Raw genomic sequence first — 72089 nt, forward strand, 5'->3', positions numbered from 1 at the left:
GGGGATATTTTGGGGATATTTAATTTTATTCTATCAATCAATAAATTCCACTAGAAACAAACTTTGTTGTATTATTTTATTTTAATACTGTGAAGCTGCTTTGATACAATCTGTATTGTGAAAAGCGCTATACAAATATACTTGATTTGATTTGATTATGAAACCCCTTTTCATTGGGGGTTCAAAGCCACTTGAGGCAGAAGACATGTTGGGACTCTTTAGGGTCAATTTTAGTCGTCCTGGCAGCAATAGAAGAAGAGTTGAAAATCAGATCATAATGTTCTGGCGGGACTGGCTGATAGAAGTTGGGGGTATGTATTCTAGCGATACATTCTAATGACACTGTTATCCTTGTGTTATGTTTAAAAAAAAATTTCAGACTCATTCCATTTAGTGACGCACGGCATTATGAAAAATAAGTTTATTCAAGTGTGCTATTAGTATACTTTATAAATTAAATAAATTAAAATAAGAAAGTATACTTTCAGTCTACTTTTGTATTTCTCAGAAAAATTCTTAAAATTGCACTTAAATGTACTTGACTTAGTGATATTATCAAACTTATTTGTAATGCTCATCAATATTTTTCATTTTTTTCTTAGAGGGGACCAGGCCTGTGAACCTTGGCCAAATTTTAATTTTCACTTCAGGGGCTGACAAGATCCCACATTTGGGGTTTGGACACAAGCCAACAATACAGTTCCTCCACCCCGAAGACCATGGCAACCGGATCTTCCCGGAGGCGAACACGTGTGACATAACTCTGCGTTTGCCTCTACATGGTACATACCTTCAATTCAGAGAGAGGATGGAGTCGGGGATTCTACAGTCGCCTACTTTTGGTTTTGCGTAAATGTGTGTTTTTTTTTTTTTTTTTTGCTTTCCTGTTTGATACTGTTCCTGTTCATTTTCTGGTTCTTTTTTTTTTCTCTTTTGTTTAAATTAGTTTAAAGGAGAACTCCGGTGCAAAATGAACCTCGGGTGTAATAACACATTGGTACCGAGTCGACCGTTCTCTGGCATTTGTTGTATGTAAAGTTATATCTCTATGAACAGTTTAGCTTATAACGCTAGTATATGGGGCAGATCCTAAGTGAAAAGAAATCGCTAGTTAATACCACTATCAAGGCTCAAAATAGCCTCACACTAACATGGTAGCATAATGAGGGTCCCTACATGCAAACCGAAGCATTGAGAACTTTGTAAGTGTACAGACAGTTTAATAAGAAGGTTCTTTATTAAGACATGCACATCACGTACACAGGCAGAAGCCATCTTTGGAAAAGAGTCTCGACCACTCAAACCACAAACGCGGTAAGCTGGTCAATAGGTGTAACTACCCGGATCGTGCTTTGACTGGTCGAGACTGTTTTCCAAAGATGGCTCCCTTCTGTATACGCGATGTGTATGTGTGTTAAAGTTTTATTGAAAAGAATCAAGTTTGATGTCACCATGATGGAGATCAGTGTTTGTTTTAGTTGGGCTCTTGACCTTTTAGTGTTTAACTTAAGTCTTTCTCTGGCTGCTTTAACTGTGTGTTTCTGATGCATATTAGTTATGGTAGGAGTCCAAGAGAAACTCAGATCAGATGATGTTGGTCACTTTTTAGTGATAATAGTCATCATGTAGTGTTCTGCTTCATTGATACCATCTGAAGTGTAATATCTGATTAAGTTGTTAGTTGTTAATTTTGCATGATAATACTGCTATAGATGGTCCTGCAGTGCTGTGATACTCAGATTTTATGAAGTCATTATACATAAAATGTTTTGACAGGATCATATAGACTCACTCAGACATCAAGAATCAGCGTATGAATCGCAACAATGGTGACAATGAAAAAAAAATCTGATCAACTCTGAACTACTATAAAGTCACAAAAAGGCTTTGTTGGTTGTCACCATGGTTGAGATTCATATGTTGATTCTTGATGTCTCTATACTACAAAAAAAAAAATGAACCAGCTCAAAACACTTTCTGTATAATATATATTTATTGAAATTTCAGATTATAATACTGATGTCACAATATTTCAAGGGTCATGTGAAAAGTTATGGCATTATAGACTCAAAGCCATATACATATTATGTAATTTAGCTTGACTGACAAATCAGTGAACCAGATATGATGATACCAAGAGCATCTGACATTTTCTCTTGCATTTATTGCTATAACAAATGTGTATCAAATACACAGTTAAGGCAGTCAGAGAAAACTAAAGTTAAAACTCAAGGGTCATGAGCCCAACTAAAGCAGACACTGATCTCAATCATGGTGACATCAAATTTATTTTAAAGGTTTTTACACTTTATTTAAATTTGCATATTTTACTTTAATTTTATGGTTTTTGTTTGGCAGCTGCCAGTCATTTGACCCTTTTTTAACGCTTTTTTTACAATGAAGGTATATGATCGTGATTATTCAGGAAATACCTGTAAAATAACAGTGTTTTTCAGTTTATTTAAATTAGAATATTTTACTTAAATTTTATGGTTTTTGTTTTTTGTTTGGCAGCCGTAGCTGCCAGTCATTTGACACTTTTTTACGATTTTTTTTACAGCGTAGGATAGTTACCATCATGGTGACAAGTGGTGCATGCAGCTTGATTTGAGAGCAAATAATCCCTATATAATGTTGCGCTCATACAACAACTGCTTCTGTATAACATACTATTGCTAATATGTTAGCAAATTAGTATGTAAGTATATTAGCTTTTAAAAGCTAAGATTACACTGATAAAAGTGTTCACACTGAGATTAAATGAAAGTTATAAATTAATTGTATGAATTAATGTACTTTGAGTTTAAGAACTTAAAAAAAAATTGAGGCAATTGATTGTTTTGCCAACTTATGCGGGTTTACAGTGTACTTCATAGATTTGAGTTATATTAATTGAATGGACTAAGTACTATTAACCTTATTTATCCAAGTTATCTTAACAATAAGTTATTGAGTTACTTGGACACAAATCAAATATTTTTTTATGCTTAAATTGTTTGAGTTAATAAACTTAATTGAATTAAGGCAATCGGTTTCCTCAAATAAAATGAGATAGCATAACTTGTTGGGTTTTACAGTGTACCTGTATGATATTACGCTCTTGCCACATATTATGTGCTTCATGAAACTTCATGAAAATGAAAAGACCTTGAACTCTGTCATGGAAACTAGCATGTATAAACCTTAATTTAACAACTTATTAATCAATAAAAAGGGAATTTATACCTGTTTTATATTATTGCTGTAGTGACATTGGACCAGCGGTTTGGAAAATGGATGGATGGATGATTCAGTTGCGGTGCCATCTTCTGTTCAGATGCAGGAATTGAAGCTGCTGTCACGTATATAGTTCTGCAGTCAGACACATCTCGTCTCATATGTGCTCGTTCAATCCCTCAAACTGCCACCAGAGGTCACCATCTCCTGCGTCTGACATCAACCTTGATGAGCCTCACCTGTAAATCACTATCATTCATCTTCACAATTCTACATCTTCAACTTACAGAAAAAGATCATAGTTTTTCTTTAAGAAGGTTTAGTTCAGTAATGTTGTTCTCTTGTTGAGGGAGGGACTGTGATATTTCCATCGCTGGTCATTAATAAACAGTGTTATCCACACAAAGTCCTTCACTGTAAAGCTAAAGTGCTTGTGTTCAGAGGTGGAAAGTCCAGGGGTCAGAAAGTAAAAGTCCTGCCATATGTTTATTCCACCCATGAACTCACACAGCAAAAACTCCAGTGTTAAATGAACTCTCCAGGGATTTTATTTGGCTCCAGACTCAAGAGTGTTAACCCTCTGGAGTCTGAGCGGTTTTCTGGGCCCTTGAGATGTTCTGACATGCCCTGACATTTGTGCTTTTTTCAGTTGCTTATAAACATATTAATGGCAAAGGTGTAAATTCACTCTATAAAGCACAAACAGGGCTACCATAATATGTGAGCCACGTGTATGTACATGTTTTCATTTTTGAGAGAATAATGTTTATGCATGGTTATTGAAAAAACTAAAAACTAAAATTTCTGAAATAAGGCCACAAAACACATAGTAAATATGTGTCAATAAGACTTTTGACTAATGGATGTCCTCGCCTAGAGTTTTTTCTTCAAAATTATGTGAAAATAGTCTTGCTTTATCGTTCACATAAAACCATACATTGATTTAAATTGATGTAAAACAGGTTTTGCTTGGAAAGCCAATATGCGAGGGGGGTGTGAACGAGGAGTGGTTTACACCTTAGAATACAATGTCCCACCCACTCTGCATAATGATGAGCCATTCACTCAGGTGTGAAACTGACTGAGCCACAATGCAAGGACAAAAGATATATTTAGAAGAAGACTTATATTGACCATTTAAGATTTTGCTTACATCTATCTTGTAAATATGTTTTGCTATTTTATTAAAAAGGTTACAATTACAACAATAATTACAATTTCAACAATATTTCAAGTGTACTCTTTCTTTGTAAAAAAAAAAATGATTATAGGCCTACATTTTATCTATGTATTCATTAGTTTGAATTTAGTCAACATTGGAACAGCTAACATCTTAGTTGATGACTTTATTTTTGACAAAAAAAATAGTATTTTATATATGGAAATTGCTAAACAAAAGCTTATTTGACGTGGCAGTATATTCTACAGTAAAAACTGTACCCAAATCTAGTCAACAAGATGTTGTATTTCATATTTCGCCTGACTGTAACGTTGTTTTCATGAAATATTAGGGCATATTGTTAATTTGCAGTTTAATACGTTGCTTATACAAATAGCCTACATTTTATTTCACGCGTCCATAATGGAGAACTGTCACGTAATATTGTTTTTTCCTCATAAATGCGAACACGAAAAATAAAAGACAAAAGACTTTTAAGTAAAACTTACTCCGAAATTGTGTCCTCTCTTGAGTTGAATTCGCTCTTCAAAATGCTGCCGTTCGTCGTCTGAGTTACAATCTTCCTCTGAGGAAACAACCCGGTATCATGCATTCTTCCTCGCTGTCCAGAATCATCTGAAGTGCATCTTTATTACCGGAGAAGCGTGCCATACTCAAAACGCGATGAACTATCAGTAAGTCTTATGAAGAAACTGTGTTTTTATGGCATTGATCGGGGGGCGTATGCGATGCATACTAGATCACCTAAACTATTTACATGTGAATCGCGCCGGGGGGCGGGGCGGCCTCAGCTCATTATAGAGATAATGAGGCAGAAGGAAAAACGGTACCTCTCCTTGCTTTCAAACGGATTACATGAGTTGAAAACATTTGTTTTTTATATAAATTACTTCATTTAAAAGAAGAGATTTCAAGCTTCATAAAGACATATCTCACGTGCCTGTGTGAGAAGTATTCGCTGAGTTATGATTCATTTTCGGACGCGTTTCAGAATGGACTACACGGACAGAGAGAAGGCAGAACTCGCTTCGTGTTTATTTTTCTTTATTTGGCGAAAAGCACAACACTTTGTTTTTATTGTGAGTATACACAAAAATAATACACATTTAACAGAATCGATTGATGTATGAAACTCCTATGGAAAATCAAAGTCAACAGAGTATTTATGAGTTTCTTTTACACTGATAAAAAAAAAGCGAGCTGGTATCGCCGGCGAGACCGCCGACTTCAGGGGGTTAAAGGTAATGAGATAATTTAGTGATTGATTGAGTGATGATTGACCATTATTGAAGACACCTGATGTTAACAAGCAGAATCACTGAAGGAGCAAATCTCTTTTTTAAGTTGCCATTATGGTGATCAGTGTTTGCTTTAGTTGGGCTCTTGACCCTTAATCTATTAACATTAGATTTTGTTTGGCTGCTGTATCTGAGTTATAACTCTCAGATGAACAAAGAGAAAAGTTGATCAGGTGGTGTTGGTTATGTTTCGACATAATCATCATTTGAACTGAATCACAAAACTCATTTAGAGAGTTAGGTTTACCTTGTTGATTACAGCAGCCTGTGGTTGTACAGTATTTCTTAAAAGGTGTTCTGATCAAAAGACTTTGAAGAAGTATTTTATTTGGACACACAGACATCAAGAATCAGCCTGTGATTCTCAACAATGGTGACAATAATAAAGCATGTTGCAGTGCATTCTCTGTGCCACCAATCAAAACTCATGCATGGCTCCCATCATGCATTGCAGTATGAATAAATTATGATCTGAATTGTCTTAGTAATTTACTTTCCCTAATTGAATATTCTTTTTGTCACCATTGTTGAGAATAATACACTGAATCTTGATGTTTTATTTATTTTTATTTATATCAGAACATTAATAAATCATTTGGATTATACTGAAAAATCTGGATCTTATTCTGTAGAATCACTGTGATGCTGTAATGACCAATATACATTTAAGTCAGAGATTCGGCTCAAAACATAACCAACACCACCTGATCAGCTTTTCTTGTTGTTCATCTGGCTGGTATAACTCAATTACAGCAGCCAAACTAAATATAACGTCAATAGTTTAAGGGTCAAGAGCCCAACTAAAGCAAACACTGATCACAATAATGGTAACTTAAAAAAGAGATTTTCTCCTTTGGTGATTCTGCTTGTTAACATCAGATGTCTTCAATAATGCTCAATCATCACTCAATCAATCACTAAATTATCTCATTAACTTTAACACTCTTGAGTCTGGAGCCAAATAAACTCCCAGGAGAGTTCATTTAACACTGGAGTTTTTGCTGTGTGAGTTCATGGGTGGAATAAACATATGGCAGGACTTTTACTTTCTGACTCCTGGACTTTCCACCTCTGCTTGTGTTAAAACAGTCAGTCATTTGGTTGCTGTTGATCTGATGAGCTTCAACACGGTAAGACAAACACACTCTTACTTAAATGAAACTGATGATTATTGCTCATATAACATACGTGTCTTTACATGAGAAATGTTAAGAATAGGGTGATTTACATATACTTGTTTAAGTGATGATTATATTAATGCTGTATTATAGATATATGTTATGCTGATGTGGGTCAGAATGGCTCCTCCTCTTCCTCTGATCTTCTTTCTGCTCATGATTCACGGTGAGTCTCTCTTACATTCACATTAGAAACACTCTGATGTTCTCTTACGAGAGGTCTCTCGTACTGCGTAAGGTATCTTACGCTAGGGGAAAATCCTTTTTCCGCGAGATATTGAAGCCAAAAATTATCCTTAATTTTTCAATAATGCAAAACGCGTTGCGGCAGCATACAGACATAGGCGAGGCAGCTTGCGCGCCTATTGGCTGCTCTGCGGCAACTGCAGCAAGCCTATCGAGCGAGGCCTGGCGTGACGTCAGACCCAATGAGGGCGCTTCGCGCCCGCTGCGTCACATCCCACCGAAACGGGCGTGGCCTAGGCCTATAAATACCGCTCGCAGGCAGCTATTATCTGATTTTTCATCCTTCAAGCGAAGCACACACGCATCGCTGACTCTGAGGACTCGCCTGGCATTTTTCGCCGAGACTGCTCCCCCGCCCGCCGCGGCATCGCGCCGTAAAAAGCGCCGTGCCCAGCGGGTCCCGGAACCTTCTCCCAGCCGCCAAAGCTCGCCGGTTCGCCCGCCTGCTTCACTGGCTTCGTCAGCTTCTCTTCCTGACGGACAGCGGCCGCTGTCTGTCGCCGCTTCAGTCGACATCGCTGACGAGGAAGCCCTGCCGGGAGAAGATGATTCCTGCTCTATCTTGGCGTCAGGCAGTGAGGATTGGGCGAGCTCTGAGGATCTCGCGCCCCCTGCCCGCACATCGTCAGGCAAGAGAGCGTCCATCGAGACGGAGCTCATGCGAGTACTCGCACTCGAGTGGTCTTCGCCCAAGCAGCCCGCTCACAACCAGCTGGATGGCTTTTTTCTGCCCGGGGAGCGCGCTTCGCCTACGTCCAAACCAGCGCCTTTTCTTCCTGAGCTACATGAAGAAGTCGCTAAGTCCTGGAACGCCCCCTATTCAGCTAGAGTGCGTCCATCTGTTTCTTTGGCATTCTCTGCAGTCGACGATGCCAAGAACAGGGGATACCATTCGCTGCCGCCGGTCGAAGAGGCGATAGCGGCCCACTTATGCCCGCCCTCCGCTGGACAGCGCGCTAAGCTGGCCCTACCCTCAAAAGCTTGCCGCACGACGTCAAGCCTGCTCCGCCGCGCTTTCTCCGCCGCCGGGCAAGCTGCATCAGCGCTGCACACCATGGCCACGTTGCAGATCTTCCAGGCCGATCTCCTCCGAAAGCTGGATGAGAAAGGACCTGATGCGATCTGCGTGCCGGACTTAAGGAGCGCCACGGACCTCGCTCTCCGTGCGACTAAGTCTGCAGCACAGGCCATTGGATGGAGTATGGCCTCTCTCACTGTAACCGAGAGGCACCTGTGGCTAACGCTCTCAGAGATGGCCGAGTCCGAGCGCACCGCGTTCCTCGACGCTTCGCTTTCTCCCGCTGGCCTCTTCGGATCCTCCGTGAAGGATTTTGCGGAGAGATTTGCCGAGGTGCAGAAAGCGTCACAGGCTATGAAGCACTTCCTCCCGAAGCGCTCCAGCTCTGCAGCAGGTCGTGCGAAACCTTCTGCCCAGAGCTCGCAGCCCCAGCCACCGCCCACCGCCGCCACTTCGCAGCGCCGTCAGGCCCGAAGCGTGAGACCGCGCTCTCGCTCATCCAGCCACCGCCGCCCCGCCCCTTGTGGTGAAGCCCGAGGACCCGAAGTCGTCCTAGCACGCCTAGGAAAATGACGGTGTTCGAGTCCCGCTGCGGCCGGACTTCCACCAAAGCTCATCGCTCGTCCAGTTCCAGCAAATGTGACTGGTCCAGTGTTTTCTGCAGCCAACAAGCCGGTTCCGTTGCCCGCTTGCCTGCACACAAATGCCGTTTTCACGGCTACCCAGATAAATCCCCAAGAGAGTGTATTTTCTGGTGTCCCGGTCACGGCCGATGGTGTTTTATGTGTAGAAAGAATGCCCACTGCCCAGTGCCCATCCCTACACACAAGCACAGCCCGTCACACAGGGTTCGCACACATAAAATCGACCCAGATCGATTGCGCATTAAACGTGGTAAATGTGCCCACTACCCAGTGCCCACAAACACTACGTTATGCATGTCCCAAGGTTTCTGTAAAAAACGAACAATGCTTTCAGTGTGGTAAATGTGCCCGCTATCCCGCGCCCACATCCACACACAGACATGACAGTTCCTACGGGACTCGCCCAGCCCTCCCCCTCTCGGTTGACCACCGCAGAGGAGTCGAGCGTAACAAAATCCCTCAACACACCGTTTAGGGCGCAGGTCATTTCCCTGTCAGCCCTACCGGTCCCTGATGAGGAAGGAGACGCGAGCCTCCTTTGCCCAGTCAGGGCATTACGAGCTTATGTGTCTCGCTCGTCTGTTTTCAGACAGACAGAGTAGCTCTTTGTTTCGTTCAGCGGGCGCTCTAAGGGACTAGCCGCGTCGAAACAGAGCCTATCCAGATGGATAGTTGATACTATTGCGCTAGCATACGCTTCCAAGGGCATGCAATGCCCGTTGGGTGTCAGAGCGCACTCCACGAGAAGCATGGCTTCATCGTGGGCCTGGTCGAGTGGGATTGCCTTGCAAGATATATGTACGGCGGCAGGCTGGGCCTCCCCGTCTACATTTATAAGGTTTTACAACCTAGAGGTTCCCGCCCTGCAGGCCAGGCTGCTGTCGGTCTAGATAACCAGTATTGTCTGTCCTGATGCTATCAGCTCAGAATGCTGCGTCTAATGAGCACAGCTCAATGATCGACAGTGTAAAACAACAGCACAAAGATGTGTTTTGGGCAAACTGTATAAGACCCACATTTCCCCATCAGTTCAGGCCATGCCCCACCCTGTCTGTATGATCTAATTCGCGTCTAAGTGACGCCGATATATGACGAAGAGTGCGGCTTCGCCCCTCCCTCTTCCCGGACTCCCTGTGAGTTCCCTGGGTGATTGTGCACTATATGTACCCCGGGCTTCGCCCTTGGGTCTTTGGTGTCAGATCCCAGCACGCACGGCGTCTTGCATTGGGTCCCCTAGCGTAAGATACCTTACGCAGTACGAGAGACCTCTCGTAAGAGAACGTACTCGGTTACTAACGTAACCTCGGTTCTCTCTAGTAGAGGGAACGAGTACTGCGTATCTTGCCGTGCATGCACACGCTCTGGTTGCTTCGATGATGAAAAACCAAATAATAGCTGCCTGCGAGCGGTATTTATAGGCCTAGGCCACGCCCGTTTCGGCGGGATGTGACGCAGCGGGCGCGAAGCGCCCTCATTGGGTCTGACGTCACGCCAGGCCTCGCTCGATAGGCTTGCTGCAGTTGCCACAGAGCAGCCAATAGGCGTGCGAGCTGCCTCGCCTATGTCTGTATGCTGCCACGTTTTGCATTATTGAAAAATTAAGGATAATTTTTGGCTTCAATATCTCTTGGAAAAAGGATTTTCCCCTAGCGTAAGATACCTTACGCAGTACTCGTTCCCTCTACTAGAGAGAACCGAGGTTACGTTAGTAACCGAGTACGTTTTATTTAAGGCCTCATGAGCGGCTGATCTGCACTTTCTTCTGTCCTGTTCTCACATATTTCTCTCTGAAACAGGAAGTTTGTGTTGAACATGTCAAACGCTCGTCCCTTTTAGAAATGTCCAATAGTCTTTTGCTACTTGCTAGTCAGTGTCACGTGGTTTAGGGGGAGGGACTTTCTCATTATTCAGAGCATTTGATTGGACAAAAATCACTTTAGCAGCAGATCATGAATATTTTTGGCTCATGTTCTCAGAGGTGAATGTGTACATGTTAAATATGTATCATGTCAAAGGAGTTCACTAGCATAAATGAGCTCTGAGCTGATAGATAAGAACTAAAAGCCACAAAACTAATATTGTGATGTCATTGGGTATTTAATAAATCAACTTTGATTATTTTAGTCTTATTTGTCATATATTTCATTATTTGAGAGTGCGTCATGTTGTTCGTGGCTGATTTCTTGGTTCTCTCTTCACTCTGTCTCTGTACATTTACTTCTGTTTTTCATCCATCAAAGCTGATGAAGTAATTCACACTGAGATCATTTATTCACATTTATCACTCCATAGATTCTGAGAAGATGAGCTTATATTTCCTGTAATGAGTCGATGTTTCCAATAGTAATAAAGTATTGTCATATTTTCATGGTCCAGTGTAACTGATAAAACAATATTTTCATAAGTACACTCTAAAAAGAGTTGTGTTAAAAATGACACATTAAAATTGTGTTAAAAATTACACGTTGTGTCAGTTTTAACACACGTAGTGTGTGTGCTGAGACACAACACGTTGTCAAATGTAACACAATAGTTGTGTAAGTCATTTTAACACACAAATTGTGTCAGGTTATTACATACTCAGAATTTCTAAAAATAAAGTGAAAAATATTAACCATTTAATCAATAGTCGAGTACAGAATGCATGTGCACACAAAGTACAAGACAATGTCTCAAGCTCAATGATTGGACAGACTCACTGTACTGGACATTATTCAGTTATTCACGCTTCAACCCCTAACTGATAATGCTGCTTTTGAGAAAAGTTCATGAGAGATAACAGGTCACCGATTAGTATAACTAACTTTTATTTACACAGGCCAGTTTGTTTGAGAACACAGCAAACACTGCATACGATGCACATTGATAATTAATGTTGGCGCACTCTTATAAAATTATGTGTCGAAAACAACACAACCTGTAAAAAGAAATGCTTTAAAAATGACACATGTTGTGTAGAATTTAACACACAACCTGTGTAATTTCTTTACACATCTGTGTGTTTATATAAGGACTACACATGTTATTATACTAATGTGTTATTCCTCTTTACACAGAAGTGTGTTGAAACCTTTTACACACTAATGTGTAGATACACAACTCGGATCGTTCAACAGAGGTTTAGACGTTTATGTTTGCACATTTACTCTTGAACCCTTTACTTTTCTGTAGACTTTTCTCTGGCTGTTGTAACTGTATTTGTATAAAATATGTTTGTTATGGCAAGAGAAAATATGATCAGATGTATATTGATAATTATATAATCATCAAATATTAATCTGAGCAAGTTTTTGAGTATATGCATGATGTTCAATTTGCAGTTAGTTATAACAGTGTTGTGAAATTACATCATGTTATCCAGCCGTGCAGAATGATGTCTTTAAAAAAGTGTTTTCAGAAAGTCTTAGTCAAACAATTACATCAAGAATATACGTATGAATCTCAACAATGGTGACAATCGACAAAATATTAATGTACACAGATCAACTCTGTACATCACAAGACTTTAGAATACTGTTCCATCATTAATGAATAACTACACAGGAACAAATAAACTCAGCAAAATTCCCAGTGTTAAATTAACACTCCTCTGTGTACATATGTACAACTACTATATAGTAGGGAAGTATTTCGGACGCAGAAAGTGACTTAGAGGAGGAAGAGTGTGAGTATAAGAGGAGGAAGAGTGAGTTACAGGAGGAAGAGTATGAGTATAAGAGGAGGAAGAGTGTGAGTTTGAGGAGGAAGAGTATGAGTATAAGAGGAGGAAGAGTGTGACTTTGAGGAGGAAGAGTATGTGTGTAAGACGAGGAAGAGTATGAGTGTAAGAGGAGGAAGAGTGTGAGTATAAGAGGAGGAAAAGTGTGAGTTAGAGGAGGAAGAGTGTGAGTATAAGAGGAGGAAGAGTGTGAGTTTGAGGAGGAAGAGTATGAGTATAAGAGGAGGAAGAGTGTGACTTTGAGGAGGAAGAGTATGTGTGTAAGACGAGGAAGAGTATGAGTGTAAGAGGAGGAAGAGTGTGAGTATAAGAGGAGGAAGAGTGTGAGTATAAGAGAAGGAAGAGTGTGAGTATAAGAGGAGGAAGAGTGTGAGTTAGAGGAGGAAGAGTGTGAGTATAAGAGGAAGAAGAGTGTGTGTATAAGAGGAGGAAGAGTGTGAGTTTGAGAAGGAAGAGTGTGTGTATAAGAGGAGGAAGAGTGTGAGTTACAGGAGGAAGAGTATGAGTATAAGAGGAGGAAGAGATAAGAGGAGGAAGAGTGTGAGTTAGAGGAGGAATAGTATGAGTATAAGAGGAGGAAGAGTGTGTGTATAAGAGGAGGAAGAGTGCGTGTATAAGAGGAAGAAGAGTGTGAGTTACAGGAGGAAGAGTATGAGTATAAGAGGTGGAAGAGTGTGAGTTACAGGAGGAAGAGGATGAGTATGAGAGGAGGAAGAGGATGAGTATAAGAGGAGGAAGAGTGTGAGTATAAGAGGAGGAAGAGGATGAGTATAAGAGGAGGAAGAGGGTAAGTATAAGAGGAGGAAGATTATGAGTATAAGAGGAGGAAGAGTGAGTTTGAGAAGGAAGAGTGTGAGTTAGAGGAGGAAGAGGATGAGTATAAGAGGAGGAAGAGTGTGAGTATAAGAGGAGGAAGAGTGTGAGTATAAGAGGAAGAAGAGTGTGAGTATAAGAGGAAGAAGAGTGTGAGTTACAGGAGGAAGAGTATGAGTATAAGAGGCGGAAGAGTGTGAGTATAAGAGGAAGAAGAGTGTGAGTTACAGGAGGAAGAGTAAGGTAAGGTAAGGTATCTTTATTTCATACCCGCAGGTAAATTTGTTTTGCTTATAGGAGAAGAATTCGGTCATCCAAAAAATAAATATAAAAGACATAAGAAACATAAAAACATTTCACATACAAATTTACAGGTTTATAAAAAACATCATGACAGGCTGCACCATAACACATATATCCTCTGTCCAAATTAATGATCACATACTAAAACATCTCTCTTACTCATATTATTTAAAGTTTCAATTGCCGCTGGAACAAAAGTATTCCTGTACCATCTAGTCTTCCATCTCAAAGCCACAAACCGGCGACCAGAAGGAAGTCATTTAAAATCATTCCTTAAGGGATGCGACCGATCATTCAAAACAGCACTTGCTTTCATGTACAGCTGATTTGTATAAATATTTCCTAAATTCCGTTGAGTTACTCCTATAATCCTACTCGCCCATTTAACAATTTGGTTTAAGAAGTTCTTATTCTTCACTGACAGGCTTCCATACCATACCACAATGGAAAATGAAATAATAGATTCAATAAAAGCAAAGTAAAACAAAGTCAGCATGTGTCTGTCAATGTTAAATTTAGCAAGTTTCCTGAGGCAACTCAAACGTTGATGACCCTTTTTGCAGACCATTTCACAATTCAACTCAAAAGACAGTTTTGAATCTATGACTGTGCCAAGATATTTATAACTCTCCACACGATCCACAACCTGTCCTTTGAGAGTCGTAGTGACGTGATCAACAGCGTGTGTTCTAAAATCAATGATCATATCTTTCGTTTTGGTAATATTTAACTTTAGATAAGAATCATCGCACCAGGTCACAAAATCATTCACAACTGGACCGTGACCAGACTCTTCCCCCTGTAGGAGACTCACTATCACTGTGTCATCAGCAAACTTAATAAATATCCTGTTTTCATGTGAGCTTTGACACATATTGGTGTACAAAATGTATAGTAATGGTGAAAGAACAGCCTTGAGGGGATCCTGTAGATAAACATGAATACATCTGAAAAGCTACCATTCACTTTTACTCTCTGCATTCTGTTAGTTAAAAAGTCCAGTAACCATCCCACTAAATTGTGGTTCAACTTGTAATACTCTAGCAATCTTCTGGCTAGGATGTGGTGTTGTATAGTATTAAAATCATAAGAGAAGTCAATGAACAACAGTCTTGCATAGGTATTTTTCCCCTCCAGATGCTTAGTCAGTAAGTTTAACAACATAAGTGAAGCATCCTCAACACTTCTATTCGCTCTATATGCAAATTGCATAGGATCGAGGGCTTGTCCAGTCTTACTCAATATCTTAGACTTCACCAATTTCTCAAATGATTTCATTACTAAGGAGGTGAGGGCAACTGGTCTCAGATCATTTAACACTTTAGGGTTATTGCATTTGGGAACAGGAGTAATAATATACTTTTTCCACAGGCTAGGTACCTTTTGTGCCCGTAGTGACCAATTAAAAATATCAGAAAATATTGAAGTTAATTGCTTTGCACAGTGCTTTAATATTCTCCCACATATGTAGTCTGGACAAGGACTCTTATTCACCTTAGTGGATAGACAAATTTTCTCCACTGCTGCCTGTTCTAAGACTATGTGGGAATCATCCTTACACAGGCATCGTAATTCTTCTACTTCATCTTTAAAATCAAAACTTTCAAATCTTGAATAAAAACCTATTAAGAGCATTTGTAAAGTCATCATTTGATCTAAAACCATCAATACACACAGTGCTCTTATTCACATTATGCTGTAATCCCACAATTTTCTTCATAGATATTTGTCTATTATTCAGACAGGTAAATTTAGCTCAAAGGAATTATTAATCAATTTATAGGGAATTCGAAAGAGTCACTTATTACGACCGAGCAAATGACTCGTTCAGGGTTCATTTGAACCGCCCGTAACCATCCGCTCTGCAGCAGATATAAATTTCCAAACTATAGTGAAACACTATAGTTAGCAGGGTAACTTAGATGAGCAGTTTAAGACATTAAATTCGTAAGCACATAACACAAGTAACACTTCTCTTTAAAAATACAAACAAGACTTTATTGATTATTCTAACACATACAGTAAAGCTAATACCTAACACAAACACACGCACACACACATTCATACGCGTTGCAGAAAGGGATAGAGTGAGGAAAGAGTGGGTTTAAGAGTGAGAGGATGAAATCTCAAGATTCCATATGCACTTAGACATGACCTGAACGAACCATCAAACATTAATTTAACCCTTCTATCGTTTCTTATGGGTTATTAAATATATATCAAATACACCAGTTCAGCTTAAGAGTCTGGAGGTTACTTGCTTGTCTTTGCGTTCCTTTTCGGGGTTCCCTTCGTTGGGTAAAAGGGGGTTTCCTTGTGCCTGGGTCTGGGGCGGCCAGTCACGTGGTGTGCTGGCGCTGCTAGCGGATAGCGGATGGATGAAAGTCTGTCTGAAGCTGGTTTTGCCGTCGAATCGGGACCGAAACTTTGCCGCAAAACTTAACTTAGAACCGAGACTCACAAAGGAAAAGAAAGGAAAACTTAGAAAAGACAGAAAATTGAGACGAGATGTAGTTAGATGGCTTGAAAGAAGTTGTTTAACCCATGTTCTTCTGATCTTGATTTGGGTTATTTCGTCTGCGCGTTTACATGGTTACTAGTCTGTCTGGTTTAGATCTTCATCTCCCTTCGCGCACCTTTTCTAACCTTGTTGAGAACTCTTCTAAAACTTTGTTCGGGTCTAAGATTTTAAACTCACATGTTTGTCCGGCCTCCTGGATCAGTCCTGACCAATTAGACACTGTCTTTATTTGAGAGGTGGCACTTACTTCACTTCTCATCGAAAATCATGCGTTATCTTTGATCCCCTTACTCTCTAAGCTCTAGCAGAGAGAACAGAGGCCACAGTGTAAACATCATACTATTATAAGAATACGAAACATTTTACACAGATTTCAATCAAGCCATCTTTTGAATTAAGAACATACGATCATGCTGACAGGAAGCACAACACACTTTCATTCAAACATATAATAGTTATAACAAATCATGACTTATATATGGGATCTAAGCATATTAGACACACACATAAATGGCAAACACAATATAGAATTACAGTGAGGAAAATAAGTATTTGAACACCCTGCTATTTTGCAAGTTCTCCCACTTGGAAATCATGGAGGGGTCTGAAATTGTCATCGTAGGTGCATGTCCACTGTGAGAGACATAATCTAAAAAAAAAAAATCCAGAAATCACAATGTATGATTTTTTAACTATTTATTTGTATGATACAGCTGCAAATAAGTATTTGAACACCTGTCTATCAGCTAGAATTCTGACCCTCAAAGACCTGTTAGTCTGCCTTTAAAATGTCCACCTCCACTCCATTTATTATCCTAAATTAGATGCACCTGTTTGAGGTCGTTAGCTGCATAAAGACACCTGTCCACCCCATACAATCAGTAAGAATCCAACTACTAACATGGCCAAGACCAAAGAGCTGTCCAAAGACACTAGAGACAAAATTGTACACCTCCACAAGGCTGGAAAGGGCTACGGGGAAATTGCCAAGCAGCTTGGTGAAAAAAGGTCCACTGTTGGAGCAATCATTAGAAAATGGAAGAAGCTAAACATGACTGTCAATCTCCCTCGGACTGGGGCTCCATGCAAGATCTCACCTCGTGGGGTCTCAATGATCCTAAGAAAGGTGAGAAATCAGCCCAGAACTACACGGGAGGAGCTGGTCAATGACCTGAAAAGAGCTGGGACCACCGTTTCCAAGGTTACTGTTGGTAATACACTAAGACGTCATGGTTTGAAATCATGCTTGGCACGGAAGGTTCCCCTGCTTAAACCAGCACATGTCAAGGCCCATCTTAAGTTTGCCAATGACCATTTGGATGATCCAGAGGAGTCATGGGAGAAAGTCATGTGGTCAGATGAGACCAAAATAGAACTTTTTGGTCATAATTCCACTAAACGTGTTTGGAGGAAGAAGAATGATGAGTACCATCCCAAGAACACCATCACTACTGTGAAGCATGGGGGTGGTAGCATCATGCTTTGGGGGTGTTTTTCTGCACATGGGACAGGGCGACTGCACTGTATTAAGGAGAGGATGACCGGGGCCATGTATTGCGAGATTTTGGGGAACAACCTCCTTCCCTCAGTTAGAGCATTGAAGATGGGTCGAGGCTGGGTCTTCCAACATGACAATGACCCGAAGCACACAGCCAGGATAACCAAGGAGTGGCTCTGTAAGAAGCATATCAAGGTTCTGGCGTGGCCTAGCCAGTCTCCAGACCTAAAGCCAATAGAGAATCTTTGGAGGGAGCTCAAACTCCGTGTTTCTCAGCGACAGCCCAGAAACCTGACTGATAAGAGAAGATCTGTGTGGAAGAGTGGGCCAAAATCCCTCCTGCAGTGTGTGCAAACCTGGTGAAAAACTACAGGAAACGTTTGACCTCTGTAATTGCAAACAAAGGCTACTGTACCAAATATTAACATTGATTTTCTCAGGTGTTCAAATACGTATTTGCAGCTGTATCATACAAATAAATAGTTAAAAAATCATACATTGTGATTTCTGGATTTTTTTTTTTAGATTATGTCTCTCACAGTGGACATGCACCTACGATGACAATTTCAGACCCCTCCAAGATTTCTAAGTGGGAGAACTTGCAAAATAGCAGGGTGTTCAAATACTTATTTTCCTCACTGTATGTAATTGCATGATGTTTGATTATAAGTCCATCGAGAATTGTTCTGGGATGATTTTATGTATTGTTAGGTAAAATCTCAGTTCTCTGTGGTTTGAAGTGATTTCGAAGCTCTGGGTCATTCAGAGGTCCTTATGAGACTGGGGTCTGTTTTGTGTCTGTGTGGAGTCCAGCAGCTTCTCTGCTGTTATCTTGATCGAGCGCCGAGCTTTTGCCATCTCTGAACCAATCATTCTTTTCCAAGCTATCTCACATTGACAAGTTCTTCCTTTAGTTTGGCTCATCTCTTTGAAGCTTGCATGGCCGTAAAGTTCTTAGCTGGGGTTTTTTGTTGGTTATCAGAGACTGGCTGGAGCCTGATTTTATGGCCCTGGACTGGTAATTTGGGGTCTGGAATATTGAGTTCTGTGTGGAATTATGTTTGAACAAATCACCTGGAAGATTCATTTGTGTTTGGTTCGTACTCAATCCTACACCACACTGTTAGACCTTACCGGTTTTTTTTACAGTAAAATACTGGCAACACTGTTGCCAGTAAAATACTGTTAATTGTACAGTTCTTTACTGTAATCTAGTTTGTTTCTGTAAAAATGCACTAAATTATAGTTAACTAATTACACTTGCAGAAACCGACTGCCTTAAATTGACCAACTGTCATTTAAATGTATTAACTAAAATGTATAATGCATTAATAATGTGAGTAAAGTATTACTGTGAACTTCTTTTATTTGAGACCACTAAAAAACTATTGTACATAAAAAGATTTCCACTGGCTCAGCAACTACACAGTCACCACCTGTTAAATAAAGCAACATGCAGCATATCATCAATGTTTGTAGATCTTCTCCTGGACTGAAGCACAGGCTCTACTCTTCTGCACAATGGTGTCCCAAAAAATAAATTTTACAGTAAACTACTGGCAACAGTGTTGCCAGTATAAACCTGTTTTATAACTTACAGTTTATTACTGTTAAAAAACATTTTGTGGGTGTGTCTTTTTTATCTTACACAGTTAACCCTTTCAACCCCTCAGGGAAATCCACACTACGAGTAAAAAGTAACGATGCAGTGAGATAATTAAGGGAACATGTAAGTGATTGTAAGCAGAATCACTGAAGAAAAGAGAAACACAAGAACAGAAAATAGAGAAACACAATAACTACGACTGACTTCCAGCCATTACACATTATTACACTTATTATTAACCAGTATGACTTTATTTCTGTCATACATCTACAGAAGTTGTTATTGAGATGTTTAATTGAAAATGTTTGGTTTGAAGTTACCATTATAGAGATCAGTGCTTGCTTTAGTTGGGATGCTGATGCTAAAACATTAGTTTTTCTTTTGCTGCTTGAGCTGTGTTGTTGCAAGTCACACTTGCGCACACACAGTTTATGAATGACTGCAGTTATAATGATTATGATGACAAAATCATCATATTGCCTGTTCATTCACTAAGGAATTCATTCTCACTTATTCAGAGTTTAATCCTCAATCAAAAGTGTTACATTACCACCACTGTGAAAACGCAGCAATAAGATACAATGACTCTTTTTTTTTTTTAACACATGATGCATAACCAGAGAAACAGAGCTACACTGTGTTTTAGAATCACCGAGATATCACAATTTATCACATGAATCTCAACAATGGTGGCAATATTTCTTTTTTATTATTATTATTATTCATGCAGCAGTGCATGCTGGGAGTTTTATATTATCATGGAACCCAGCATGCATTGCGACATGAAACTTTTCACCATTGTTGAGATTCATATGCTGATTGTTGATGTCTGTGTGGGTCTGAGCCAAGCAGGAGTAAAATAAAATTGAATGCACTATATGATTACAATATTTTTCAGCAGACCTGATTACAGAAATATTGATTTCATTTAGTAGATTCACAGATATATGCTTAACATGAGATAACTATAATTTCAATGACTATATACAGGAAAAATCTGAAAATCAGGCATGTCCAGGATGATTGTGACATCACCACAAAAAAATAAAAACACCTGATCATCTTCCTCTTGACTCTTTCTTGCCATAACAAATGTGTTTTATAAACTCACTGTTACAGCAGTCAGAGAGAGATGAATAGTAATAAGTCAAGGGACAAGAGACCAACTAAAGCAAATACTGATCTCCATCATGGTGACAACAAATTTTATTAATAACTAAATCTCTGTTAATTCTCAACAAGAACTTTTGTACATGTATGAAAGAAATAATCGTAAACTGGTTTGTAAACTGGTTTCACACTCAGTGTTGCTGGAAGTCAGTTGTAGTTTTTGTGTTTCTCTTTTTTCTGTTCTTGATTCTCTGTCCTTCAGTGATTCTGCTTATCAGGTGTTCATCAGTTTCTCAATTCACTCACTTCTTTTCATTCAAGTGGACTATATTAGTGAACTAATGTAGGGAATAGTGAATGAGGGTATAGGGTGTGATTTGGAAAACAGCCTCTGAGTGTCGATTTTGAGCACTGTTAATTCACAGTATATTCCTGTAGGCTAGTTTTATTTTCTACGGTATATTACTGTTTTAATGGAAAATGGTATAATATTGTCAGAATTTTACAGCAAGGGTTAACAGTGCAGACCAAGCTGAGCCTAAATTATTGTCTGCCAAATTATTTTCTAACTTAACTTTGTATGCTTGCTTAGCTTTAAGGATCTCCGTTCTAACCTCCTTCCTCGCTAATACCCTCTCTAAGCCTTCTCCCTGCTTGCAGGCTAGCTTCTTGTTCTGCAAACTTGTTTTGACTGATTTTGACATCCATGGTTTAGTATTTGGGAAAACCTTAAATTTACGTGTAGGCACAATCATATCCTCACAAAAAGTTATATATGAACATACAACATCAGTCAGTTCGTCAATATGTTCACAAGAGTCTTTGAACACCTCCCAGTCCGTACAATCGAAGCACCCTTGCAGACGGGCGATAGAGTCTTCAGACCACATTTTGACTTCTCTCATCTGAGGTTTTTCTCTCTAGAATAAGGGTCTATATATAGGAAGGAGCTGCACACAGTTGTGGTCAGCAGATCCCAGTGCTGACAATGGTACAGACTTATATGCCCCCTTTATAGTCCCATAACAGAGATCCAGCATCTTATATTGTCTTGTTGGGCATGTGATGTATTGATAGAAATTTGGCAGGGTCTTTTTAAGTGACACATGATTAAAATCTCCCAAAATAAAATTCGGCGCCTCTGGTGAAATATTCTGAAGTCCTTGAACAACATCAAATACAATGTTCGATGCAATGACGTTGTTAGCTTTCGGATGAATGTACACAACGGTTATAAAGATTTGTGGAAATTCCCGTGGCAAATAAAATGGACGAAGGGATACTGATAATAACTCAATGTCGGGTGTACAGATTTTCTCCCGAATAGTCACCGCAGTACAATAGCGCTTGTTGACACACCTTGGCACACACCCCCACCGCGGGATTTACCTGTGATTTCTGCACTCCTGTCCGAGCGAAATGGAAAACCAAAACCATCAATACACAGGCCATTGTCCAAATCCTCCTCCGTTAGCCAGAATTCTGTGAATGCCATGACACAGCTGTTTCTGTATTCCTGAAGAAAAGAACATTTCCTTGCAACTCGTCGAGTTTATTTCGTAATGACTGTACGTTTCCCAAGATCATTGAGGGCAGGGGGATACGGGTAAGCTGTTTACGCCGTAGTCGCTGACGAACACCTCCCTTTTTTCCTCGCTTCCTCTTCTTAACTTTCCCTGCATTATCTCCAGGTGCAGAGTTTATATTCTCCCTCCGTAATATGCCACCGGGAAGATGAGAAAGCTAGTACTGGCCACTGAGTAGACTCGGCGAGTTCCAAGCTAGTAGTTGATCCCTGGTATACACTGTTAGACCTTACCGGGTTTTTTTACAGTAAAATACTGGCAACACTGTTGCCAGTAAAATACTGTTAATTGTACAGTTCTTTACTGTAATCTAGTTTGTTTCTGTAAAAATGCACTAAATTATAGTTAACTAATTACACTTGCAGAAACCGACTGCCTTAAATTGACCAACTGTCATTTAAATGTATTAACTTAAATTTATAATGCATTAATAATGTGAGTAAAGTATTACTGTGAACTTCTTTCATTTGAGACCACTAAAAAACTATTGTACATAAAGAGATTTCCACTGGATCAGCAACTACACAGTCACCGCCTGTTAAATAAAGCAACATGCAGCAAATCATCAATGTTTGTAGATCTTCTCCTGGACTGAAGCACAGGCTCTACTCTTCTGCACAACGGTGACCCAAAAAATTATTTTACAGTAAACTACTGGCAACAGTGTTGCCAGTATAAACCTGTTTTATAACTTACAGTTTATTACTGTTAAAATACATTTTGTGGGTGTGTCTTTTTTATCTTACACAGTTAACCCTTTCAACCCCTCAGGGAAATCCACACTACGAGTAAAAAGTAACGATGCAGTGAGATAATTAAGGGAATATGTAAGTGATTGTAAGCAGAATCACTGAAGAAAAGAGAAACACAAGAACAGAAAATAGAGAAACACAATAACTACGACTGACTTCCAGCCATTACACATTATTACACTTATTATTAACCAGTATGACTTTATTTCTGTCATACAGAAGTTGTTATTGAGATGTTTAATTGAAAATGTTTGGTTTGAAGTTACCGTTATAGAGATCAGTGCTTGCTTTAGTTGGGATGCTGATGCTATAACATTAATGTTTCTTTTGCTGATTGAACTGTGTTTTTGCAAGTCACACTTGTGCACACACAGTTTATGAATGACTGCAGTTATAATGATTGTGATGACAAAATCATCATATTGCCTGTTCATTCACTAAGAAATTCATTCTCACTTATTCAGAGTTTAATCCTCAATCAAAAGTGTTGCATTACCACCACTGTGAAAACGCAGCAATAAGATACAATGACTCTTTTTTTTTTTTTTTAACACATGATGCATAACCAGAGAAACAGAGCTACACTGTGTTTTAGAAACACCGAGATATCACAATTCAGCACATGAATCTCAACAATGGTGGCAATATTTCTTTTTTATTATTATTATTATTCATGCAGCAGTGCATGCTGGGAGTTTTATATTATCCTGGAACCCAGCATGCATTGCGACATGAAACTTTTCACCATTGTTGAGATTCATATGCTGATTGTTGATATCTGTGTGTGTCTGAGCCAAGCAGGAGTAAAATAAAATTGAATGCACTATATGATTACAATATTCTTCAGAAGACCTGATTACAGAAATTTTGTAGATTCACAGATATATGCTAAATATGAGATAACTATAATTTCAACGACTATATACAGGAAAAATCTGAAAATCAGGCATGTCCAGGATGATTGTGACATCATCACAAAAGAATAAAAACACCTGATCATCTTCCTCTTGACTTTTTCTTGCCATAACAAATGTGCTTTATAAACTCACTGTTACAGCAGCCAGAGAGAGATGAATGGTAAGAAGTCAAGGGACAAGAGACCAACTAAAGCAAATACTGATCTCCATCATGGTGACAACAAATTTTAATTCTCTGTTAATTCTCTGTTAATTCTCAACAAGAACTTTTGTACATATATGAAAGAAATAATCGTAAACTGGTTTGTAAACTGGTTTCACACTCAGTGTGGCTGGAAGTCAGTTGTAGTTTTTGTGTTTCTCTTTTTTCTGTTCTTGTTTCTCTGTCCTTCAGTGATTCTGCTTATCAGGTGTTCATCAGTGTCTCAATTCACTCACTTCTTTTCATTCAAGTGGCCTATATTAGTGAACTAATGTAGGGAATAGTGAATGAGGGTATAGGGTGTGATTGTGAAAACAGCCTCTGAGTGTCGACTTTGAGCACTGTTAATTCACAGTATATTCCTGTAGGCTACTTTTATTTTCTACGGTATATTACTGTTTTAATGGAAAATGGTATAATATTGTCAGAATTTTACAGCAAGGGTTAACAGTGTAATGAATCCTTGAGGCCGGAAACACAGTTCCATGGTAAGCGAGATTCAAGTCCAAAAATATCCAAAAATGATCAAATTAATGATCAACTCCATTGGTCTCAATGGATAGTTTGTGTTTAAGCACACTTAATCATGAGAAACATAAACCATTAAAAATAAAATATACACGGAAACTCTTAAAAACAACACACATAGGACGCCGAGTTTTTCCTTCAGCTGGTCGCCGCGTGCGCATGCGCCCCAAAAGCTGCTCAACCAGTATGAGTATAAGAGGAGGAAGAGTGTAAGTTAGAGGAGGAAGAGTGTGAGTATAAGAGGAGGAAGAGGATGAGTATAAGAGGAGGAAGAGTATGAGTATAAGAGGAGGAAGAGTATGAGTATAAGAGGAGGAAGAGTGTGAGTTTGAGGAGGAAGAGTAAGTTACAGGAGGAAGAGTATGAGTATAAGAGGAGGAAGAGTGAGAGTATAAGAGGAGGAAGATTATGAGTATAAGAGGAGGAAGAGTGTGAGTATAAGAGGAGGAAGAGTATGAGTATAAGAGGAGGAAGAGTGAGTTACAGGAGGAAGAGTGTGTTAGAGGAGGAAGAGTATGAGTATAAGTGGAGGAAGAGTATGAGTATAAGAGGAGGAAGAGTGTGAGTATAAGAGGAGGAAGAGTGTGTGAAAGAGGAGGAAGAGTGTGAGTATAAGAGGAGGAAGAGTATGAGTATAAGAGGAGGAAGAGTGAGTTACAGGAGGAAGAGTGTGTTAGAGGAGGAAGAGTATGAGTATAAGTGGAGGAAGAGTATGAGTATAAGAGGAGGAAGAGTGTGAGTATAAGAGGAGGAAGAGTGTGTGAAAGAGGAGGAAGAGTGTGAGTATAAGAGGAGGAAGAGTATGAGTATAAGAGGAGGAAGAGTATGTGTATAAGAGGAAGAGTGTGAGTAAGAGGAGGAAGGGTGTGTGAAAGAGGTGATGAACGAGGAGGAAGAGGAAGAGGAAGGTGTGGAGAGGAAGAGGAAGGCTGGATCTGCTTCAGGGTTTTTCTCTTCTCCTGCAGAGATGATATTCTCCGGCCGGACCGACATGAAGACGTGAAGCTGAAGCAGAATAAATCTCTCTCACTGACCTTGATTCTGCAGTTGCTCAACTCTTCTGACTGTACTTTACAGTAACATGCTTTTCATTTACAGTGTTTTACTGTAACCTATTTGGCTTCTGCAGTTGGTCACTGTATTTCACAGTATGCAAATGCTGAATATACAGACATTCGATACTATACAATATTCAGTACAATACTATACAGTACTTGCAGTGCATACAGTATTTATTCACTCACCACTGTCAGGTGTCAGTACTACTTTATTACATAATTGCAAAATTTGTTTACTTTGTTACAATAAATAAATAAATATTTATCCTGTAACTGCTCTGGATTCTGTGTTCTCCATTCTTCATGTAGTGTCTAACGAATGATCTGTAGTGTTTCTAATATTGACTGATGTGTGTAAGATCTGAAAGCATTGTTTGATTTTGCCAGAAGAGTCAGAGATTCTCTGAATGAGTTTTGAACATTTGCTTTTGTGTTTAAGGTTTTGAGAAAGTGAGTGATGGTTTCAAGAAATGTGTTTTAGCAATTCAGAAAAACTGTAATTGTGCAGCTTGTTGTTTTTGGCTGATTTCTTGGTTCTCTCTTCACTCCTCTGTCTTAAAGTAATTCACACTGAGATTATTTATTTACATTTATCTTATATTTCCTGTAATGAGTCGCTGTTTTCAAATAGTAATAAAGTATTGTCATGTTTTCATGGCCCAATATAACAGATAAAACAACATTTACAGTTTGATGAATTCTGTGTTTCAGGGGTTTCTAGTGACGATTGGAGTGTGAGTTACAGTCCTTCACACATCTGTGCACTAAAGGACTCAACAGTGATAATGAGATGCACTTATACATACCCTACTGGACATCAGATCATGAAAGTGTTCTGGACAAAAGGCCCAATTCAAAGGTGGTGGGGTGTTGAGCCTCCAGATCTGTCTGAGGACCCTGAATACAGTCAGAGGCTTCAGTATCTGGGAGATAAACAGCAGAACTGCACCGTCAGACTGAGTCATGTGACACTGAAGGATTCACACATGTACTATTTCAGATTCATCACTGATATAACAAAAGGAAAATATACTGGTGATCCAGGAGTGACTCTTACTGTCACAGGTGACTTTGATGAGGTTTATCTCTTCTTCTGTGCATTATGTTGAATAATAATCAGTGTATGACAGCAGCACTAGATATAATGTGTGTGTTGTGTTCAGATCTTCAGGTGGAGTCTCCTGAGAGAGTGACAGAGGGAGATTCAGTCACTCTGAGATGTAAAAGCAGCTGCGCTCTGACTGACAGAGCAACATTCATCTGGTACAGAAACTCACAGCCATTAACTGAGAGAAGAGACAGAAACAATGAACTCCTGCTGCAGTCAGTCAGAAGAGAGGATTCAGGCAGATATAGCTGTGCTGTAGACGGACACACTCACATCTCTCCTGAGGTTCAGCTCAATGTCATGTGTGAGTGCAGAGTGACTTTTCAAACATTACAAAGAATAAATATCTGAATGTATTATTTATAAAAATGTTTTAACCACTATTTCTAAGACTGCCCCTACCCGTGGGACATTTACTATTGTTATACATTTATAACAATAATATCTTAGTCTAAACCTAAAGTAATCTTGACCAACTATATAGCATTTGAAATTGTTCAGAGACTGTAGTTAAGATCACTTAATCCATAGGCTATATGGAAATTGAAGAGTCCTTATATGATCATCCAACGCATTCTCATCCTAGGGCGTCATATACTGTACTGACGCTTTTGACATTTCGTCTACATCCAACACACGTCAATATGAGACACAGATAGCTTTGTTCGGTTATGGGTAGGTTTAGGTCTGGGGTAGAGTTAGGGTTAGACCGCTAGGAGGCGTCTTCTGGCCCATATCTATCTGCGTCTCATATTGACGCTAAAGGGTGCCATGTGCGTTGGATGTAGACGAAATGTCAAAAGCGTCAGTATATGACGCCTTGATCATCAGAGGAGTCTGGATGTCATCTAGTGGAAAAGTTTGGTACTGCGCTCAAAAAATCGTATTGATTTTTATTTTTTATTTTTTTAATTAAAAAATTAAAAAAATATATTTTAAAAATCAGTGCGGGGGATCAGGCGTTTTACACGAGGTGCTGGAAGACAGTATTTGTGGCGTATTTCTTAGGGATCCCAATTCATCTATCACTGACGTAACTCATAGTGATGACTGAATGAGAACATCTAGATTACTAATGTAACTCCTGTTCCCTGAAGGAGGGAAGGGAGCCAAGGTGAAAAAGACATACAATGTAAATGTATGTTTTTAGTACAATACAAATATACATTAGTGCATTTTTAATACATTTAACAGTACATCTTTTTCAACTGGGAGAAGTTACGTCCCGTTGCCACAATCCAGTGGTCACTGATTTGTTAAATAACAAATAATATTCTACACTGTTAGACCTTACCGGGTTTTTTTACAGTAAAATACTGGCAACACTGTTGCCAGTAAAATACTGTTAATTGTACAGTTCTTTACTGTAATCTACAGTTTGTTTCTGTAAAAATGCACTAAATTCTAATTCAAGTTAACTAATTACACTTGCAGAAACCGACTGCCTTAAATTGACCAACTGTCATTTAAATGTATTAACTAAAACTTATAATGCATTAATAATGCGAGCAAAGTATTACTGTGAACTTCTTTCATTTGAGACCACTACAAACTATTGTACATAAAAAGATTTCCACTGGACCAGCAACTACACAGTCACCGCCTGTTAAATAAAGCAACATGCAGCATATCATCAATGTCTCTAGAGCTTCTCCTGGACTGAAGCACAGGCTCTACTCTTCTGCACAATGGTGACCCAAAAAAATAAATTTTACAGTAAACTACTGGCAACAGTGTTGCCAGTATAAACCTGTTTTATAACTTACAGTTTATTACTGTTAAAATACATTTTGTGGGTGTGTCTTTTTATCTTACACTGTTAACCCTTTCAGCCTCACAGGGAAATCCACACTACAAAGAGTAAAAAGTAACATTGAGACAGTGTTTCAGTGAGATAATTAAGGGAATATGTAAGTGATTGTTGAGCATTAGTGATGAACACCTGCTGTTAGAAGAGAAAATAGAGAAACACAAGAACTACAACTGACTTACAGCCAGTACACATTATTATACTTATTATTAACCAGTATGACTTTATTTCTGTCATACAGAAGTTGTTATTAAGATGTTTAATTGAAAATGTTTGTTTGAAGTTACCATTAGAGAGATCAGTGCTTGCTTTAGTTGGAATGCTGATGCTAAAACATTCGTTTTTTTTTTTGCTGCTTGAGCTGTGTTTTTGCAAGTCACACTTGTGCACACACAGTTTATGAATGATTGCGGTTGTAGTGCTTATGATGACAAAATCATCATATTGCTTGTTCATTCACTAAGGCAGTGGTTCCCAAACCTGTCCTGCCGGCACCCCAACACTGCACGTTTTCTTTGTCTCCCTAATCAAACACACCTGATTCAACTCATCAGCTCATTATCACATGGGTTAATGAGCTGATGAGTTGAATCAGGTGTGTTTGATTAGGGAGACAAAGAAAATGTGCAGTGTTGGGGTGCCGGCAGGACAGGTTTGGGAACCACTGCACTAAGGAATTAATTCTTACTCATTCAGAGTTTTATCCTCGATCAAAAGTGTTACATTAGCACTACTGTGAAACTACAGCAATAAATTACTATGACTCATTTTTTTTTTTAACACAGCATGCATGAACCAAAAAAACAGCGCTACATAGTGTTTTAGAAACACAGATATATCACAATTTAGCACATTAATCTCAACAATGGTGGCAATATTTCTTTTTTTATTATTATTCATGCAGCAGTGCATGCTGGGAGTTTTATATTATCCTGGAACCCAGCATGCACTGCGACATGAAACTTTTCACCATTGTTGAGATTCATATGCTGATTGTTGATATCTGTGTGTGTCTGAGCCAAGCAGGAGTAAAATAAAATTGAATGCATTATATGATTACGATATTCTTCAGAAGACCTGATTACAGAAATATTTCATTTTGTAGGTTCACAGATATATGCTAAATATGAAATACCCATAATTTCAATTAATATACAGGAAAGATCTGAAAATCAGACATGTCCAAGATGATTGTGACATCATCACAAAATAATAAAAACACCTGATCAACTACCTCTTGACTTTTTCTAGCCATAACAAATGTGCTTTATAAACTCACCGTTACAGCAGTCAGAGAGAGATGAATGGTAATAAGTCAAGGGACAAGAGACCAACTAAAGCAAATACTGATCTCCATCATGGTGACAACAAACTTTATTATTAACTAAATCTCTGTTAATTCTCAACAAGAACTTTTGTACATGTATGAAAGAAATAATCGTAAACTGGTTTGTAAACTGGTTTCACACTCAGTGTTGCTGGAAGTCAGTTGTAGTTTTTGTGTTTCTCTTTTTTCTGTTCTTGATTCTCTGTCCTTCAGTGATTCTGCTTATCAGGTGTTCATCAGTGTCTCAATTCACTCACTTATTTTCATTCAAGTGGACTTTATTAGTGAACTAGGGAATAGTGAATGAGGGTATAGGGTACGATTGGGAAAACAGCCTCTGATTGTCGACTTTGAGCACTGTTAATTCACAGTATATTCCTGTAGGCTAGTTTTGTTTTCTACGGTATATTACTGTTTTAATGGAAAATGGTATGATATTGTCAGAATTTGGCCTTTTTTTACAGCAAGGGTTAACAGTGTATCCTTGCAACCTTCCCTTGAATCCTACAGGGGGTGGAACTGAGACAAAAGTCAAGTCATCTACTTTTATATAGTGCTTTTAACAATGTAGATTGTTTCAAAGCAGCTTTACAGAGATAAACGTATAATTTATAAATTAGGGGCCGCCAAGACGACACCATTCTCTCTACACAGACTTTAAACGTGAACCTGTGAGAAACGCTGATGGCGTTCACATGAGCATTAAGAATTGGTTCTATAGTTATGTGCGTTTGAATATATGTGCGCAGGTTTGGAATTCCCTACAAACCAAGCCTAAACAAAGTACTGGTCTTTCCTTATAAATTTTTATACAGAATTTTATTTTATTTTGTCACTTTGGGGTACACTGTTAACCCTTGCTGTAAAATTCTGACAATATAATACCATTTTCTAGGGCTGGGCGATTTAAATCGCGATATTGTCATGCGCATCTCGTCAGTAAAGCCGGTTCCTTGATTAGTAGTAAATCACCATCACCTGCTTTCAGATGGAGCGGCATTTAGGGCTGATGAGATAATTAAATGATTAATTTAGTGATTATTGAGCATTATTGAAGACACCTGATGTTAACAAGCAGAATCACTGAAGGAGAAAATCACAAATTGTAAGTTACCATTAAGGTGATGGGTGTTTGCTTTAGTTGGGCTCTAGACCATTATATGTTTACTTTAATATTTACTGTTGTTTGTCTGCTGTTATTGATTTATAACAGTTAAATGAACAAAGTAAAATGTTATCTTATAGTGTTGGTTATGTTTTGACATAATCATGCTGTGATCTTAAAAAGGAAACTTATTGAGATAGTTTGATTTAACTTGTTAGCAGCAGTTTTGTGATTCTTCGGCCTACGATTATCAGTACTTTAATTCAAAATATTTAATGAACATTGTTCTGATCAAAAGATATTTGGACAAATTCATTTAAAACACAGACATCAATAATCAGCCTGTGAATCTCAACAATGGTGACAATAATAAAGCATGTTGGAAATCCTTTATATTATATCAAAAATTCTGGGCATTTATGCAGATTCACAGTTATGCTGTAACCAACAACATAAATCGAAGTCAGAAAGAACGGTCTTAATGAGTTCAGTGATCAAGTTCAAATGATGATTGTCATAATATAACCAACACCATCAGATCACTTTTTTCTTTGTTCAACTGGCGATTATAAGCCAGATACAACAGCCAAACAAAATCTAAAGTTAATAATATATGGGTCAAGAGTCCAACTAAAGCAACCATTGATCGCCATAATGGTAACTTACAATTTGAGATTTTCTCCTTCAGTGATTCTGCTTGTTAACATCAGGTGTCTTCAATAATGTTCAATCATCACTAAATTAATCACTTAATTATCTCATTAACTTTAACACTCTTGAGTGTGGACTCATACACTCCCAGGAGTGTTAATTTAACACTGGAGTGTTTGCTGTGTACAAAGAGCCGTAGTTAACTGACAAGCTGAGCCATATCGCATTAAATATCGCTGGCGATACGTCCGCGATATTGATGTGATTTGGCTCAGCTTGTCAGTTAACTACAGCTCTTTGTAGTAAATGCCGCTCCATCTGAAAGCAGGTGAAGGCGATTTACTACTAATCAAGGAACCGGCTTTACTGATGAGATGCGCATAACAATATCGCGATTTAAATCGCCCAGCCCTACCATTTTCCATTAAAACAGTAATATACCGTAGAAAATAAAAATAGCCTACAGGAATATACTGTAAATTAACAGTGCTCAAAGTCGACACTCAGAGGCTGTTTTCCCAATCACACCCTATACCCTCATTCACTATTCCCTACATTAGTTCACTAATATAGTCCACTTGAATGAAAAGAAGTGAGTGAATTGAGAAACTGATGAACACCTGATAAGCAGAATCACTGAAGGACAGAGATACAAGAACAGAAAAAAGAGAAACACAAAAACTACAACTGACTTCCAGCCACACTGAGTGTGAAACCAGTTTACAAACCAGTTTACGATTATTTCTTTCATACATGTACAAAAGTTCTTGTTGAGAATTAACAGAGATTTAGTTATTAATAAAATTTGTTGTCACCATGATGGAGATCAGTATTTGCTTTAGTTGGTCTCTTGTCCCTGGACTTCTTACCATTAATTTCTCTCTGACTGCTGTAACGGTGAGTTTATAAAACACATTTGTTATGGCAAGAAAAAGTCAAGAGGAAAATGATCAGGTGTTTTTATTTTTTTGTGATGATGTCACAATCATCCTGGACATGCCTGATTTTCAGATTTTTCCTGTATATAGTCATTGAAATTATAGTTACCTCATATTTAGCATATATCTGTGAATCTACAAAATGAAATCAATATTTCTGTAATCAGGTCTTCTGAAGAATATTGTAATCATATAGTGCATTCAATTTTATTTTACTCCTGCTTGACTGAGACCCACACAGACATCAACAATCAGCATATTAATCTCAACAATGGTGAAAAGTTTCATGTCGCAATGCATGCTGGGTTCCAGTATAATATAAAACTCCCAGCATGCACTGCTGCATGAATAATAATAATAATAATAAATAAATATTGCCACCATTGTTGAGATTCATGTGCTAAATTGTGATATCTCGGTGTTTCTAAAACACAGTGTAGCTCTGTTTCTCTGGTTATGCATCATGTGTTAAAAAAAAAAGAGTCATTGTATCTTATTGCTGCGTTTTCACAGTGGTGGTAATGTAACACTTTACTTGAGGATTAAACTCTGAATAAGTGAGAATGAATTCCTTAGTGAATGAACAGGCAATATGATGATTTTGTCATCATAATCATTATAACTGCAGTCATTCATAAACTGTGTGTGCACAAGTGTGACTTGCAAAAACACAGCTCAAGCAGCAAAAGAAAAACTAATGTTTTAGCATCAGCATCCCAACTAAAGCAAGCACTGATCTCTATAACGGTAACTTCAAACCAAACATTTTCAATTAAACATCTCAATAACAACTTCTGTTTGACAGAAATAAAGTCATACTGGTTAATAATAAGTGTAATAATGTGTAATGGCTGGAAGTCAGTCGTAGATATTGTGTTTCTCTATTTTCTGTTCTTGTGTTTCTCTTTTCTTCAGTGATTCTGCTTACAATCACTTACATATTCCCTTAATTATCTCACTGCATCGTTACTTTTTACTCGTAGTGTGGATTTCCCTGAGGGGTTGAAAGGGTTAACTGTGTAAGATAAAAAAGACACACCCACAAAATGTATTTTAACAGTAATAAACTGTAAGTTATAAAACAGGTTTATACTGGCAACACTGTTGCCAGTAGTTTACTGTAAAATTATTTTTTTGGGTCACCATTGTGCTGAAGAGTAGAGCCTGTGCTTCAGTCCAGGAGAAGATCTACAAACATTGATGATATGCTGCATGTTGCTTTATTTAACAGGCGGTGACTGTGTAGTTGCTGAGCCAGTGGAAATCTTTTTATGTACAATAGTTTTTTAGTGGTCTCAAATGAAAGAAGTTCACAGTAATGCTTTGCTCACATTATTAATGCATTATAAATTTTAGTTAATACATTTAAATGACAGTTGGTCAATTTAAGGCAGTCGGTTTCTGCAAGTGAAATTAGTTAACTTGAGTTTTAGTGCATTTTTACAGAAACAAACTTGATTACAGTAAAGAACTGTACAATTAACAGTATTTTACTGGCAACAGTGTTGCCAGTATTTTACTGTAAAAAAACCCGGTAAGGTCTAACAGTGTAGGTACGCGAAACGAATTTTCCCGACAACGCTTTATCTGTAGAGTGGGAAAGGGATCCTCCATAGGGAGAGACTAGTTGGCACTTCAGCACTGCGTTGTCCGGCAACCGGCAGGCTGCGGGGAAACCTCAAGATAAACAAAGACACTAAAATTAGCGTAGATGCCATTCTTCTTATGATGTAACGAGTACATCAGGATTTATGGGAAGTGTTCCCGGTTCTGGCTGACCTAATCTATGCAGCCTAACATTGAATTATAGAAGTCTATAATGCATTATATGAATGCTAGGTCAAAGAGATGTGTTTTTAGTCTAGCTTTGAACTGACAGAGTGTGTCTGCTTCCCGGACAATGTTAGGAAGACTGTTCCAAAGTTTTGGTGCTAAATAGGAAAAGGATCTACCGCCAGCAGTCAATTTTGATATTCTAGGTATTATTAACTGGCCTGAATTTTGAGATTGCAATAGACGTGAAGGACTATAATGCGTTAAGAGCTCGCTCAAGTACTGCGGAGCTAAACCATTTAGTGCTTTGTAGGTAATTAGCAATATTATAAAATTTATGCGATGTTTAATAGGCAGCCATAGCAGTGTTGACAGAACCGGGCTAATATGGTCATACTTCCTGGTTCTAGTAAGAACTCGAGCTGCTGCGTTTTTAACTAGCTGTAGTTTGTTTATTAAGCGTGCAGGGCAACCACCCATAAGAGCATTACAATAATCTAGCCTTGATGTCATGAACGCATTAACTAATTGTTCCGCATTTGTCAATGAGAGCATATGGCGTAATTTAGATATATTTTTAAGATGGAAAAATGTGGTTTTACAGATACTAGACACGTGACTTTCAAATGAAAGATTGGTATCAAAGAGCACACCCAGGTTCCTAACCGACGACGAAGACTTAACAGAGCAGCCTTCAAGTGTTAGACAGTATTCTAGATTATTACGTGAGGAAGATTTTTGTCCAATAATTAGAATCTCTGTTTTTTCAGAATTTAGAAGTAGGAAATTACTAGTCATCCAATTTTTTATATCAGCTATGCATTCCGTTAATTTTGTGAATTGGTAAGTTTCATTAGGTTTTGAAGAAATGTACAGCTGAGTATCGCCGGCATAACAGTGAAAATTAATTCCATGTTTCCTAATGATATCTCCTAATGGTAGCATGTACAGAGTGAACAGCAGCGGTCCTAGTACTGAGCCTTGTGGTACGCCATACTGATTTTGTGATCGATAAGACATCTCTTCATTTACTGCTACAAACTGATAACGGTCAGATAAGTATGATTTAAACCATGATAGCGCAATTCCACTAATGCCAACATAGTTTTCTAGTCTATTTAAAATAATGTTGTGGTCAATGGTGTCAAATGCAGCACTAAGATCAAGTAACACTAATAGAGAGACACAACCACGATCGGCTGATAAGAGCAAATCATTTGTGACTCTAACAAGAGCTGTCTAGGTACTATGGTACGGTCTAAATCCGGACTGAAAATCCTCGCAGATATCATTTCTTTCAAGAAAGGAACACAGTTGTGAGAATACTGCATTTTCTAATATCTTTGACAGAAAAGGTAGATTCGAGATCGTCCTGTAATTGACTAATTCTGTAGGATCAAGTTGCGTTTTTTTAACAAGCGGTTTAATCATAGCCAGCTTAAAGTTTTTTGGTACGTATCCTAGAGACAAAGACGAATTAATGATATTAAGAAGAGGATCTATGACCTCTGGAAGCATCTCTTTCAGTAGCTTAGTCGGTATAGGGTCTAACATACATGTTGTCGATTTAGATGAATTAACGAGTTTGCAAAATTCTTCCTTTCCTATAGCAATAAATGAATCAAATTTTTCCTCAGGAAGACTACAATGCACTGCCTGATGTGATACTGTAGTAGACGATTGCATAGTTATAATTTTGTCCCTAATATTATCAATCTTGTTAGTAAAGAAGTTCATAAAGTCATTACTGCTGTGCTGCTTGGAAACTTCTGGACTTGAAGCTTTGTTTTTTGTTAGTTTAGCCACTGTTTCAAATAAATACCTAGGGTTTTGTTTATTTTCTTCTAATAGGTTTGAAAAATAAGCAGATCTAGCAGCTTTTAAAGCCTCTCTGTAAGTAATCGAGCTCTCCTTCCATGAAATCCGAAATACCTCTAGTTTTGTTTTCTTCCAGTTTCGCTCCATTTTTCTGGCTGCTCTCTTGAGGGCCCGAGTGTGCTCGTTGTACCACCACGTTGGACTATTTCCTTTAATCTTCTCTAAGCGCAACGGAGCAACTGTGTCTAAAGTGCTGGAAAAGAGAGAGTTAAAATTTTCTGTTGCAATATCAAGTTCTTCTAAACTATCCTGGATACTGAGATGATGAAACTGATTAGGAAGATTATTGATAAAGCAATCTTTAGTGGCAGAAGTGATAGGTCTAACATATTTACAACACGGAGTCGGCTTTGCAGCCTTGGCTAAATTGAATTTACACGAGACCAGATAATGATCTGAGATGTCATCGCTCTACTGCAGAATTTCAACGGCATCAACATTTATTCCGTGTGATAATATTAGATCTAGAGTATGATTACAACAATGAGTAGGTCCTGACACGTGTTGTCTAACTCCAATTGAGTTTACAATGTCTTTAAATGCCAAACCCAATGCATCTTTTTCATTACCGATGTGTATATTAAAACCACCACAATTAGTACTTTATCTGCAGTCAATATTAATTCTGATAGAAAGTCCGCAAATTCTTTGATAAAATCTTTATGGTGCCCTGGTGGCCTGTATACAGTAGCCAGCACAAATCTCAAACATGATTTATCATTTACACTATATATTTTTACATTAAGCACCAACACTTCAAAAGAATTATATTTAAAACGTGATTTCTTAGTGGTTTTGAAAATATGACTATAAATTACAGCAACACCTCCCCCTTTGCGTTTCAGACGAGGTTCATGTTTATAACAGTAATCTTGTGGGGTTGACTAATCTGAACCAGGCATAAGACGGAGCTTACAGCACCGAAGCAAACAAACTCACAGCAGACAGTGAGGCAGACACACTGTAAAAAATGTTCGTAATTTTAACAGTAAAAAACTGTAAAAAAGCAACTGAAAAAAAATGTTAATTCCTTAACGGTATGTACCCTTACTATATACAGTGAAAAACTGTAATAGCTCTCACGGTACATTTCATGTAATTTTACATTAATATACTGTTAAATGTACGGATTTTGGAAGTACACTGTAAAAAAAAAACTTACCGTTGCATTTACCGTACCTTACCGTAAAAAATACATTAAAAAGTTTTACATCATCGAACTAAAAATTACGGTGAAAAACTGGCAGCTGGTTGCCAGTACTTTACCGTAAAAAATACGGTATAAATATTTATGTTTTACGGCATTGAACTAAAGTTTACGGTAAAAAACTGGCAGCTGGTTGCAGGCGTTTTACCGTAAAAAATATGGTAGTAATATTTTAGGTTTTACGGCAGTGATCGAAATATTACGGAAAAAAACTGGCAGCTGTGGTTGCCAGTACTTTACCGTAAAAAATACGGTAGAATTGTTTTTGCTTTTACGGCACTGAACTAAAGTTTACGGTAAAAAAACTAGCAGCTTGCAAGTGCTTTACCGTAAAAAATACGGTAGTAATATTTTAGGTTTTATGGCATTGAACACTGAACTGAACTTTTATATAAAAAATAAAAAATAAAAACCTGCCAGCTGTGGTTTCCTGTAATCTAATTATTGAGAATTACCAGAGGTTCAGACGTTGATGTTTTATTGAAAATAATAAAGTTTGAAGTTACCATTATGGAGATGAGTGTTTGCTTTAGTTGGGCTCTTGACCCTTGACTTTTTAACTTTAGATTTACTCTGACTGCCTTAACTGTGTGGTAACAGTTACACAAACAATAACACAAACGTTATGGCATGAAAATCAGAGAGAAAATGTAACCAGGTGATGATGGCAGGTTAATGTTGACATAATCGTCATATTGTGGCCTGATTCACTGATCTCATAAAGAGTCTTATCTCTCACTTTATGAGCAAAGTGATAATATTAATTATAATATTAAAAATAAATATTTCATATTATTGAGTATAATATCTCTGTAAGCCAGCAGCGAGCAACAGATAATCTGAAGACCTTTAAAAATACATGGTGTAGAAAAAAGGTTTTGAACTACTGCTCAATTTAAACCAACACAGACATCAAGATTCAGCGTATGAATCTCAACAACGGTGACAATCAACACAATAATTAGATAAAACTCTGAACATCACAAAACAAGCTACTAAAAAGCTGCAACAAAAACAACATCAAAAATAAAAGCAGATATAATAATAAAAGAAAATACTAAGGCAATTCAGCATAATGTATTCCTGCTGCAATGCATCCTGGGAGATACTGATGAGTTTTGATTGGAGGCTCCATCAAGTGCACTGCACTTTTATCATCACCATTGTTGAGATTCATACGCTGACTCTTGATGTCTGTGTGTGTCTGAAAGATACAGCAGTTCAAACCTTTATTGTACACAATGTTTTAAAAATTCTTTTGATTATCACAGCAATGGATCACATGTTGTAGAGTCATAGGGCTACTACAATCAATAATGTAAAATTAATAACACAAATAATCAAAGATAAAATTCTATAAGAGTTCAGTGAATCAAACATGGTGATTGCCATCACTGATACACAACCAACATCACGATTAATTTTCTCTCTGATTTCCTAGCCATAATCAACATGTCTTATAAACACAGAGTTACAGCAGGCAAAGAAAAACTAATGTCAGAAAGTCAAGGGTCAAGAGCCCAACTAAAGCAGTCACTGATCTCCATCATGGTGACTTCAAATGAAACAATAAATCATCAACATCTAAACCTCTGTTAATTCTCAAACAGAACTGTAGACGTCTGACAGAAATAAACAGAGGTGGAAAGTCCAGGGGTCAGAAAGTAAAAGTCCTGCCATATATTTATTCCACCCATGAACTCACACAGCAAAAACTCCAGTTTAAATGAACTCTCCTGGGAGTTTATTTGGCTCCAGACTCAAGAGTGTTAAAGTTAATGAGATAATTAAGTGATTGATTGAGTGATGATTGACCATTATTGAAGACACCTGATGTTAACAAGCAGAATCACTGAAGGAGAAAAATCACAATTTTAGTTACCATTATGGATATCGGTGTTTGATTTAGTTGGGCAGTTGACCTTTAAATGTTTAACTTTAGATTTTGTTTGGCTGCTGTGTCTGTGTTATAACAGCCAGATGAACAAAGAGAAAAGGTGAACAGGTGTTGGTTATATTTTAACATAATCATTATTTAACCTGAATCACTGATCTCATTTAGAGCCTAATCTCTGACTTAAATGTATATTGGTCATAACAGCATCACAGTGATTCTACAGAATAATATCCAGATTTGTCATTATAATCCAAATGATTTCTTAAAAGTTGTTCTGATATAAAAAAATAAAAAAAATCTTTCTTTAAGGCGCACACAGACATCAAGAATCAGTGTATGAATCTCAACAATGGTGACAAAAAGAATATTCAATTAGGGAAAGGAAATTAGTAAGACAATTCAGATCATAATTTATTCATACCGCAATGCATGATGGGAGCCATGAATGAGTTTTGATTGGTGGTACCCAGAATGCACTGCAACATGCTTTATTATTGTCACCATTGTTGAGAATCACAGGCTGATTCTTGGTGTCAGTGTGTCAAAAAAAAAAAAAAAAAAAAAAAAAACACTTTTCAAAGTGTTTTGATCAGGACAACTTTAAAGAAATCTTTTGGATTATTTTGAAAATGCTGATTATATTGATAAGAGTATACTGTAGAATCATAGACTGCTGTAATCAGCAAGGTAAACCTAACTCTCTGAATGAGCTTTGTGATTCAAGTTAAAAGACGATTATGTCAATACACAACCAAAATGACCTGGTCAGCTTTTCTCTTTGTTCATCTGAGAGATATAACACTGATAGAACAGCCAAACAAAATCTAACGGTATTAGTTTAAGGGTCAAGAGCCCAACTAAAGCCAACACTAATCACCATAATGGCAACTTAAAAAAAGAGATTTTCTCCTTTGGTGATTCTGCTTGTTAACATCAGGTGTCTTCAATAATGCTCAATCATCACTCAATCAATCACTAAATTATCTCATTAACTTTAACACTCTTGAGTCTGGAGCCAAATAAACTCCCAGGAGAGTTCATTTAAAACTGGAGTTTTTGCTGTGTGAGTTCATGGGTGGAATAAATATATGGCAGGACTTTTACTTTCTGACCCCTGGACTTTCCACCTCTGGAAATAAAGTCAGTCTGGTTAGTAATAAGTGAAGCTGGTAATGCTGTTTGTGGAGTTGTTTAATCCTCCTCTGCTGAGATCTTCACAGATTTAATGTTTTTTATCTTCAGTTGATTTCATCTAAGGCTGTGGCTGAAGTCAGTTGTAGTTCTTGTGTTTCTGCTCGTCTCTTTTTTCTGTTCCTGTTGTTTCTCTAAATGGACATTCCCAGAATTCCCTGTGTGACACTTCACATTTGATGCTATTTCATTTAAATAATTATGTTTCTTCATGGTTTTTGTTATCAGTTTTATACATTTGGGGTTTATATTACATCATATATTGTTTAATGAATGTTTATGGCATTATTTGGAGTCATGTGTGTGTCACCATGATGGTGTTTTGTGTTTGTGTGTATGACACTGTGCACCTTCTAGATATTAACATGTGCCTCAGTTTGTGGAAAACTAATGGTATACTTAAATCATCGTGTGCTTTTCTTTTTTACCACTTGTGTTATTATGATGGTTATCAGTATATTACAAAGATATAAAGCAGACTTTAATACTTTAGTGAAATTTAATGATAACATTTATCGGTTTATGTAATATGACTGTTGTCCTGTGAAAAGTAAACGGTTCCTACTGTATTTTTTATGGTAAAGTACTGGGAACCACAGCTGATGTTTTTTTTACCACACATTTAAATCCTTTAAATCCTTTTTCTCAAAGTAAGGTTGCTACCATATTTTTTACGGTAAAATACTGCCAACCAAGCTGACGTTTTTTACCGTAAATTTCACAGGGGTTTTTTTGCATTGTGTTTTTTTGCCCGTAAATTTAAATCCCGTAAAACATAAAAGGTTGCTACCTTATTTTTTACGGTAAAATACTGGCAACCACAGCTACCGGTTTTTTACCGTAAATTTCACAGTTTTTTTTAACAGTGCAGGAGCAATCGATCAGCGATGAAAGGAAACGAGGATACACAAATAAGAAATGAGAAGCGCCCTATTTGTATATTGGAATATTCTTGATCACTGGAGCGTCACTTCAAAGCGTCAACAGCTTGAAAATAAAGGCAGACTTACACATGATATTCACATTCACAGCAGCAGAAGCCGAAGTCTGGCCTCAGACTTAATATTAGTGATGCTGTAGGTTTCACCAGATTGCAAAATATTCCTTTTTCATTTAAACCAGCTGATTTCTGCAGGAGGGTTTGAGTCACTGGTGCAGTTCAGAGTCACTGAATCTCCCTCAAGGCGATCAAGGGATCTGCCCTTATGTTGTTAAAGTTTGGTTATTTAAGAAATTCATAAATAATAAAGATAAAGCAAGAAGCCCTGTTGATATATGTTTGATATATAATTAATTTAAACTGCAAAGGTAAAGCATAAATAAAAATGACGTGAAGGGAATAGAGAGAATTGAGATGTCCTTCAAGATGCTGAGTTTGATCAGTTTCTGGGTCACAGGCTGGAGGAGGAGCGAGGACACGAGGAAGCATCAATTTGAGTATTGAGAAGCAGAGTTGTATAGTCCAGGGGTCAGAAAGTAGAAGTCCTGCCATATGTTTATTCCACCCATGAACTCAGTCAGCTGATTTCTATCTCCTGGCTGAAAAACTGCTAATTAGCAAATCCAGGTGATTGGAACAAAATTCTGAGGAGGACTTTTACTTTCTGAACCTGGATTTTACACCTCTGAAGAGAACAGAAAAAGAGACGAGCAGAAACACAAGAATTACAACTGACTTAGATGAAATCCACTGAAGAGAAAAGAAGACATTAAATCTGTGAAGATCTCAGCAGAGGAGGATTAAACAACTCCACAAACAGCATTACCAGCTTCACTTATTACTAACCAGACTGACTTTATTTCTGTTAGAAGTCCTTATTTAGATGTTTAATTTGAAGTTACCATAACAGTGATTAGCGTTTCCATTAGTTGGGCTCTTAACTCTTATTATATCTTTTGTCATTTTTGGCTGCTGTGACAGTGTGTTTGACAAACACATTTGCAGCAGCAAAGAAAGCTAAAGTGAAATGAGTTCAGGTGATGATGGTTACCTGTTGATGGTTATGTAATCATAATGCTATTGTCTGAGTCACTGATGTAATTTGTATAACAAATTTGATTTGTTCAATTGATATATTAATATCCTATAATATAATTTTTATAATATAAAAACCCTGTGTTACTGCGGCATGAGATCAAGCAGTATTATACAGATCAGTTAAAATATTTTAACAAACATGAGAACAAAAATTTTACCTATAGTGTGACACACAGTTATCAACAATCAGCGTATGAATCTCAACAATGGTGACAATCAAAAATATTCTGATAAACTGATCAACTCTGAACATTACAAAAAAGCTACTAAATGTCACTACAAAAACAACAGCAAAAAATAAAAGCAAATATTTAAAATTAAACAAAATAATAGCACAATTCAGCTGCATAATTTATTTATGTTGCAATGCATGCTGGGAGTTTTGTACTATGCTGGTACCCAGCATGCATTGCAGCAAGGTACTTGTGATTGTCACCATTGTTGAGATTAATACGCTGATTATTGATGTTTGTCATAGTAGATTAACGTTCTTCTAACTGATTCTAGTACTGCTGTATCTCATACTGCAGTAACACAGGGTTTGTGATATGAAAATTTTAATGGAACAACGCAATTGTTAGACTTGAAAAGCATCAGTGGAGCAGGATACTTCGTGATGATTATAAAACCATCACCAGGTAACCATCATCACCTGATCTCATTTCACTTTTGCTTTCTTTGCTGCTGTAAATGTGTTTGACAAACACACTGTCACAACAGTCAAAAAAGACATATTATATAATTAGAGTTAAGAACCCAACTAATGGAAACACTAATCACTGTTATGGTGACTTAAAATAAAACACAAGAGTTAAACCTCTGTTAATTCTCAATAAAACTTTTGTAGACGTCTGCCAGAAATAAAGTCAGTCTGGTTAGTAATAAGTGAAGCTGGTAATGCTGTTTGTGGAGTTGTTTAATCCTCCTCTGCTGAGATCTTCACAGATTTAATGTCTTCTTTTCTCTTCAGTTGATTTCATCTGAGGCTGTGGCTGAAATTACTCCATATTTAATATACACAGTTTTTTGGCTACGATATGGTCCACTTCTGGTTTATTTCTTTGCTCTTGGCCAGAGGTGGAAAGTCCAGGGGTCAGAAAGTAAAAGTCCTGCCATATATTTATTCCACCCATGAACTCACACAGCAAAAACTCCAGTTTTAAATGAACTCTCCTGGGAGTTTATTTGGCTCCAGACTCAAGAGTGTTAAAGTTAATGAGATAATTTAGTGATTGATTGAGTGATGATTGAGCATTATTGAAGACACCTGATGTTAACAAGCAGAATCACCAAAGGAGAAAATCTCTTTTTTTAAGTTGCCATTATGGTGATCAGTGTTGGCTTTAGTTGGGCTCTTGAACCTTAAGCTAATACCGTTAGATTTTGTTTGGCTGTTCTATCAGTGTTATAACTCTCAGATGAACAAAGAGAAAAGCTGATCAGGTCATTTTGGTTGTGTTTCAACATAATCATCTTTTGACTTGAATCACAAAGCTCATTCAGAGAGTTAGGTTTACCTTGCTGTTTACAGCAGTCTATGATTCTACAGTATACTCTTATCAATATAATCAGTATTTTTAAAATAATCCAAAAGATTTCTTTAAAGTTGTCCTGATCAAAACACTCTGAAAAGTTTTTTTTTTTTTTTTGGACACACTGACACCAAGAATCAGCCTGTGATTCTCAACAATGGTGACAATAATAAAGCATGTTGCAGTGCATTCTGGGTACCACCAATCAAAACTCATTCATGGCTCCCATCATGCATTGCGGTATGAATAAATTATGATCTGAATTGTCTTACTAATTTCCTTTCCCTAATTGAATATTCTTTTTGTCACCATTGTTGAGATTCATACACTGATTCTTGATGTCTGTGTGCGCCTTAAAGAATTTTTTTTTTTTAATATCAGAACAACTTTTAAGAAATCATTTGGATTATAATGACAAATCTGGATATTATTCTGTAGAATCACTGTGATGCTGTTATGACCAATATACATTTAAGTCAGAGATTAGACTCTAAATGAGTTCAGTGATTCAGGTTAAATGATGATTATGTTAAAATATAACCAACACCTGTTCACCTTTTCTCTTTGTTCATCTGAGAGTTATAACACAGATACAGCAGCCAAACAAAATCTAAAGTTAAACATTTAAAGGTCAACTGCCCAACTAAATCAAACACCGATATCCATAATGGTAACTAAAATTGTGATTTTTCTTCTTCAGTGATTCTGCTTGTTAACATCAGGTGTCTTCAATAATGCTCAATCATCACTCAATCAATCACTAAATTATCTCATTAACTTTAACACTCTTGAGTCTGGAGCCAAATAAACTCCCAGGAGAGTTCATTTAAAACTGGAGTTTTTGCTGTGTGAGTTCATGGGTGGAATAAATATATGGCAGGACTTTTACTTTCTGACCCCTGGACTTTCCACCTCTGCTCTTGGCTGACATGTGACATTGCTATGCAGAGGTGTAAAGTCCAGGTTCAGAAAGTAAAAGTCCTCCTCAGTATTTTATTCCAATCACCTGGATTTGCTAATTCAGACAGGAGAGAGAACTAATTAGTGAAATCAGCTGCTGAGTTCATGGGTGGAATAAACTATGGCAGGACTTCTACTTTCTGACCCCTGGACTATACAACTCTGTTGAGAAGCACCCATAAACTTTCCCTCGATTCCTCCGTCTTCATTTTCTTTACTTGCAACCTTCCCTCACATCCTACAGGGGGATGTGTTTTAGCATTAAACAGTGAAAAATTAAACTGGGATGTTTGCTGAAATTGTCCAATAATAATCAACTGCAGCCTTTCTTAGAACATTTTCCACCGTCTCTGATAAATACTTTTACCTGACATCTGTAGATCCTCCAGTGAAACCTGTGATCTCCATCAGTCCATCTGGTGTAATAGTGGAGGGAGATTCAGTGACTCTGAACTGCATCAGTGACTCAAACCCTCCTGCAGAAATCAGCTGGATTAAAGGAGGAACGATTGTAGGATCTGGAAGAATCTACAGCATCTCAAAGATCAGCTCTGATGACAGTGGAGAATATAAGTGCAAGTCCATCAATGAACATGGAGAGAAATACTCTGATACTGTGACTTTAAACGTCATGTGTGAGTTAATGATGGTTCAGTAACTGTGACATTAAATCCTCAAAACATCTGTGATGTCAAGTTTAATATGATTGTTAATGATATCAATATTTCTCAGTGTTAGATCCTCCCAGGAACGTCTCAGTGTCCATCAGTCCATCTGGTGTAATAGTGGAGGGAGATTCAGTGACTCTGAACTGCATCAGTGACTCAAACCCTCCTGCAGAAATCAGCTGGTTTAAAGGAGGAACGTTTGTAGGATCTGGAAGAATCTTCAGCATCTCAAAGATCAGCTCTGATGACAGTGGAGAATACAAGTGCAAGTCCATCAATAAACATGGAGAGAAATACTCTGATACTGTGACTTTGTGTGTCATGTGTGAGTTTTATGAATCATATTCTGTATTTTAACCACATACTCGTGCTTACTTTCTTACCCAGCGGGCATTTGATGTCAATTTAACATCAATGTGACATCAAACATTGATGTCAAAATTACGTCACGAAATAGGTCAAAAATGAAAGTCATATTGACGTCAAAGTGTCGATGTCAGTTTGATGTCAAGATTTTGACCTCTGCTGATGTCATTTTGATGTTATTTTGATGTCATGCTTTGTTTGTTGGTATTTGATGTCAATTCAACATTTATTTGACGTCAAGATGTCATGATGTTGTAAACTGATTTAACTGATTCTATCTTAAATTGATCAATTGCCATTTCATATTTATACTGTGATCTTATTTCGAGTCCACTAAAAAAAATATTTTTCTAAAAAATTTAATTAATTTAAATGAGTTAACAAAACATCAATTTAACTCAATCCTCTTGCAGATAAGTGTTAGTTAACAACAGCACACATGAATGAGTTGAAGACCTTAACAAATAGATCATCAATGCATCAACAAGTACACAGTCACTGTCTGTTAAATAAAGCAACATGCAGCATATCATCAGTGTTTCTCTGCTCATCCAGAACTGAAGCACAGGCTCTACTCTTCAACACAATGGTGACCCACAAAACTCAGCAGAAACTCTTTAAAGGTCCCATTGCATGGATTATTTTATTAGTTTAGAATGTTTCATGGGGTGCCCTTATAATGTTAGTATGTTTTTTAGATCAAAAGTTGTTATAATTTAGAAATAAAAGGCATATTTCCTAGCCTGATTTTAGCCTCTGATATGAACGCTCTGTTTGAAGGGGCGTGTCTGTGTGAGACTTCAGTGTAAACGCCCTCTGCTGTGATTGGCTGACATGCTTGCATATGAAATATTTAGCATTACATGTGAAACTTTCTTGAAAACATTTACTATTACAGCTATTATACGTTTTTACTATTACAGCTATCGAGATTAACAAATCGTGAGGTTTTTTTAAGTATTTAGATCTATTCCCATCACATAAAAGGTTGCAGTGATCTGTTAGTATATTTTGTCTGATCTAGTCCTGTTAAACATTGGTGTGTTTTTGTCTGTATTTCAGCAGTCAGATGTTTCTCGTCTGTAACTGTCGGTGTTGCTGTTGGTGTTTTACTCGGTGGAGCATCAGGGGCTTTTGTGATGTACATTTGGTAAGAGGTTAATTAAAAAAAAAATCGAATTCTTTATGTATGAAGAATTACTGTATTACATTTAGGTTAAGTGTTACATTTAAAGCGGTAGTGCGTAAGCTTTGCCTCTTTGTCGCCATCTCTGTTTGAATCATGAAATTGCAGTTATTTGTGGCGTTAAATGTGTTGTTTATTCATCTTTCTTCTGACAGTCTTACTAAAAGGATGAACAGAAGATCTGCTTTGAAGGAGGTGAGATGATCTCAATTATTCACAGTGTTTTCCTGCATGCAGAGATGTTTCCTACAGCCGCTATGAGCCGTACACAGATATTAAGAGTATAAGACACACGAGTCTCATGTCCAAACACCCGATTCTTCAGTTCTAGATCCAGTAAAACTGATTTCCATCAAGATCCTCTAAACATTACAGTCTGCGTTTAAAACATGAACTCACAATGTGTGTGTCCTTCTGTCTCTTCTGTAAGATCTCTGATCCCAATGAAGACTCATATACAGCTCTTGATCTCAAGTCCACGACCTCTGACCTGTACGACACACTCACAGTAAGTGAGACGTCAAAGTCAGATACTCCATCACTGATGATCACATGACCGATCTCTCGCTCTCTTTCACACAGACCGTTGATCGCAGACCTCCTGAAGACTATCCTCAGAGCTTTTCTAAACATGAGAATCCATCAGTAAGTGTCAGAACCTGCAGCTCTTCTCAATATAATCAATAAAACTCTCTTCAGTATTAGTGTGATTGTTTTATGTATCTTGTGAAAGGATTTATAATGTTGTTGATGAACTTCAGTCAGTCTTTCTTCATCTTATTGTTTGTTCAGATCAACAGGAAGATTCTGCAGTGAGAGGCAGAGCACAAATGAACCAATCCTGAGCTCTGTGGGCGGAGCCACTGATGATTGACAGGGATCATCAGTGATGAGTCTCAAAAGTTTAATTTCTGTATAGTTTATGAAACATGATATAAAAGTGGAATTAAATGAAAGTTAAAAGCTGGTGAATTGTTATTGTCTAAATATATGTTAAAATTAAGTCAAAACACCTAAAGTGATGTTCAGTTGTGGCAAACAATCTATGCTTTCTCATTTTACAACATTTTCCTGCTTTTAAATCATAATTGATCATTTTATTCTGATAATGGAATTCATTCACAATGGAAAATATTATATATTTCTCTCAAAGTGCTCAATATAATCAGCTTCTGTTATTCTGTCTTTTGTGTTCCTGTAACTCTTGCTTTAAATGTTTTTAGGTTTTTAAGTTGTATTTGTGATCATCTCATATATACTTGTACAAACCTGAAGGGCTCATAGATCCTGCAGTATTGATATATAATATATATATATTGATTCTCACAAGCTACTTATTTGGTATTGATTCAATATGATTGATATTAAAAATATCAATATTAAAATTGTTAATGACAGAACATGGGTTTCTGCATCACTTTTATTTGTTTTCAATTCTTTTTTCATGTTTGCTCCAAAACACCCCTGACATTTAGCTGGAGTTTGTTGGTGTGATATGCCTTTAAGTCTTTTTTTTTTTTTTCTAAAAATAATTTAGAAAATCACATACCAATTTAAGAAATAACTGGTTTTGACATTGGCATTGCTAAAACTGTAAGAATAAGTATTAGTATCTGATCAAAATAAAAAAGTTTGAAATTGTCCATCCCTAACAATCCCTCAAACTGCCACCAGAGGTCACATCTCCTGCGACTGACATCAACCTCGATGAGCCTCACCTGTAAATCACTACTTGTTTTGTCCATATAGTGCCATCCTTCTTCGGTTACTGAGGGTTTGCTCACAATGTGGCTCAGACTTTGACATTAAATATAATGCAAAGAAGATAATATTATGATTGTTAGGAGTAGGGAAAACATGAAACTAATTTCCTGATTTCTCTCTGTCTGATATTGTCCTTAAAGTATGTGATGAGGATAAACACTTAAGACATTATTTAACTGATGACCTTTCCAGGGTTGCCAACTTAGGGACTTCGGCTGGAGTGAGACTCTGTAAAACTTCAGTGCGCGCATGCGCGCGGAGAAAAAATTTGCCAACCCTAACCCTACTTTTAAAAAATGTCAGTCCTTGTTTACTTTATAAACCCTGATTTATAAAAAAAAAAAAAAGAATAGAATGGAAACGTGTTTTCAAAATGTACAATTAATTGATTGCACGATAAAAAAATTAAGATAGAGGTGATTAAATAACAAACATGTAAAACAACAACATCAAAACAATAAGAAATCTCAAAACAAAAGGGACACATAATAGTTCCTCCACCTCCCCAGAAAACCACAACACAAGTTTCACACATTAGGCCTGTTGTGCCACAGTGGCAGAGTTGGCCTGATCACCACCTCTGCAGGAGGCTCGTATCTGAAGCAGGGTTCAATCCGTTCATGAACGTTCATTGCGTCTGTCACGTGACAAATGTACGAAAGACTCGGAAAGTAATTATTTATGTTACCTGTAAATAATTTTTGACTGCATTATAATGATTTCTTAATTCAGAATATGATAAAGACTGCGTAGGTGGATGTGTTCGGGGAATTTGGCTGTTAAAAGTATAACATTTAAAGCCCCTAAAATGAACGAAATGACTCGAAAAAAGATTCTTTCATTTTAATGAATGAGATCGAACAAGCAAGTCAGTAAAATGATCCGAACTTCCCATCACTCACAGGGTGCCGTGCATCAAGTGACAGTCTGTTCCTGGAGTCAGTCTTGTTTAGGCCAATGACTGAAAAGGTTCGCTCAGCATCCATTTGAGTGTGGCAGACTCAACACAATCTGGGCAACCTTTGATCATTTGGGGAATTTTAAAATACCACTTGCCTTATTTGCCAAAACGTAATTTCCATGAGCCTATTTTTATTGAGCGAATAGCTAGCCCACATAACGCACGTCAGACAACGTTTGCAACTATAGCTGGAGTCTGTAGGCTACTCTCGGCACACAGACTGATTAGGCAAGGCTACGTCTGTAATGACAAGGCACACCATTTTATTATCTGCTTACCTTTCCAAACTTTCAAACGCGCATCATTGGCTCCGACTCCGAACCTGTGCTCCGAACTCTCTCTGAGAGTCTCTCTGAAATGTTTTTTTTTTTTTTTTTTTTTTTTTTATTGCATTACAATACAAATCAGTACAATGGAAATAACACAAAACAATGAACATGAACATGTGGGGATACAGAGAAAATGAAAGTAAATAATAACAGTAAATAAAATACAATTACAATTTACATAAAACTTGTTCTATAATACAGGATGTTTTCAAAGCTTTTTTATTGGAGGGGATTTTTTGAAGTGAAGACAATAATAACTGTAAATCATAAGCAAAAATTTTGCAACTAGGTTTGAATTTAAGGTATCTTGCTTTGTGAATATGGTATTTTCCCATCATACAGAAAAAGTTTAATATATCATCTAGCTTTTTATTTTCAGAGACATCAGAGTGAAAAATATCCTTACTGACAGAAATATTACATAACTGATGAAATGCAAGAAATATGGAAGCTGAAATTTTAAGCCAAAATTGTTTAGTATAAGAACAGAAGTAAAATAAGTGTAAAATAGATTCTTCCTCCTCTTGGCAAAAAGAGCATAGTGGGGAAATATTACTGTAAAATTTACTTAGATATTTATTACAAGGGTAATAACGGTGAATAATTTTTAAATGGATTTCTTTTATTTTATTATGAAACAAAAATTTGTTTGGCACTGTCCATACCTTACGAAAAGTGATATTTGAGAAAAGCGCTAACCATTTCCCATAAGCTTTAATAATTGAATTATTACTATCAGTCATAAAGTTTCTTAAAAATATATTTGTACATTTAATATCCAGGATATTTTTGCCTTGTATAATTAGTTGAGGGACATTCATATTTAAATTACCATATGATTTATAAGATTTCACCAAAAACAACAAATTAGGAGGGATAGTCTTTGTAAGTTTAATGTAGTTCTGATTTGATACATTTAAACCATATAGTTCAGTAAAATCTTTATAAGAATAGAAGTCTCCACTATTGTTTACTAAGTCTGAAACAAAAACAATGCCCTTATGAAACCAATCAGGAAAGAAAAAAGATTTGCGGGCAGATAAAATATATTGATTATTCCATATGATATGAGGAGACAAATTGTGTTTAAAGATCAGCTTCCATGACACAAGAGCTTGCTTATGAAAATTTGAAAGTTTCATAGGTAGTCTCGTACATTTAAAATCACAAGAAAGCAAAAAATTTAAATCTCCACATCTTTTAAAAATCGTATTAGGAATCCAGAACCAGACTGAGTTCCCCTTTAAACATTTTTTCAACCAGTTTATTTTAAAAACCTGATTCAAGGAAAAAAAATCTAAAACATTCAAACCTCCCTTTGAGTATGGCTTAGTTAAAGATTTCCTGCTGATGTGTTCCCCTTTATTTTTCCATATAAATTTAAAGTTAAGAGAGTCAATAGATTTACAGGTGACAGAATCAACATAGAGTGATATAGAAGGATAAACAAAGCGTGAAATTCCTTCAGCCTTAGGTAACAAAATTCTGCCATATATAGTAAGGTCTCTTTGTAACCATAAATTAAAAATCTTTTTGGCTGATTCTAATTTAGGATGGTAATTTAAAGAAATTCTCTCCTGGGCAGATTTACAGATATAAATACCAAGATATTTAACAATATTTTTTACTGATATTCCATCAATAGAGGTCACATCTGAGTTGTGTATAAACATTATTTCACTTTTTTTTGTATTTATTACTAGCCCAGAGGCTTTAGAAAAAGTATTAAGGCTACGGATTATTGAGCTTACTTGAGATTGATTCTTTAAAAAGATGCACGTATCATCGGCTAACTGACTTATCATTAACTTTTCTTCTCCAATTTGAATTCCTTCAATAGCCGCACAATTTACCACAAATAAATTTAACAACTCTGCAGCCAATAAAAACAAAAAAGGGGAGATGGGACACCCCTGCCTAATACCTCGGTAAACATAAAATCTGGGAGAAGTACCATTGGCAAGAGAGACACAGCTGTTTGTGTCGTTATATAAGGTTTTAACAACACTTATAAAATTAGGGCCAAACCCAAATTTGTCTAAAGCTCTAAAAATAAAATTATGCTCGACTGAGTCGAAAGCTTTAAAGAAGTCTAAGAAAAGAATAAGTGCATCATTACTAATCAGATCAGAATAATCAAATAAATCAAAGATAAGGCGAATATTATTAGAAATATGCCGGTTCTTCATAAAACCTGACTGTGTTTCCGAGATAACTTCCTCTAAGCAAATTTTAAGACGACTAGCATACACAGCTGCCAAAATTTTGTAATCTATGTTTAGGAGAGAAATAGGTCTCCAATTATCTAAATCCTGAATGTTTTTATTTGGTTTTGGAATTAAAACGATTAAGCCTTGCTTCATTGTATGGGTCAATTCTCCTCGATCAATGCATTCCTTTAAAGCTTCATAAAGTAAATCCTTAATGTAATCCCAAAAAACCCTATAAAATTCAAAAGGTAGCCCATCAGGACCAGGTGACTTATTTGACGGGGATTTTACTACCACATCATCCAACTCTTTCCTTGTAAGTGACATATCACAAACAGATTTACTAAGATCCGAAATTTGGGTTATAAAAGGTGTCACCTTATCAAAAAAAGAATCCGTAGCAAAATGATCAAATGCAGAAGAATATAATTTCTGATAAAATTTGTAAACAAACTGAGATACCTGATCTTTACAAGAGGAAAGAGAACCATCAATAAGAAGAGAATCAATTGTTTTCTTCCGTCCATGTTGTTTTTCTAGATTAAAGAAATAAGCAGAGTTTTTTTCGCCAAATTCAAGCCACTTAGCTCTGGATCTTACAAAAGCTCCCTTTGCCTTTTCAAGATACAGGGAATTCAACTCCTCCTGTAAAGAATAAAACATATTTTGATTTTCTTCTGATATCGGTCTACTTACAAGATCTGAAATATTTTTAAATAATGCTGCATATTTGTTTTTGTTTTCCGATGAAAGTTTTTTACTAAAATAAATTGAGAATTTTCTACACTCAAATTTGAGTAGTTCCCATTTAGACATAAAGGAAATATCTGTCCTTGAATTTATTTTTCCAATTAACTGCTTTATGCCTGTGCAGTAAGATTTATTTATAAGCAGGGAACAATTTAATTTCCAATAGCCAGGATTATACGTTCTGGAATTATGTGGCTTCAGAACCAATTCAATGCCACAATGATCAGTTAGTGGAGAAGGAGTGCAAGAAACAGATGTCAGAAAAGAAATCAAAGAACTTGAGATCAACCATAAATCAATGCGAGATTTTTGAGTTAAATCTGACTTGAACCAAGAAAAAGAGGTGGAATCAGGATTAAGGAATCTATATGCATCAGTCAAATCTAAAGACTGGCAGATATCCAAAATTATCGGATTAATAGCATTTTGATATTTTCTAGGAGGATAACGGTCCTCAAGAAAGTTTGGGGCTTCATTAAAATCTCCCCCAATAATCGTATAGGCAGAGGGGAATTTACGCCGTTTATCAAGAACAAGCAAAGAAATCTTTGACATAAGAGTAGCATTCATACCAGAATTATTAAAACCATATACATTAACTAAAATAAAATATAAATAATTGAATTGAATTACCACCAATATCCATCTACCTTCTGATGAAGATAAGAATTCAATAGCTGAACCACTGAAATTTCTACCAAACAAAACAGCGACACCAGCTGCACGGCGAGACCCATGGTCAAATAAAATCTTATTACCCCATTGATTTTGCCAAAATTTCTCGTCCTCCTCACATGAGTGAGTTTCTTGCAAGAAATAGACATCCCGATTAAAAGATTTACAAAACAAAAAAACACATTTTCTCTTAAGTATGTCTCTTATCCCCCGAACATTAAGCGAAAAACAAGAAATATTAGATAAAGTAATTATGCTAAACAACCAGATTTAAATCTGAAAAGGGAAAAAAGTAAAGAATTAGAGAAAAATGAGCTTACTCAGAATACAAAACCATTCATGGTTTAATTTTTTAACGAAAGAAAAAACTACTGACTCATGCAAACAGAGCAGCATATAATGGCCGTAAACAGCCTGCGGTTTACATTATGGACCACCTTATAATTTGTATTTAAATCCTAATCTAGTTACAAACGATTTACCTCGATATCTTTTTCCCCTCTATGTAAGCAAAAGCACCTCTAAAACCAGCCCTTTTTCCTTCTTCTCTTGCCTGTTTCACTAGTGGCCACAATTTGCTGCGTTCCTCCTTCATGTTCAAAGACAAGTCCTCCAAAATCCTGTAGTTATTTCGTCGTAGGTAGTCGGAAGACTTGGCATCTTTCCAAATTTTGTCTCGGATGGTGCGCGAGGTAAACTGGACGATAATACGACGAGAACGATCCTCAGCTGTTTTCGGACCAAGTCTATGTACAATGTCCACAGAATTAGCAAGAGACGAGACAGATTCCGGCGAAACATTTCCAAAGACATCCAGGATGATCTTCTTTACATTCTCATTGTTAGATTCAGGAACACCTGCAACCCGCAAATTCCATCTCCGTTTATATTCATCCAGTTCCAGACAAGATTGACGAAGGACTTCATTTTCTTTCGTGAGGCTAGTAACCGTGTTCTCCAGAGAGGCAACTCTTTTCGTAACGTCTTCGACTTCCTTGCTAAAGAATTCCATGGATGAGGAGAGGGTGCGAATAGAAGCAGTGTTCTCTTGAACGGACTTTTCCACAGATTGAAGCCTCGCCAAAGACTCCTCTTGGAGTTTGCCTATTTTTTCAACTGCCGCCAAGATAACAGAGTTTGGTACATTATCCTCATTTACTGATACACGCGACTTCTTGGCCAATGGTCGTTTGTCAGGAGTTTCAGGTAATGGTATATCAAAAGTAGAAACTGAGTCGAGAGGTTTCGCATAGGTATGCATGTCCATCTCCTCTGTCTGTGAAGAATGCGCCATAGTTTTTCTCTGAGTCGTCGAGGGGGAATTCGAGAGATTTCTGTTTGAGTTTTTAGCAGAACGTTTGCCCATAATGCAACCAACGAAACAAAAAATATATATAAATCAGTAAGCCATTATACTACAATAAAATAGATCACGACATAGTAAAGTAAAACTGAGTTTTGCTCAAATAACTCACGAGCAACGTACACGAGCTGTTAACACGGCGCCATCTTGCCGGCCCCCCCCTCTCTGAAATGTGTGTCAGTGTTGATCCCAGATCTCCTGAAGACTCCAGGGGCGCGTTCTCCGTACGTCGCTGACTCAGTTACTGTAGCTGGATCTGATCGTTGGTGATTTGGCATAATCTTGGATCGTTTGGTTCTTCAACGCTCATCCTGGATTTGCTGTCATAGCAACAGGTGCGTAATCTTAAACCTGCTCGAGATCTTATTTCATGTGAACAGGATTAGATCCCGGCTTTATAAGCGGAAGTGATACAGGAAGTCCTTTAGCGCAGTGTGATAGTGTACTTTTTGAGAGATATCGTTTTTCTCGTGAGGGTGTCATTTACATCATTCATTTGTTGAAAACACAAGTTAAATGTTTGACTCGTCGGAGTCGAGCTTTAACAACGGCACAAACTGTGTGCATTGCCCTGAGATTCTTTGCAAGTCACTTACAGAACAAAAATATAATGCGATATATTACATAATACATTTCCATAAATGGGAAACTAGTGCTTATATTTTGCAATAAACATGTATGGCAATATATGAATATAGATGTGGTGGGACGTACAGAGTTTCCTTTTTTTAACAAATTAATTTAATGCTTGTGGGTAATTAGTGTCCAATTATGTTCCGCAAGGGAGTGTATAAAAAAAAGGGATTTGAATGCACCGTGTGTGGTCACCGTCTGTGCGTCATTGCCGGGGACCGCCCGTTCCGGTTTGTTCATCCCGTCTGCTTTGAGGTATGTGTTGTCTGGCTGACTAGTTAGCACATAGATTTGTGACTTTATGTAATAGTCATTTGGTTTATAGCATTATGGCTGATGGTTCGTCGTTGGCGGTGGCTATTCATATGCCCTGCCTGCGTTCCTGTGCTTTGTGACACGGTGGTATCCTTCTGTGTGTGCGTGACGTGGATGTGCGCCTAGTTATGAAATGAAGGTACGTGAAACTATCACTATTTTGTAGTGCTCATTTTTTACACTGCAAGTATATATTAATGTTTAAATTTTAGGAGGAATAGACTGTTCGGCAAGGAAACGCTGATTGACGTTGCTGCTTTGTATCCCGGATTTCTCCTGTGACAACTGAACTTCTTTTATCAACACGTGCGTGCTCGATCTAGGCTGTATTTGGGTGACGCATGCTCTCCAGCATGGTTCTCGTGATCGCTGTGTTTTTTTTTCTTTTTTTTTCTTTAACTAGTCCTTCAATGTGTTTGCAAGTTGTGTTTTTTTGTACATTTATTTTATTTTTTTTTTTTTAGTGTATTCCTTGATGAATGTTTGTGTAATTGTGTTCTTTATTTGACTATTTTTGTGAAGTTGTCTTGTAGTGTGTTTTTGTTTTGCTTGAGGGGTGCAGCGAGAAGGATATTGAGGTGAACATGCACCTAGCTTTGATATCAAATCCTGATCTCCATCATTGTAGTATTGTTTCATGATTTTCTGATTTATTAATTTAAATGTTTATCATTTGTTTTGTTGTAAATTAAGTGTCCTTTGTTTGAGATTATTGTGGTAATTGTGCCTTCATTACAGGAGCCGAGGCTTCCGGGCAGGCCGCTAGTAGGCCCTCACGTGTGGAGGTTTTGTCACAGAGTGCTGTGCGTTCATGCTTGAGCTTATTGGAGTGCGTGTGTTGATACCTGTGCACAGGGTGGTAAGAGTGATTATAGGAGCCTTGTGCTCACTAAATAGTGTACCTGCCATTAAGCCTCGGTCTCCTTTGTGGGTTCATTAGAGCCGTGAATGTTGAGTGATGAATGATGACCCAGTCTTTTAATGCTGTCTTCTAAGATTGTTACTTAAATAAAGCTTTTGTATTTTTTTGTATCCATTCGATAACCACGCTCCTGTGTGTCCTTTTGTAGGAAGTTAAATTTATACATAGTTCCCTGTTTAACAGGGTGGCGTAGTCGTGCATATGTAGAGGTAGTCTTCTCCTCTTACGGTCCCGCTATATATATATATATATATATATATATATATATATATATATAATGAAGTGTATTACTGAATATAAAATTACATATATTATGATATATTAGTAAATATATTGGCACATATTTATTTAGTTGTATTTCAATTATTCTTTGTAAAGAAAAGCCAGTGATCAAGTCATCTTTAGCCTGCAATAAGAGATATTGTTATGCAAGGTCAGTAATATTACTCTGTGTGAAATAGTGTATCAGCACTTACTCTGAAGTTCCTTTTGAAGAAACTCAATCTCTAGTGCCAGTTTTTTTTTTGAAAATACCAAATTTTGTTTCTGTTGAAGAACTATAAACACATGCCTCACGCAACAAATAAAAAGGAAAAGTACGACACTGCCGACCTCAGTATCACTTCTTTGTGCTGACTCTTCTGTAGGACTTTCTGTAGATGTGAACTCCTGTAACTCATATTGCATTCAGGAATAACAGGTACACAAGTATAAATGAAGTAAAGTTATTTACGCACTTACAGGTACTTCCTCCAAAGGACAGTCATCTGAGAGGGTTTCTTCACTGTCCTGTGCAATGGAAACAAATGGGTATTACAAAGTGTTGCACTTTCTTCCTTTGGATTGTAAAAGTTAGACAAAGTCCACTTACTGCACATGCTTCAGCCACCACTTGCTTGGGAACAGATAAAAGTGTTGCACATTATAATAAAATATGAATGCTGATGTTATATTTGAATATTTGAATATTAATTCAGCAGTATATATTGTGTTAAAGTGGATGTTGTTGTGAGGACTTTTATTATGACGGGGGGCAAAGAGGAGAGCGGAAGAGAAAGAGTTAATAAAGAGAGAAAGAGGCTAAAGAAGAACTTGTCCATGTCCGAGGGTTTTATTGCTATAATCCTAAAGTTATCTTTGGATTAAAGCCCCAAGAACACACACAAGCATTACGTAAAACGCCTCGGTTACGACTGTAACCTCGGTTCCCTGAAGAGGGAACGAGCGTTGCGTCGAGTTTGACGCTATGGGAACGCTTTGCGTGATGACGTCTTGAAGCACATGTAAAATCAGTCCAATGGTGTGGCGGAACGTCAGAGGCGGGTGACGTCACGTACCAGGAAGCTATAAAAGCCGGCCCGAAACAGAAAACGAAAGCTTCGTAAAGTCTGAAGTCGTGTTGACAGGCATGAAGGAGATATGGCAAGGTGACGCAACGCTCGTTCCCTCTTCAGGGAACCGAGGTTACAGTCGTAACCGAGGCGTTCCCTTTCAAGGGAACTCGCGTTGCGTCGAGTTTGACGCTATGGGAACGTCTATACCAACGCCTCCATAGCTACAAATGTCTGTCCTGTGTGAAATCTGGTGAGCAGCACTAGGAAGACAAAACATGAGACCCTGGAGCAGAGTCTAGATCCAGAGAGTAGAACCTAACGAAAGTGTGCGGTGAGGACCAGCCTGCCGCATCACAAACATCCTGTAACGAAACTCCTGATATAAGGGCCTTAGAGGCCGCCATACTCCTCGTAGAGTGCGACCGGACAGCCAAAGGAGAAGGCTGTCCAGCCGCCTCATAAGCAAGTGAGATAGTCTCAACCACCCACTGCTCATCCTTTGCTTAGACACTGGACCTCCCTTGTTAGGGGAGCAAATGTCACTTTTACGCCACAGGGCAGCTCTGTGGACATACGCGTCTAACGCCCGAACAGGGCAAAGCAAATTATTCGCCTCCTGGTCCGATTTCGAAAGGGAGGAGGACCTCCAAGTGCCACGAGGGAAACGAGATACCAAAGGGGTCTTTCCCCACAGACATTCCACCCAAAGGACTGTGGTAAGCACCTACGGCCGCCACATAAACCTTTAAAGTGGACGGGGTCAGACCTGCAGTGAACCGCTCTTGCAGGAACTCCAGAACTGTACCAATTGGGCAGTTGACTGGATCCAACCGACGGTCACTACACAAAGAGGTGAATACTCTCCAGTTCAGGGCATAAAGTTTCCTCGTGGAGGGAGCTCTGGACTGTAGAATGGTCTCAACAACCTCAGTTGAGAGACCTGACTCTATGAGCTGGGCCCCCTCAGAGGCCAAGCCCACAGGTTCCACAGTTCTGGTCGGGGGTGAAAAATCGAGCCCCCTGCTTGGGACAGAAGGTCCCTCCTGACGGGTAGCTCCAGAGGAGGCCCGTCGAGGAGGGACACAAGATCGGGAAACCATACTCTGCCCGGCCAGCGCGGGGCTATAAGAAGCAGGCAAACCCGGTCCCTGCGAACTCTTTCCAGAACTCCCGGGAGCAGAGCAACTGGGGGAAAGGCGTACAGACGTAGCCTCGGCCACGTCTGTACCATAGCATCCAGTCCCAGAGGAGCTGGATGCGTGAGGGAGAACCAAAGTGGACAGTGAGACGTCTCTCGAGACGCAAACAGATCCACTTAAAATTTCCATATCAGCTCCACCACCTCGGGGGTGGAGCCACCATTCCCCGGGCCTCGGCCCCTGTCTCGACAGAGTGTCTGCTCCTATATTCTGGACCCCGGGGATGTAGGCTGCCTTGAGTGACAGCAACTTCCCCTGGGACCACAAGAGGATATGGCGTGCCAGCGCAGACCCCCTTGATATAGGCGACTACCGACGTGTTGTCCGTATGTACTACACATGGTGTCCCCTGAGACCTGTGATAAAGCTCCTCAGAGCCCGGAAGACAGCTAACATCTCTAGGCTATAGAATGCCAGGAACGATGATGGTCTTCCCACAGACCTTGAGATGAGCGACCCTCAGGATCGCTCCCCAACCCGTGAGGGAAGCATCCGTCGTTAGCAGTTTGCGACGACAAGGAGCTCCCAGCACTGGGCCCTGGGACAGGAACCAAGGTTTCTTCCACATAACCAAGGCACGTAGGCATCACCGCGTGACCTTGATTGTGCGAAATGGGTTGCCCCTCGGGGAAAAACCCTCTGGTCCTGAGCCACCACTGCAGGGGCCTCATGTGCAGCAGTCCAAAAGGTATCCCGTTGGAAGCTGCTGCCATGAGACCCAACAGTCTCTGGAACTGTTTGACAGTGAGTAGCTGGCCTAGCTTTACACTTCTCACAGCTGCCAGGATCGAAGCGTGGCGATGACAGGCGCGCCTGCATCGACACTGAATCCCAAACCACGCCTAAAAAAGTGGTCCTCTAAAATAGAGAAGCACACTCTTCTTGGCGTTCAGCCGTAACCCCAACTCTTTCATATGGGCGAGAACAACATCTCGATGTTGAACCGCCATCTAATGCGACTGAGCTAAAATCAACCAATCGTCGATGTAGTTCGTGATGCGAATACCCCGGAGGCGCAGAGGCGCCAGAGCTGCATCCACGCATTTGGTGAAAGTGCGGGGTGATAAAGCCAGGCCGAATGGAAGAACTCGATATTGGTATGCTTTGCCCCCGAAAGCAAACCTCAGGAACTTCCAATGACACGGACGGATGGAAATATGCGTCCTTGAGGTCTATCGTGACAAACCAGTCCTCGGACTAATCTGTGGCACGATTGTCTCAATGTTAACATTTTGAACTTGAGCTGCATGACAACTCGAAGACCTAAAATGGGACGCAATCCCCCATCCTACTTTGGAACTATGAAGTACCGGCTGTAAAACCCGGTTTCCCTGTTGGAGGGAGGTACATATTCTATGGCCCCTTTCATTAACAGAGTGTTTACTTCCTGTTCCATAACCAGAACCTGCTCGGGGCCCACCATTGTGGGCAAGACCCCCATAAACCGTGGTGGGCGTTACTAGAATTGTATCTAATACCCTTTTTCCACGGTCTGCAGGACCCAACGAGAAACATTTGACAGTAGCTTCCACGCTGTCAAAGATTCTACTAGAGGTACCAGTCTCTCGAGACTGGTTTCTGGATTTTGTTGCTGTTGAGTAGGGAACGACCAAACAGACTGCTCTAGCACCCTCCTCAGAGGGGGCGGGCATCCCGAGGCCACTACGTTTCCGGGTGGACCTTGAGATATGTGCTCGCCGGAGACCGCTGCGCCCTGTAACACCGGAGGCGGCAGGGTTGGCAGAACGGTCCCCTGAGGGCACCGAAGAGAGACGGCACCGTATTTTTCTCCTGCTGTTGAGCAGTCGGTTCGTCGCCCTGTAACGGCGCACCGGCAGGGAACGACCAAACAGACTGCTCTAGCACCCTCCTCAGAGGGGGCGGGCATCCCGAGGCCACTACGTTTCCGGGTGGACCTTGAGATATGTGCTCGCCGGAGACCGCTGCGCCCTGTAACGCCGGAGGCGGCAGGGTTGGCAGAACGGTCCCCTGAGGGCACCGAAGAGAGACGGGCACCGTGAAAAGAGGTGTTAACCGCTCTGCTTCGGGGGGACTACCCTCATTTGTCCTGAGCCCTCAGACATCAGGACTTTTTCCCAGCAGCCTTCTTGGCGGTAATAACGGTCCGCAGATCCGTTTTACCCCTCGAAGACTGCTGGGTTTGAGAGCGCCCTCCGTGTCCCCGAGATTTTTGTGGGGGAGCACGGGAGGAAACGCTCTGTTTCTGAGTGGCGCGGTGCTCAGCGCTCTTTTTAGAGGAGTGAGGCTGCTCCCGCTCAGCAGCCTCATAGAAAGAACGGCGGGGGAGAAGTTTCTGAAGTGCAGCTGCCTGTTTTGAAGCTTCTTGTGACTTCGCTACAGCACTATTAACTGCGTCTCCAAATAACCCTTGCGTGGATACTGGTGCATCTAAAAGAACATGTTTTTCTTTGTCCTTTATGTCACTTAAGTTGAGCCACAGATGCCTCTCAGTGGCCACCAGGGCTGCCATAGAGCGGCCGATGGATTTAGCCGTCTCCTTGGTGGCCCTGAGAGACAAATCCGTGGCTCTACGCAGTTCAGACACCGTATCAGCACTAATACCCCCGCCCTCCTCAAAATCACCCAATAACTCAGCCTGGTAAGCCTGCATTATGGACATTGTATGTAAACACGCTGCAGCTTGACCGGCGGCGGCATAAGCTTTATGAACCAGGGAAGAAGTAACTTTTACTGGCTTGGATGGAAGTGCAGGAGCCTTCAGAGAAGATGCCGTTGCTGGAGAGAGATAGCTCGCGAGCGTCTCTTCCACCTTCGGCATCTCCCCATAACCATGCTCTTTATAATTGTGAATGGATGAATAGTGTGATGTTTGTGCAGTATACACTCGATATGACACTGGTTTCGCCCACGATCTCGACACCTCGGTGTGGAGATCGGGGAAAAACGGCAGGCTCCTGCGCTGGGGCTGCGCACGAGATGGCAGGAAGCGTTCGTCGAGCTTACTTTTCGAACGAACGTCCTGCCTATCTTCTGGCCACTCAATAGACAGTCTGTCAACAGCTCTAGTAATGACATCGAGCAGTTCCTCAAACGCATGAGACTGAGGTGGCGAATCCTCAGACTCAGCTACAATACTCACAACATCCAACTCCTCAGAGCTGGATAGTTGCAGTACTGGTACCTCTATCGGGGGGAAAGAAACCGCAGCGCGTGCTTCCACACCCTGATAAGAGGCACTGGATCTATCAGACGGATGCTGAGATAAGGCAGAGCCCGTCTCAACATCCACTGATAAATCCATCTGTGAACCCCAGGTCTGAGATCGACGCCGTGCCTCGGCAGCGGCGGGACCCGAGCCCTGGGGAGCGTGGTCGGGATTGAACCGAGCCAAGCGGGATCGGAGCGTACGCAATGGAAGCGCACAGCAATGCACACAGTCACCACCCTCGAGTGCTGACTGGGCATGCTCCTCTCCCAAACAAACAACACAAAGAGTGTGTGTGTCACCTCCCGTTAAATAACGCGGGCAGGGATGGACACACACTCTAAACTGCTGCTCGCTCGCCATACTGAATATATATATATATGATATAGACAGACAACACCAAATATACAGACAGATTTCACACAGAGCACAACTGAAGACTCAGAAAGCTTTCGTTTTCTGTTTCGGGCCGGCTTTTATAGCTTCCTGGTACGTGACGTCACCCGCCTCTGACGTTCCGCCACACCATTGGACTGATTTTACATGTGCTTCAAGACGTCATCACGCAAAGCGTTCCCATAGCGTCAAACTCGACGCAACGCGAGTTCCCTTGAAAGGGAACTGTAAAGATGTGATCAATAACTCATGGCAAAATATTTTTATTTTAACATAAGTTTATCAGTTTCACTTTCACAAGTCAAAGCAATTCATCATTACTCAAGATTTACCAGTTGAAATAACTGTAACAGCCATTTGGATTATAGGCCTAATTGAATGCAGAAGCAAATTATTTGACAGTTTAGTAAGATAATTGAAAGCTCCAGTATTTACCAGTAATGAAGGAGTTGCTGCTACTGGTCTCTGGCTGTGGGTCTGAGGAAGAGCTGAACCCAGTGATGATCTCCACAACGGGTCGGTTCACATTTAACCCAAGGGCCAGCTCTTCTGTAATGTGGGGGTGCAGGACCAACACCTGTTTGTTTCTGCTCAGCCTTTGTCTTGGTTGCTGTTATAAACAGACAAACACATCATTTAACAGTGCTTTGTTAAAAACAGACTAAGAACAGTATAAGTAGTAAAGATTACCATTTTGAAGAATATTCTTGTACTTCACTTTTACTTGTTCCCATGTTCCAGTGGGGGAAGAGGCTCTGACATTACAGATGAACAAAGTAATGATTAAATTATTAAAATACAAAAATATATAGCTACTGTAATAAGTGTAGCTCTTACTCTGCTGAGGAGAAAAAACGTGCGCTCTTTGGCCATGTTGAGCAGCCGATAGCAGGGTTGCTGATCAATGTTTCTACTATCGACACATATCCCCTTTTAAACCAGCGCATGAACGCACAATTATCTCAGATAACTCAATCCAGCGATAATAATCATAAAAACAGGTGTGTTCGAAGAACCTAATTAGCCAGATCATGATAAGCCCGATGGTATCATCTTGGATGTGTCATTTGATCTTGGATGTATTAAGCGACGTACGAAGAACGGACCCCAGATCATCTTTGTTTTCAGCTTTCTTTGCAAGTCCAGGATGAGCGTCGAAGAACCAAACAATCCAAGATCAAGCCAAATCGCCAACAATCAAATCCAGCTTAATGAGTCAGATTTATTTCGGTATAGTTAAAACAAATGATGTAACAGTGGAATTAAATAAAGGTTAAAAGCTGGTGAATTGTCACTGTGTAAAAATATATACATATAAATGCTAAAATTAAGTCAGAGGAGTTGTAAGGACCACCCATTGGCCCATTGACGGAGTCCAATGGTCTGTGCGAAGGGATAATGCGTGTATGTCTTTCCAGCGCTCCAGTGAAGTTCACTTAATTTATTGGAATTTTAGTTTCAATATTACTTTAGTTCTGCGCTTAATCTGACTCCAATTTCAAATGATAATCAAATTTAGATCTTGTTGCTTATTAGAAAATAGTCATAATATAAATTATGAATTAATTTAGATCTTTGATTATTCTGAGCATCTCATAATTTCAAATATTCGTTCATTAAGGACTCAGTGTTGCTTTGAGACGTCATGTTGCGAATGTGCGCTCACGATCACAAACTAGCCAGTTCTGAAATAGTCAGAGGGTGCAGTGCTACTATTTTACCCTAAGTGGCCGCTCACTGCTGACTCATAACAAAGGTGTCATTTTTTTTTTAATAGTTGCGAGCTTGCAACGTGCTAAGTCAGTGATAGTCAGAAATCGGAAGGTCTCCTCAATGATTTGCTCCATGCTCTATTCATTAGTGCCTTCGGTTTGATCTATCCTGGACAGAGATTTGCGGAAACACCAGACTACACTTTAATCTACTAGTAATAATGATTTCTGAAAAATGCAGAATAAGCGCAAATGCACAAGTGATTAAAAGCCAATTCAGAAATAATAAATACATGACATCAATTACTCAAAGATGACTCTAACAGTAAGCAATGCATTCCTGACAGAGACACACAGTGGTGTGTGAGTGTTTTCCAACACTGAAACAGCACTGTATGGGGGGTGTTCCTGGTTACACACTCAAAAAAAAAAATGTGTCTAAACATAAGATTTATGTATTTAAATTGCATACAAAATTTCCATCCATTTGGATTACATAGTTTTAACATAAACCAATCAATAATCTGAATGTGATTCATATTTTTAAGTCATACATAAATTAAACAGATAAGACTTATATAATTGTATTAATAAACTGAATGTGATTCATATTTGTTAGTCATATGTAAATGAAACGGGTAAGATTTATGTAATAGTACACAGAAAAACGCCCATGTTAAATTAACACCTGCTCAGTGTTCATATGTGTGCACACTACAGAGTTAAAGCAGTGTTGAAGTTAATGAGATAATTAAGTGGTGATTGAGCATTAATTATGAACACCTGCTGTTAACAAGCAGAATCACTGAAGGAAAGAGAAACACAAGAACTACAACTGACTTCAGCCACAGCCTCAGATGAAATCAACTGAAGAGAAAATACATTAAATCTGTGAAGATCTCAGCAGAGGAGGATTAAACAACTCCACAAACAGCATTACCAGCTTCACTTATTACTAACCAGACTGACTTTATTTCATTTCTGTTTTAATTAAATCAATAGTTGTATTTTAAAGTCACCATGATGGTGGTTAGCGTTTGCTTTAGTTGGGCTATTGACCCTTGACTCTTTAATATAAAATTTTCTCTAGCTGCTATAATTGTGTGTTTATAAAACACATTTGTTGCAGCAAAAAAGCCATGAGAAAATGAGATCAGGTGATGTTGGCTGTTTATTGATGATGACAACAATATCATCATGTAATTGCCTGAATCTCTGATCTTATTCATTGTCTGAATCTCTGATCTTATTCATTGTCTAATGATTGGATTATATAGGACATGTGTTTTTTTATATATTGTTTTATTCATAACAGAAGCCATTTGATTGTACAGCATGAAATCTAGCAGTGTTGGTTATCAAACAATATACTTTTTTTTTTTTTAAAAGTTGTGCACAAAAACCTTTCATCTATGGCAGTACTTAGACTCACACAGACATCAAGAAACAGCATATGAATCTCAACAATGGTGACAAAAGCTACAAAAAACCCAGATGCATAATTTATTAATGCCGCAATGCATGCTGGGAGATATGGGTGAGTTTTGATTGGTGGTACCCAGCATGCACTGCAGCATGAAGCATTTCATTGATTTTCACCATTGTTGAGAGTCATACACTGATTCTTGATGACTAAGTAATAATGTAGAAGAGAAAGTTTAATGCACTAAATGTTTTTAAAATTCTTTATATTATTTGTTTACCTGTTGGATCTAATGCTATCAGGTCACACAGCTACTATAATAAATAAAACAAAATAAAAACACATAACCCCAATAATCAAAGCATTAGACACTGAAAAAGATAAGTGATTCAGGCCACAATATGATGATTGCACCTTCATCAATAAACAGCCAACATCATCTGATCTTATTTTCTCTTGGCTTTTTCGCTGCAACTAATGTGTTTTATAAACACATAATTATAGCAACCAGTTACAGTTTTATATTAAAGAGTCAAGAGTCCAACTAAAGCAAACACTAAACACCATCATGGTGACTTAAAACACAACTATTGATATCATTCAAACGGAAATTAAATAAAGTCAGTCTGGTTAGTAATAAGTGAAGCTGGTAATGCTGTTTGTGGAGTTGTTTAATCCTCCTCTGCTGAGATCTTCACAGATTTAATGTATTTTCTCTTCAGCTGATTTCATCTGAGGCTGTGTCTGAAGTCAGTTGTAGTTCTTGTGTTTCTCTGTTCTTCAGTGATTCTGCTTGTTAACAGCAGGTGTTCATAATTAATGCTCAATCACCACTTAATTATCTCATTAACTTCAACACTGCTTTAACTCTGTAGTGTGCACACATATGAACACTAAGCAGTGTTAATTTAACATGGGCGTTTTTCTGTGTACTATTACATAAATCTTACCCGTTTCATTTACATATGACTAACAAATATGAATCACATTCAGTTTATTAATACAATTATATAAGTCTTATCTGTTTAATTTATGTATGACTTAAAAATATGAATCACATTCAGATTATTGATTGGTTTATGTTAAAACTATGTAATCCAAATGGATGGAAATTTTGTATGCAATTTAAATACATAAATCTTATGTTTAGGCACAATTTTTTTTTTGAGTGCAGGGTCCCCAAAGTCTGCTCTGTCACCTAGCCTTAAATACCCAGACCAGAACAAAAGGGTTATACAAATATTGTTTAGAGTTGTTTTGGGTCAATTCATGTACCCCAGGGGGTAACGCCTGGTTTCGGGGGAGAGGAGAGAATTATCAGATATCTTGAAGAGATATCACCCAAAGAGGAGAACAGAATTTTCCCAAGGTTTCAATCTTTCTCATACGAACAATGTCTGCAATGAAAATAACACCATTTTACCAATTGCACCGAGACATTTAAAATGATACCAAACATGAAAAGGAAAAACAATAGATTCACAAGATACATCATATGTGATATATAGACATTCTTAGTGAACTTTTAGTGACTTGAGGAGGGAGAGGGGGGATGAGAAGTTTGGACAAGACAATGTCCTTTGCTCTCGATCTTCTGTCCAGGGTGAGTTTTATTGCTTAATTGCAGGGTGAGTTTTGTCTTAGCAGGAAAATCAGTTCTTACAGAGTAAAAAACCTAAAGTGATGTTCATTGGTGGATAAAGTGCATTTTTCTGCTTTTAAATAATAATTTATCATTTTACCCTAAAATACTGAACAAAATCATAATTGTGCCACTTCACAATGGACACTATCATGTTATGGTCAATATTATCAGCTTCTGTTATTCTGTCTTTGGTGTTCCTGTGACTTTCCCTTTAAGAGATCAGTTTTATTAGTGATGCGCTCATACAATACTAGCCCAGCGCAGAGCCACACGCCACAGCAGCGCCAGACCAGCAGTCTCAGACCGGCCGTTAGCGTGGAGATTACAGCAGCATTAAGGTCAGGTTTAGTGGTGGGGTTGGGTATTCATTATGCAGGAGTTTATAGTAATTGTGAAGTTAGGGTTAGTGGTTTTGGCAAGCCTGCAACCTTAGCCGAAAAAAAAGTGTAACGCTTGCTAACGCTGTGCTACGCTGGGAAGGAGACCAGAGGCCATTTTCTTAATGGTTGTCAATGGAGGAGAGGCTTCATAACACTGAATTAACCACTTTAGTGAGGAAATAGCTTATCATTTAAGGCGAGACACAGCAGGCAAAAACATCGATTTTTCATGCAGTGGTCAGTTTTGAGATTTTGGGCTAGTTTACTCCTTCAATATGTGTACTTTCAAGCTGCTATAAAGAAAACGTTGAAAATATACATTAAGATGTTTATTTTATTACATTTTGTTTACTTGCGGCAGTAAGTTTCTCCCGAATTTACCAAGAAGTTAGCATTACAACGCGACACGCCGAGCTCCGTCTGTTTACTGAAGTCTGTCATGACCGGTATCGCTGTAAAGCTCCGAGTCTCCTGCACATCTCCAATGTAACCCAAATATGGGCATTTCCTTTCTATCAGTAACCAATCGTGAATGTCCAAAGGGGGATTTAAAGCTAACGACGAAATCTCTTTTAGAGCTATTTAAATCTTTAACTGCCGTTTTCTCAAAATGACTTTTTTTTGTCATTCTCCAGTAGGCTACATACATCTCAGCCTATGTAGCACCTGTGTACACCAGACTTTCCAGTTATACACTTAGCAGTATTCTGAAGATATTATTTCAGAGGGATTTGTTAATAAATAATTCCTGGCCTGATTTATGTGACATTTTAATAAAAAAAATATGGCGAAAATCGATTTTTTAAGGCTATGGACAGTATATTTTGATTTCCTATAAAAGCATATATCCTGAAATCCCTCTGAGTTTTTATTTTCATCTTGTGTGTAAACAAAATGAAAAAAGAAATTTGCACCTGGCTTTATCATATGTTCAGATATATCTACTGAAAAAATATGCAAAATTGCACATATTTAATGAGATAATACCTAATTTGCATAATTAAACATAAAAATTTATAAAACTTGTAAAACATTTTTTTTATGAACTTGTGTAAGTAATCAACTGAGGAAGTTTCATGGTGATATCTATTTTAAAATGTTACCCTATTCACCTGTAGTGTCTCGCCTTAATGAATCGACAGCCCAGCGGCTAATCTTCAACATGTTTGCTCCAGTAGAAATGAAAAGATTCACCTTGAACTCTGTCATGGAAACTAGCATGTATAAACCTTAATTTAACAATTTAATAATCAATAAAAAAGGAATTAATACCTGTTTTTACTACGCTGTAGCCACTTTGGGCCAGCGGTTTGGAAAATGGATGGATGGATGATTCAGTTGTGGCGCCATCTTCTGTTCAGATGCAGGAATTCATTTGGCAAATGATTCTCACAGTGCATTGTGGGTATTCTCTAGCCGTTGAGTGTATGGCCCTGTCCCAAATGGCGCACTTCATGCGGACTTTCGGTCTCGTGGACTTGAATTGCGCGTGCTCGCTGAGTCTACGAGTCCGTAGGCCGTCCCATTCAGCATTTTAACGCTCTGAAGTGTGCTCAGCAGCGCCCCCTTTGTACCCTTGAAGCGGTCTTCCGTATACCTGGTTCTAGCCACTCCTTTTTCCATTGCTCCCCCTCCAGAGGTAGATGAGCACAACAGGGAAAGGCAGGAGTGTCATGCTCATGGATGTCCTGTATGTGGTTCACCATGCTCTTCCACTTGGCCTCCATGACCTCTGGGTTGCCATCAGGAGTGGAGGCTGCAGTCAAGTAGAGGTGGTTTATAATTGCAGGCCTCCACAACATCAGGTCCCCACAGTCCTTTTCCTTGGCCGCTGTATCCAAAGCCTTGCTGAGACCTTGTTTACAACAAATGGAAAGTATTATATCGATGAAAATGTAATTTCAAGAATTACCTTAAAGCTTCCAACATCGGGATACATACCTTTTTCCGACATGCCAGACATCAAAGAAATGCCTTGTCCCCTCAGTACACATTTCCTCTCGCACCCACTTGGCAACCTTAAAAGTAATACACAAACTGTTAGGAAGCTTGCACTATCTTGCCGTCATTGCATCAGCATGAGTACATTCTTCTGGCATCAGTGTATATTATACCATCCCTGTCATCATTCAGGACCTCGGGAGGATGGGTGGTGACCTAATTGTTGCAGGTGACTGTAGTTAATGCACTATTTACATGGTCTGATATGCTTTGTCAGTGTAAGACTTACTTATTCCCAGGTCTCCTTGACATTTTGGCAAGAATTGAAACCACTCAGTAATAGAGGGGAGAATTTATACATCTATATTGTATATCTTTGTATTTACTTGGCGATGCCTGTCGGTGATGAGGGTCGACACTTGAAGATCCTGCCCCCTGAGGAGGGTTATGCTCCTCTTCAAACCCTCTAACTCGCACCAGTTGCTATTCGGGACCTCTGAGCACTTCAACATGACACAATCAGTGTAAGTGGTGAAAGTGGATAAACTTTCTTTCTTTGTCTGATAACATCACACTTACCTGGACAAGCTAAAGGTCGACAACCATATTTATTCTCTCCTCAATCAGCGAGTAGGTCCTGTATTTCGCACAATGTCCAGGAGAGTCTGACCTGTGTATGATTATTTGTATTTATTTGTATTTTTTTGTAATTGTAATTATGTTAAAGATACAACATAGCACATCAGACCATGTCATCTGTAAACATGTCTCATATTAACATCAGGCAAATTGTGCATTACCTACAGTCCCCTGCTACAATCAGGCCACCCCCCATCTCCTTCAATTCACTTATTATGGTTGCTTGTTCTTCCTGCCAGGCCTGAATGACGATGGGGATGGTGTAGTAACGCTGGTGGCGGAAGAATGTATTCGCGCTGATACACTGTAGACCAAATAATGTCAGCATTCTGAGAGTTTGGGTTGGTAGACATCCCGAAAAATGAATTGCCCCACTCAGAAGTAGGTTGCAGGCTGGCATGTTTCTGTGCAAAATTGGCTGGTTTTGCCAGAACCGCTGGAAGCCACATGTTGCACAGACCTACCATATGCAGAAAATAAATCAGAAAATGATCAGGTCACTGTGGAATAAGTAAAACACTAAAATCCACTCTATCACTCTATATAAGGTTCACTCTATATAATTTTTCAAACATGTTCTTCTTACCTGCTTTATTTTGATAAATGTGCCACCCTGCTGCACCATCCTACCGTTAGATTCACTACAACAGGCAGGGCAAATGGTGAACAGGGCCATCAGCTGGTCTTTGCACACAATGTATTTATCTGGACCACTGTAAAACAAAAAGAGAATATTAGATACTTCATTCATCCCAGGGGGAATGTATGTATCCAGTAGCTTATACAACCACACTGCAACACAACACACATAAACATATCTCACACACATGGAAATAACTCACAGAAATGTAAAAAGTAAAGTAAAGGGCATGTAAAGTGATACAAAGGTTTGGTAGGGACTGACCCTGTGATACATTGACCATGACAAGGTGCTATGGTAGACAGACATCACAGTTTAGCTAGCCATCAATGGTGCTGAAAGTTAGGAGGCTTATCATCTCACTTTAGGTCAGAGTCACTTGGATGAGGTGGCGGCTCCTCATATGATGCCTCCTCATCTGAGGACACGTCCTCTTCATCAGGCACCCAGGATGTGTCACTTATGAAAGACGCCTCTTCATCACTATTATCAGGACTGGCAAGGGGTGTAGATGTTCTTATGCGTGTGGTCTGTGTCCCCACACTGACCATCTTGGGCCTTACCTGCACAGCTGTGTCAGAGAAGCATAAGACAAACATAGCCACAATGACAATGATGGTATAATAATGACAATGATGGTATAA

General features: G+C 38.6%; 1 protein-coding gene across 3 annotated transcripts; it reads left to right on the plus strand.

Moving 5' to 3' along the window:
- Window positions 1-6512: 6512 nt before the first annotated feature.
- Window positions 6513-48427, plus strand: LOC311077787 (B-cell receptor CD22-like). 3 transcript variants are annotated; one of them, XM_084106408.1, is made up of 11 exons: window positions 6550-6824; window positions 6966-7038; window positions 26104-26457; window positions 26556-26804; window positions 45188-45442; window positions 45540-45800; window positions 46904-46991; window positions 47183-47222; window positions 47458-47535; window positions 47610-47672; window positions 47820-48427. In XM_084106408.1, the coding sequence occupies exons 1-11, from the start codon at window positions 6708-6710 to the stop codon at window positions 47841-47843; spliced, it is 1602 nt and encodes a 533-aa protein (XP_083962534.1). In that variant the 5' UTR covers window positions 6550-6707; the 3' UTR covers window positions 47844-48427. The 3 variants fall into 3 exon arrangements, with proteins under 3 accessions (XP_083962535.1, XP_083962534.1, XP_083962536.1); XM_084106409.1 differs by lacking the exon at window positions 45188-45442 and having other exon boundaries at window positions 6513-6824; XM_084106410.1 differs by lacking the exon at window positions 45188-45442 and having other exon boundaries at window positions 45546-45800.
- Window positions 48428-72089: the final 23662 nt, after the last annotated feature.

The sequence above is a fragment of the Abramis brama genome, assembly GCF_963993115.1.
Source record: "Abramis brama genome assembly, chromosome: 2".
Taxonomy (NCBI): Eukaryota; Metazoa; Chordata; class Actinopteri; order Cypriniformes; family Leuciscidae; genus Abramis; species Abramis brama.

Coding starts and splice junctions, on each gene's coding strand:
- LOC311077787 (XM_084106408.1), top strand. CDS start 6,708: ATGGGTGGAATAAACATATGGCAGGACTTTTACTTTCTGACTCCTGGA. Junction 26,458..26,555: donor AGTGACTCTTACTGTCACAG/GTGACTTTGATG, acceptor TGTTGTGTTCAG/ATCTTCAGGTGGAGTCTCCT. Junction 46,992..47,182: donor GCTTTTGTGATGTACATTTG/GTAAGAGGTTAA, acceptor TTCTTCTGACAG/TCTTACTAAAAGGATGAACA.